This window comes from Babylonia areolata, chromosome 31 (assembly GCF_041734735.1).
Source record: "Babylonia areolata isolate BAREFJ2019XMU chromosome 31, ASM4173473v1, whole genome shotgun sequence".
NCBI lineage: Eukaryota > Metazoa > Mollusca > Gastropoda > Neogastropoda > Buccinidae > Babylonia > Babylonia areolata.
Window position 1 is genome coordinate 26506121 of NC_134906.1, and position 72089 is coordinate 26578209.

General features: G+C 41.1%; 2 protein-coding genes across 2 annotated transcripts in view; both read right to left on the minus strand.

Annotated features, from left to right (window-relative positions):
* Positions 1 to 16091: 16091 nt before the first annotated feature.
* Positions 16092 to 41137, minus strand: LOC143276117 (calcium-binding mitochondrial carrier protein SCaMC-2-like). The gene is made up of 10 exons (XM_076580517.1): positions 40886 to 41137; positions 39693 to 39819; positions 36830 to 36917; positions 35818 to 35929; positions 28981 to 29139; positions 27077 to 27229; positions 25265 to 25372; positions 22914 to 23081; positions 18922 to 19066; positions 16092 to 16676 (listed from the first exon to the last, which is right to left on the minus strand). Exons 1-10 carry the CDS (start codon positions 41057 to 41059, stop codon positions 16504 to 16506), a joined length of 1407 nt encoding a protein of 468 aa, XP_076436632.1. The 5' UTR covers positions 41060 to 41137; the 3' UTR covers positions 16092 to 16503.
* A 5222-nt stretch (positions 41138 to 46359) lies between these two features.
* The window catches only part of LOC143275869 (medium-chain specific acyl-CoA dehydrogenase, mitochondrial-like), a 38099-nt gene continuing 12369 nt past the window's right edge, over positions 46360 to 72089 (minus strand). Inside the window, exons 3-13 of the mRNA XM_076580165.1 lie at positions 71461 to 71558; positions 70199 to 70268; positions 67634 to 67734; positions 64992 to 65072; positions 62217 to 62456; positions 60385 to 60456; positions 59309 to 59377; positions 57744 to 57839; positions 55319 to 55495; positions 52860 to 52931; positions 46360 to 50036 (exon numbers count right to left, since the gene is read on the minus strand). Of these exons, the coding sequence (XP_076436280.1) occupies positions 49959 to 50036; positions 52860 to 52931; positions 55319 to 55495; positions 57744 to 57839; positions 59309 to 59377; positions 60385 to 60456; positions 62217 to 62456; positions 64992 to 65072; positions 67634 to 67734; positions 70199 to 70268; positions 71461 to 71558 (1154 nt within the window). The 3' untranslated portion in view covers positions 46360 to 49958. The remainder of the gene's footprint in view (positions 50037 to 52859; positions 52932 to 55318; positions 55496 to 57743; positions 57840 to 59308; positions 59378 to 60384; positions 60457 to 62216; positions 62457 to 64991; positions 65073 to 67633; positions 67735 to 70198; positions 70269 to 71460; positions 71559 to 72089) is intronic.

Here is a 72089-nt window from a genome sequence, read left to right on the forward strand (position 1 = left end):
CGCCTCCCATGAGGGGTCTCATCGAACATCAAAACGATCTGGTTCGGGTGTTGGACACATGGCTGCACTCGCCTTCTCTGAAAAATCTCGTCCTTTGCCTTGCCGACAAAGAATCGTCGGACAAGTGGCTACAGGATTCTAGACAGTGCTGGTCCGCAGACAGCTTGGGTGGTGGGCAGAGGTGTCAGGAGAGGTGTCCGTTGAGGGCCCACCATCTGGCCCCCAACCCTGTGCTCGTGGTGCTAAAATGCGAGAAACCGTCTCCAGCTGAAGGCGGGCATTTCTCTTCTTCCACGCCAGTGGTCACCTTCACTAGCTGTTGGCACCAGATGTACCCGGAAACGTCGTTAAAAGAGGTGGAGCAACCAGGGGTGCAGATAAAAAGATCCAGCTGTCCAGTGGGCCGCTGTCAACACCTGCTGTCTGCACCGGGGCACAGCTGTCTGAGGTGAATTGTGTAGCTTGACTGTCTTTCAATGCATTTGACTGTTGTGACCTGTACATTTTTGAAGAGATGACAGAATGCTTTCATAGTGAAAAAGATAAGTGAGTTAGAGATAAAGAGGCTGACTTGTGGATAGCAAAACAGTAGCAACAGTCGCCGTCTTACCATCAACAGCTTATCTATGATCCACTACTGTTGTGACAGTTGCTATCCACAAATGAAATTAGCAATTGATTTAATTCTTCAGATTGCTACTTTTGCTTTTGCTTTTGCTTCGGCTTTTGTCACGGTGTGTGTGTGGGGGGGGGAGGGGGGGCGTGGGGGGGAGGGTTTTTGTTTTTTTTGTTTTTCCTTTTTTTTCCGTTGGAAATGCAGCCATAGCCTTTTGATAATTACATGTGTAGTGTCTTGGTCTTCGGATATTTCGTATGCTCTAACTGTGGTTTTTTTGTTGTTGTTTTTTTTTTTGGGGGGGGGGGGGGTTGTTTGTTTTTAGACTAGATAATTCGAAGATGTAATCATTATCAGATCAGTTGAACGATCATTCCATGTGTTAGTTGCAAATGAAAGACTGAACAGAGGCACCAGAAGCCATAAAATGATTATTAGTTAGCGAGTTTCAGAATTTGATGTTTGTATTTTTCATTGTGCCCCACTATCTATGATTGTGTGCTATGACATGAAGCCATAAAATGATTATTAGTTAGCGAGTTTCAGAATTTGATGTTTGTATTTTTCATTGTGCATCAGTATATATTTGTATTTGTTTTTTATCACAACAGATTTCTCTGTGTGAAATTCGGGCTGCTCTCCCCAGGGAGAGCGCGTCGCCACACTACAGCACCACCCTTTTTTTAAAAAAAATTTTCCCGCGTGCAGTTTTATTTGTTTTTCCTATCGAAGTGGAATTTTCTACAGAATTTTGCCGGGAACAACCCTTTTGTTGCCTTGGGTTCTTTTACGTGCACTAAGTGCATGCTGCACACGGGACCTCGTCTCACCCGAATGACTAGCGTCCAGACCACCACTCAAGGTCTAGTGGAGGGGGAGAAAATATCGGCGGCTGAGCCGTGATTCGAACCAGCGCGCTCAGATTCTCTCGCTTCCTAGGCCGACGCGTTACCTCTAGGCCATCACTCCACACAATTTATGATTGTGTGCTATGACAGGAAGCCATAAAATGACTATTAGTTAGCGAGTTTCTGAATTTGATGTTTGTATTTTTCATTGTGCACCACCATTTATGATTGTGTGCTATGACATGTGTGTTGTGGGTGTGTGGGGGAGAACGATTGATAAGTTTTGATAATGGTTGGCATCACATCATGGCTTGTGCGAAGAAAACCAACTCCCAGAACAAGTTCAGTTCAGTTTCTCAAGGAGGCGTCACTGCGTTCGGACAAATCCATATACGCTACACCACATCTGCTAAGCAGATGTCTGACGAGTGGCATAACCCAACAAACCAGGACAAGAGTGTTGGCAAACTGATTTAAAAGTGGTCTTCTGTCAGATGGATTTTTTTTTTTTTTTTTTGGTCTTCTTACATGGATTTTCATCTTTATTATGAAAATGAAAAATCGAGTGTTTGTAACATTTAAACATCCAAACGGAAACACGCACGACTGCATACACACAAATGCGTGCGCACACACACACACACGCGTGCGCACGCGCACACACACACACACGTTATACGTATAATGTCATGCTGTGTGTGTGTTATAACCAGGCAACTGCAATAAGACCATTTCACGGCCAGCAACTCTCCACGGCCATACGAACTATATTTATATAAAAAAAAGTACAGAACATATATGTGTGTGTGTAGTAGTAGTAGTAGTCTTCAGTTTAACGTCTTCCACTTTAAGTGATATTAGACGGTAATGTGTGTGTGTGTGTGTGTCTGTGTGTGTGCGTGTGTGTGTGCGTGAGTATGCATGCAGAAGATCAAATATGCATATTTCCAACACGTTGTCAACAGCAACAAAAAACACACACACCACACCCAGAGCAGCTTTCAATAAAAGTAAATATATTTTCTTGAGGAATAAAGTCACTTATTACAGCATAAATGCTTACAACAAACGCTATAAAGCATATGAAAGAATGAAGTGTTTTCTACAATAACATGCCAATAGCTGTACACCTACAGAAAATGCTGGTAGTAAAAACAAATGAGATGCAAACTCATCATTTGATAATAACAATATACATTCAAACTAATCATTAAAATAGAAAAAAAAAATCTCTACAGAAAAGAGGGCAGAAAGAGGAAAAAAAAAAAAAAGTTTCAATGTAAAAACTGTGTGCATAAACAAAAAACATCAACGAAATAAAACTAGTGTTTCAGAAAGTAACTTTAATACAGAAATGCTGCAAACCTTCTGGAAACATTTAGTAATAGACATTCAACAAAGATAAATTGGTTTCAATGTTTGCAACTCTAAGACTTTTACTTGTGATCCATCCTTCCCTTCTCAGTTCATGCAGGATTGTGTGAATGCATGTACTGACGTTAGCGTAACCTGGTCGTACCTAGCAAAAATAGGTCAATACATTTCAGTTCATGACATTAAAAAACAAAGAACAAGAGAGGCAAGGCCTTCAAGACTCACTTGTGATACACTTTAAAAAAAATCCAAGCTTTTTATGCATTGAGTATAATTTCAAAATGTAATGTTTAAGATGAGAAAGATCAGTTTAAAGCAAATTAAGTCCCCTAGCATTAATTACAGAGTAATTTCCCTTTTTTACTATCTGCACCAAAGCGTTTGCAAAATAGATAAAACTTCCATGCTTAGCAAAAGACGTTCCTGTTTGAACAAAAAATGATAATAATGACTGCTCTTGTTGTTGGGTCAGAATATCAGATGAAAGTGCCAAGTTCAGAGAATACAAAAAATATAAACAGTAAATGCAGTTTGCATATAATTAGGCTTAATTTTTTATTTTTTTGTGCCCATCCCAGAGGTGCAATATTGTTTTAAACAAGATGACTGGAAAGAACTGAATTTTTCCTATTTTTATGCCTAATTTGGTGTCAACTGACAAAGTATTTGCAGAGAAAATGTCAATGTTAAAGTTTACCACGGACACACAGACACACACACAGACAACCGAACACCGGGTTAAAACATAGACTTACTTTGTTTACACAAGTGAGTCAAAAATGAAACTATTCATTAAATTGTTGTCAGACTATCCTCTCTTTCCATATACTTAAGTACAAAGCCAAACTGGTAAATGTGATTGGACATAGACAGGATTTTTAAGTCTCATGTTTTTTCTTTTCTTTTCAATTGGTTTCTTTGATGCATCGCCTTTCTTCTTCCCTCAATCCTTAGCGAGAGAACTCACGAAGTTCACCAATGCGTGCAACTGTATATAATTCCACCATTAAGGTAGCCATATTCTGTCTTCAGGGAAGACATCAGTGTGCATGTGTTTTTTTTAATTTTGTCCATCCCACTGACACATGATGGCCTACCCTTCCCCAAAAGGCGGAATGGATTCAACATGCAAGACTTTTTATGCATCAGTATCAGTATCAGTAGGCTCAAGGAGGCGTCACTGCGTTCGGTCAAATCCATATACGCTACACCACATCTGCCAAGCAGATGCCTGACCAGCAGCGTAACCCAACACGCTTAGGCCTTGAGAAAGAAAAATAAATAAATACATAAATAAATAAATAATAATAATAAATAAATAAATAAATACATTAAATAAATAAATAAAATAAAATAAATGAATAAAAAACAATAATAATTCAAATAATTCATGCAAAGAACCTCAGTTTAAAGTCCGATCTAAAGTACAACACGGGGATTGCAGTCTGCACTTGTGGTAACTCTGAAGGGTAAACCTCTTCCATCCTGGCAGTCTGGAGAGGGAATCGAACTCTGGACCACAGAACAAGAATGTGATGCCTTTCCCACATGGCCAACCAGGCCCTAACACATCATCTAATCAGTGTATGTCTGTGCAGTTATGTAGCATTTTATGTTCAGCTTTTACAGTTTCCTACCTTAAGTAGAAAAAAATAATGGTGCACACACATGTCCTCTACTTTCGAATCAAAGCTTCATCTAAAAAGCAAGAGAAAAACCTGATTTAACTTATCTACAGTGTTTTGGATGCAGCATCAGCATACGTGACAAACAAAATTGCAGCGGCATGCAAGTTCAATGACAATAAAGCTGCAATTAAACACAGCATACATTCACAAAACAGTGCACACCAAATTCTTCAATTAAAAGTCAATAAAGAGTCTTGAAGTCAAATACAAATGCAAACCTCACGGGAAATCCTTTCAAATGCCCCTCCACAGATAATGCACAGTTAACAGCCCACACCCATTGAGGACAGGACTGACAAAGAAGTCATGAAGGGTAGAAAGGGCACAGCTATCTAAGGCTGAAGGCTAAAGTCCCCAGATCAGAGCTTTATACAGCTATCAAGGCTGTGAATTCATATCCACTGAGTCTGGGGACTTGGGAACAGGAACACAACACTCATTCCTTTCCTTCTGCCATTCTAACCTTCCCAAAACCGAAGTAGGTATCCATTTACACCCGAGTCAAATGAAGAAATCAGTATCAGTATCAGTAGCTCAAGGAGGCGTCACTGCGTTTGGTCAAATCCATATACGCTACACCACATCTGCCAAGCGGATGCCTGACCAGCAGCGTAACCCAACGCGCTCAGTCAGGCCTTGAGAAAAAAAATTTTTAATTAAAAAAAAAAAAAAAAAAATATATATATATATATATTCATATATATATATATATATATATATAAAATAATAATAAAAATGAGGAAAATCAGAGTAAAGTGTCTTTCCCAAGGGACACAGCACCATGCCAAAACGGGGCCTCGAACCCTAATCACTGGTGAACACTGGACCACAAGTCCGACGTCTGACAGGCTCTGTCACAGTGCCTCCTACTAAACTGGGTATGTAAGAAAAAAAGAAAGAAAAAAGAAAAAAAGCTTGAAAGTGAAACATCTATTTCTACTTCTCTCAGCCATAAACAAATAATGCTCTCTAGTATGGTTAAAATGCATTTACATGCAGATTGTGTCTCGCATTGGCGTTTGTTTAAATGCTTCAAAATAATCCTTTGTGTAGTGCTCCTTTCCATCGGTTATTTTTGGGGGTGGCAGGACAGGAGGAGGTGAGGAACGTGCATCGTGTGTTTGCTCACAATGTGACGGTACCTTGTTGTATGTGTCACACAATGCATTAAAACCATGGTTTTTCCATCACATTCTTTCTCCTTTAATGACTTCATGGCGATACTGAAATTCAAATGAAAAAAAGAAATTGAAACAAAACAGTTGTCAAACGAATGGCAGCTTAGTTAACTATGAGATCAGCCGAAAAGATATGTTTATGCCACAAACATTCTGCCCCCTTCACAGGCGAATTTGTTTGTTATCTGTGAATGTCTGCTTTTACTTTCCAGTTGTTTCATGACAATACTTCTACATTCCGTGTATAAAACATTAAGATTCAACAAACAGCTTACAATATTCACCTTCTTTTGTCGAAAAGAACGCTCCTGCTCATGAAAATCAAATCAATTAAAATATATATATATATATTATATATATATATATATGGCTTCATAATCTTTGGAACAAAAATGTGCAGATCCTATGTTCCTCTTCTTCATCTGCCAAAACCTTCATTCAACAACCCTTTTCCCCAATTTACAGGTAACACTGGCGTTTTCTGTTACTGGTTATTTGAGTTCTGTAGAAGCAAAATCAAAACATGCCATTTTCTGGATCTTTCTTTTATTTAACAAAAAAAAACAAAAAAAACAAAAAAGTCAAGTGTCAGACCATTGTCTGAAAAAAAAGTCATGCCTGCCATCATAATCATAAAAATGAAAAAACAGAAATAAAAACGGTCGCAGCAATCAACACACCTTTAACCAGCCATATCACAATGTTATTCGGGGCCTTATAATCATGTGGTCAATCGAAAAACACCTGTATAAAATCAAAACAACGCACTCCCTGAAGTCAGCACACACATTCTCTATCATCTACGCCTTCCTCAGCCACTACACTACAGCCTACAGTCATGGTTACACACCGCATTTCCATTTCCACTCACTTTGGGAAGGAGAGGGGGTGAAAACTGGGGAGTGAAGACACATCAAGATTATGATGATGATGATGACGATATGGAAACTTTTGGTCAAATCATGAAAGCGCTGAACTCTTGCCTGAACCCGAGTTTCCCCGAGTTCGATCCCAGTCGCATCTGGTGGGTTAAGGGTGGAGATTTTTCTGATCTCCCAAGTCAAGATATGTTCAGACCTGCTTGTGCCTGAACCTTATTTATGTGTATATACATGCAGAAGATCAAATACGCAAATTAACCATCCAGTAATCCATGTCAGCATTTGGTGGGTTATAGAAATATGAACATGCACACTCCCAAAACAGAGTATGACTGCCTACAATGCAGGGTAAATAAACAAAATGGTCATATGCATAAAAATATTTTGTCTGTATGGGCATGTGTGTGTGCATGACTGAAACTGATTGAATGACAAAGGAAACAAATGATGAGCGCCCACTGGCAGCTGTCAGTCGGCTCTACCCAGGTAGGCAGCATGTTGTGCAAATGACTGTGTTTGTAAAGCGCTTAAAGCTTGGTCTCTCTAGCTAAGGAAAGGCGCTGTTTCAGTTTCCATATCATCATCATCATTATTATTATTCTCTCCACAAACCACTACACTAAGAAACATCAAGTGAATAAACTGTGTCATATAAATCCCAAATAGAACATCAAACCTGTCTCCACAAACTACGGTAAAATTTCTACTCTCTCCACACATTATTATAACAACATCAAACCTCTCTCCATAAAACTAACTCACTCTGGCACCGAGCCTGGTATAAAAAAAACCTAGCTATATACAGCTATCTCTCCCATGAGAAGTGAGATTCTCTTTCAACTGCTATCACCTGGGCTGCCACTTAACGAACACAGGTGGGGCCGAGTCTTTGAAATCTGCTGTGATTAACAGCACAGATGCATCACCTGAGGATGTGACAATGAGGAGAGAGAGAGAGAGAGAGAGAGAGAGAGAGAGAGAGGACAGAAAGAGACAGAGACACAGGCATCGGACTTTCAATCCCAGGATCCTGGGTTCAATCCCTATACCTGTGGAGATTGGAGTGGAGATTTTTCAAATCCCCCAGCTCAACAAACCAGCAGACACGCTAGTGCCTGAACCCCCTGCATGCGTAGAAACAGGCACAATGCAGAAGATAAAAGACGTAAGTTAAAGATCCTGTAATCCATGTCCGTGCTAGATGGGCTACAGAAACATGAACATACCCAGCATGCACACCCCCCGAAGATGGTGTACGGATGCTTTAAACGCAGGGTTAAAATTAGTCATACATGTAAAAGGCCAATTATTACATGAGGCTTCCCTATCCTTTTTGATAGATTTATGTAGACACACAGAGAGAGAGACAGAGAGAGAGAGATGGGAGAGAGAGAGAGAGAGAGACGGGAGAGAGAGAGAGAGGAGTGACCGAGAGACAGAGACAGAAAGATGGGAGAGAGAGAGAGAGAGGGAGAGATGGACAGAAAGAGATCTCATAGAAATGAGACCTAAAAATCTGTGGAGTCCAAGGAACAGAATCTGTGACGCAGAAATGGAAACAGCATGGAGAACATAGTTAGCGTGTTGGCACAGAACATATTCTGAAGACCCCTGTCCATACACTGACATGCACAATTTATTTATTCATGAATTAATCATTTCAAACTCATCAACTGTCTAACGAATTAACAAATAACGGAGACTTGGCTGAGGGGTCTACATCAACATCAGTTATTAAAAAACCTAGCCATACATATATACATTTTTAAAATGAAAGAATGATATAAGAAGACAGCAGGCAATAACATGTATTTCTACCACTGCTGATTAGTTGTTCAGAAGAAAGCACCATTAAAGCAGATACACGTATAACAATATTGCAACTGAGAATATATATTTTGAAGAAAAAAAAAGAGAAGTATTTTAAAAAACAGTGAGGACACATATATGAAATGAAGATGTGAATCCATCAATATGGAAAAAAAAAAGACCCACCAGATGCTTTCATTGCTCTTTAACCTGATCAATTTCGGAGGGTGAGGAGTGGGGGAGGGGCTGGAAAGGGAGAGAGAGTGGTGGGGTGTGGAGGTAGCTAACTGATCTCACTACAAATACTGAGAGCAAATTCTTGCATTTCTCATCTAAAATGAATGACATCTAACCACTAGTGTTGCAAACGGTGTAGATCATTAAGCATTATGTAGAAAATGAGCATATCTATCTAACTATCAGTCTACATAAATCAGGCTTGCGTATGTGCCGATTAAAATCCACTAATAACCAAATCTTCCCTTACTCCCTTAAAAAAAAAAAAAAAAAAGAAACCCACTTAAGACATTACTTCCTTAGTTAGCCAATCATGCACTACCCCCCTCCCCCCACTTTCTAAATCTCTTGCATTGTGCGTGTGTGTGCGTGTGTGTGTGTGTGTGTGTGTGTGTGGGTGGTCTGCTGTGTAGGCGCTTGATTGTTTCTTGCAGTTTTTGTCTCTGTGTTTGTGTGTGAATGGTGCTGTGAACATACAGTGTGAGTGTGTGTGAGTGTGGAAACTTTTACACACCCTATTGATAAAAAAAACAAAAGCAAGTGTATTCATTCAATCATTCCCTGTATAAAAAAAAAATTTAAAAAAAAATAAAATTTAAAAAACCCAGAAAAATCCTATGACAACCAGCCATTCCAGAACAACAGACCTGCCAAATTGCAGTGTCGAAATGACAAAAGGAATACCCCCACTTTCTCCCCCTAAAAACACACACAAGATGAAAAATTAATCAGTTTTACAAGGTGAAAAATCAATTAGTTTCGATGCTAAAATACAATCAATCTGATCAGAACAAACAAGAAATCCCAGATGAGAGAAAGAAGAAAAAAAAAAAATCAAACAATCAACAAACATATTCCACCAAAGTGGAAGAAAAATAACAACAAAAACATCACAGAGTGAAAGACAAAAGGCACACAAACATAGCTTTTTTTCTCTCTCTTCATACTGCTGAAACTATGATTCAACTGTTCAGTGGCAGAGAATTTTGTTGAAAAAAAAACTGCTCTTTCCTTGCCAGGGAATTGAAGATTCAGGGATTCATATTAGGGAGGGTTTGCAGACTCACTTTCGTCTGATTTTTGTGTAGGTTTCTTGCTTATTTTTAGCCAGAACCATGTGCGCATGTGTGTTTCCATTTCCTGTTTTTCAGCGAGAACCATGTGCACATGTGTGTCTCCATTTCCTGTTTTTCAGCGAGAACCATGTGCACATGTGTGTCTCCATTTCCTGTTTTTTAGCGAGAACCATGTGCACATGTGTGTCTCCATTTCGTGTTTTTAGCGAGAGCCATGTGCACATGTGTGTCTCCATTTCCTGTTTTTAGCGAGAGCCATGTGCACATGTGTGTCTCCATTTCCTGTTTTTCAGCGAGAACCATGTGCGCATGTGTGTCTCCATTTCGTGTTTTTTAGCGAGAACCATGTGCGCATGTGTGTCTCCATTTCCTGTTTTTTAGCGAGAACCATGTGCGCATGTGTGTCTCCATTTCGTGTTTTTTAGCGAGAGCCATGTGCGCATGTGTGTCTCCATTTCCTGTTTTTTAGCGAGAACCATGTGCGCATGTGTGTCTCCATTTCCTGTTTTTCAGCGAGAACCATGTGCACATGTGTGTCTCCATTTCCTGTTTTTAGCGAGAACCATGTGCACATGTGTGTCTCCATTTCCTGTTTTTTCCAGGACACTGACAGGCTAAAATTTCGAATGTGGAAATCGCTGTTCTCACGAAAGGATTCTGAACATTTTTGTGACTATTTTTGCAAGTTTAAGTTTATAAGATATATTTGGTTTCATAATAACACCCATTATTTGCTTCAATCTTCTAAGTTTACTCTGAGCGTGTTTCTTGTCACAGCTCTGCCATTACGTAATCAAACTGATCCATTCATAAACTCTGCTGAAAAGTTGTCCAAACAAAGGCAGAGCAAACTCAAAAAAAAGCTAGTTACAGTAGTGGGCTGCCCATGACGTCATATGACCTACTTCTCGCTCTGCAAGCGATAAAAGGTCCACCACAAAAGCGGGCCTGCAAACCTCACTAATACATAAATAAAATTCTATGGACACTAATCACCACTCTATAGACACCATTCAAATGTTCTCTGTTTGACTTGAACTCAGTGAACTTCCCTGACTGGTGCAGGCCTCTTGATTAAACTCAAACCACACACACACAAAAAGGAAAAGTCCCCAAATCTGTGATCCTTAAGTGGCTGAGCAGCTGTCACGAAAAATTCATACCAAGAAGAAAAAAAGTCAGAATAGAGATATATATAATCATTACTGTCATTAGTCAGACAAGGGACAGAAATAAAAAAGTCATATGTCAAGAAAATGAATGAACTTGCCATAATAATAAACATACAGAACAGAAAATTTGCAAGAACACTTCTGTAACAATATAGATATATATCAACAACAACCTGCTTAATAATGATTTGATTGTGGTGTTAATTCAGCAACAACATTTTTTTTCAACAACAACAAAAAATTCATATATATGTATTTTTTAAACATATATATTGTGGTCTTGATTTAACACTCATTTAACAACCAGCCAAATAATTAAAGTCTGCATAACAACAATGAGTTTGACTGGGAAGCCGATTCAACTAAGATTTGACTGTAAACAAACTGTTCATAAACCCTCGAGAACTATCACTCAGAACTATGCAAAAACGACTAATTCAACAACTTTAAGTATTTGTCCTCCATGTTAGTATTTAAATAGCAGTGCAACACTCAGCTAGTTCCATTAGATGTTATTCAAAATAAAAAAAAATTACATGTCATTAGATATAAATTTACAAGTTGTTAGATTTAACTATCTCTACACCGGCAAGAGCCGAGATATATATAAATATAGATATATGTATATATACATCAATAATCACAAACTGTTACAAGATTCAAAAACGTACTGTACATGCTCCGTAAGAAGAACTGGTGTTCACCGATTCATGCGAATTTCATTTCTAAATGTGTTTGAGGGCAAAAGATTTAAAAAAAAAACCAAAAAAAACCCCAACAAAACAATAAAACGACAATGTTGCATCCTGTATGTTAAAACAGCCATCAGATCTTGTATGGACAAAGCCATTCACTGTTCAAAAGGCCACACAAACTCATCATGGACAAGTCTCTATGAGTGCTGTAAAATACACCCAGCACCTTCTCTTCCAATCACAAAAAAAAAAAGAAAAAAAAAAAAAGGATGACATCTATGTGCATAACCTATCACAATCCGATGCCATCATGGAGGGACAAAATGTCCTTGCGCCTTTTTCACTTTTTTTCTAAAACACACCTCACATGCACTTCCAGCCATGACCTTTTGTGTCATACACAGCGCTAAGTAACTGTGATGATAGTACAGGTCTATTTCACACCATCACTCTCACACACGTACAAGCCAAGAGACGACTTCTGCTTTGTAATGGCATCACATCACAGAAGAACCAAATAGAGCAATCTCTCAACAAATGAAACTTAACAAAAGTAAGAAATTTCCAGTGAAATAAACTCTGATTTCCTAAACAGATCTTGCTCATCACAGAAAAATATTTTCTGAGACATCCACAATAAGAAGGAAAAAGAGAAAACAAAGCCAAACAAAAAAAAGAAAAAAAAAAGAAGAAAACAAACACAACAACAAAAATTAGCACCTGAAAATCAGATTTCTCCATAAGATGACAATGCAGAAATAAACTTTTGATCTTTAGGTGATGCCCACAGTGTAAAAAAATCTGTCTAAATTTTCATGGATAATATGAGATGGCCATTACAAAAACAAACCAAAAAAAAAATTAAAAAAAATTTTAAAAAAAAGATCTGAAGATGGCCATTGTAAGAAAAGAAAAAGTAAATGAATTTTATGCAATAAGCCTTTCAATAACAACAGAATTAAACACAGAGGCAAAGCCTACATGGCTCACTTGTGATTCCTTCACGTTAAAAAATAAAAAAACCAACCAAACAAAATGAACCACCTTCCCCTCAAAAAAAAAAAAGAAAAAAAAAAAGGACTGGCTGAGAACCAGTAAGTAAATACCAGCATAAAGTTTGGAGTGATAAGCATGAGATCAAACAGTCCAACTTGTAAGAATCATTCACTCTGAGTTCAGACTGGCAGACAGCTTGAACAATCAAAGATGCGTCTGATTCATTAGTTTTGGTCAGCAAGTGTCAAAAACCACCACCACAACAACCCCCCGCCCCTCCCACCCCCCCCCGAAAAAAAACCAACAACAGTTTTGTTCTGGTCTGCTCACCACCAGGAAACGAGTGTGTCGAAACGAAAGTTGTGAGCTGGGATGTAAATGTTTCCTGCAGTCTGTCAACAATGATCAGCATCTCACCGTTTTAACTCTCTCCGGACGAAGGAATGCTCACGCATTCCTACACAAAATGCATTCGGATTCGGACGAAGGAATGGAATAGCATTCTTCGAAAGTAAAATTCCATCACGCGCTGTACATGTGATTTTGTGATTAGCCAAGCAGAGTGCGCTATTCTGGGTCACTCCACAATCGAACAGTATGATTGGTCAGCAAGGCATGTGTGGCCTGTCTCGCACACACGCTGACAAAGTCACTGACCGGTCGTCTGCTCGCGTACCAGCCTGTTAGCAAAGCGGGCTCTTCTCAGAATGTTGTGAAGCGAACAAGACAGCGACGGCAATGTTTTAGGGTTGCCGAAGTACTTGAAATGCTACAAACTGAAGGGTCGGACATTGAAGAGGTGGATGATGACGAAGAAGAAAGCAAATTTAATGCAGAAAGCAAGCATGGGAATGGTGATTCGGGGTGAAAAATTGGCAGTATTTTCTACATATGGCAAAACTGTAAAAATAAGATGAGAAATTTGATTATTTTATATGTACTAGCTCAACACGTAATAAACCAGTTCTGAAAGTTTCATTTTCTTACACAGTATTTTGTATTTTTTGTAATTTTTTTCCAAACCCTTACAAATGGGCCGTCTGTGGGGAAAAGCAAGGGAGAAAACTTGTCGTCCCGAGTGAGTTAATGTGAAGGCAATGTTAGGACCAAATTTATCCATACTTTAACCTTTTTCTGACTTTATCATGGCTTTCCAGTTTGGAAATTTCATGTTAAAAGCTCCAACACAGAAACCTCACAGGATGGAGAACCTTTGAAGAGCCCCAGTTCAAATATTCAATATTTTTGTGCTTTTGTTTTATCAATCCATTTCTTTTGTAAGTAATCTGTTTGAGAGATTTCATGAAATGACTATATTTCAGTGAATATTTTTTCTCTAAATGACTAAATCTCAGGGAACATTTTGTCTCTTATCTTAAAAAAGAAAAGAAACAACAACAACAAAAAACCCAACAGATCATAGGGCCAGATCACATGCACATGCACTGTGTAGGTCAAGTTTAACTCTTTCCATACGAACGGCGAAAGAGACGATGTTAACAGCGTTTCACCCCAATTACCACCATCAAAATATTGCAAGCAGAAGGCTCTTATACTGAAGACGTGAATGTTGACAGAGAATACCACAATTCTGACGACGGAAGCTAAAGGTTGGGTCATTCAGACACCCTCTGAACATCCGAGGGGTCTGTGTAGAGGAGAAGAGAGGACTGGCTGTACTGAGTGAGTTAACAGTGACATACCAAAAAGGCAAAACAAGTGGGCCTGTTTATTTTGATGGTTGTTGGTGAAAGATTAGGCATTAAGTGACGAGGCCTTTGTACAAAGTGTTCTGCAGACAAAGAATTGGGTGACCTTCTTCACCTCTCACAAACTACTGATGTGATTCGCTTTTTCATTTCCTGTCAAGAACTTGTATTGCTCAAGCGTTGGTTTAGATATTATTAGCGCTTACTGTCTGTTGGCATCATAACAACTCATGCTGATGTGTCTTGTTTGTTTGATACAGGTGATAAAGATGAAAAAAACCACACAACTAGACATTTGTGTTCTGACGTACTGTCATCAAAATAAATTCCATTGGGAATTTACAAGCCTATCACATACCATATGAGCAAAAGAATGCCAAGTCACCAAGGATGCTGTTTTTTTTATCATTTTTATCAAAAACATGGTCCTGAGAGAGTGTAAATAGTGTAAGACCTTCACACTGAGTGTATAACACAACATTCTTTCTATGCTTTTAGCCAGCAGGCGAGGACTGAAGAAATAAGAAAGATGGCTGGAGGGTACCTTGCAAGCATATGGAATGATCTCCCCTCTGTGCGCTCTCATGCTTCTTGCCCACTGCGCACTCTGCAAAGACAGCGTGTGACTGGTTCAGGCAATCCAGCCATTTGAGACCAGCGTCTGAACCATTTGCATCGGTTCACACCTATCTGCGTTGTAAAGATTGCGAATCAAATGAGGAAGCCAGCACTGCATTGCTGATGAAAGTAAAATTAAGTGATATCTATGTAGGATTGATTCGTAAAATCAATTTGTCATTTTTCATAAAAAGCTTTGAAATGACGAGCACAGCCCTCCCAATGGTTATAAAATCAAGTGCTAGTCATGTAGGATTAATCTTTAGAAATAATCTAAGTCACTTCTAGTCATGGCTCTGAAATGCTGAGCACAACCTTTCCCATGATTATAAATATAAAGTGCTAGTTATGTAGGATCAATCTTTAAAATCAATTTCATTCATTTCAAACCAAAGGTCTCAAATGATGGGCAGAACCTTTCCTATGAATGTAAAATTAAATGCCAATTATGTAGGAATAATCTTTAAAATTAATTTGTCACTTCTGGTCATGGCTCAGAAATGCTGAGCACAATCTTTCTCATGATTATATGATTAAGCGCTAGTTACGTAGAATTAATCTTAAAAAATCAATTTAAGCCACCTCTAGTAATGGCTCTGAAAATTAAGCACAACCTTTCCTATGATTATAAAATTAAGTGTTAGTTATGTAGGATTACTCTTTAAAATCAACTCATTTCATATCAAAGGTCTTATATAATGGGCACAACCTTTCCTATAAATGTAAAATTAAGTGCTAGTTATGTAGGATTAATCTTTAAAATCAATTTACAGTCAATTCTAATTAAAGGTCAGAAAATACCGAGCACAACCTTTCCTATGAATATAAAATCAAGTGCTAGTTACGTAGGATTAATTTATAAAATTAAATCAAGTGACTTTGAATCAAGACTATATAAAATGAGCGCAACCTTTCCCATAAATACAAAACTAAGTGCCAGTTATATATGGTTAATCTGTAAAATTAATTCAAGTCACTTATAAACCCATCTCTGAAATGAGCTCAGAGCAGAAAAATACCAATTTTTGAAAAAATAAGGTAATTGCAGGCAAATGTCATCTGGAGGACTGCGTGACGACTGTGACTATGTACGACACCTGTAGCTGCCTAACCCACTGGAAAAGATAGCCGATGAAATGAAACTGAGACTGCAACAAGCTCACACTGCTGCCCACTTTTGTTCAAGCGAGTAGAGTATTACAGCTTTGATACAAAAAAACAAAACAAAAATCATCGCCCCTCTTACCCCACCCCCAAAATCCTTGCACTATCTCATCAGCAGCTAGATAAAAAAAAAAAAAAGATTTTAAAAGTTGGACTCCACACATTCATCACAAAGGCAGTGTCAGAAAATACCAAGGGAAAGACTTTTGAAGCTGACAAAAAAAAAAACACACAAAAAAAAACAACCAACAAAAAACCCAACAAATAAACAAATTTTAAACATGTCAGAAAGAAAAACAAAACAAAAAAGACTCGTCATGAAAAGATAAAGAAAAAGAAAAAAAAAACAAAAAACGACAGCCCACAGGTTTCAACTCTTCCTCGGCCCGCACACTCTCTCTCTCACTCCCTTTCTCTCAACCTCAGCACAAAGGTTCCAAGTTTACGTGCTGGTCACGCCCAACATCTTGCGGATTTTCTCATAGACGACGTAGCTTATACTGACAGCCGGCGCCACCTTGAGGAAGTTTGGGGCAATGCCGCGGTAGAGGCCGGTGGGTCCATCTTCCCGCAGGATTTTGGTGAAAAGGCTCATCATGGTCTCCTTGTGACCTCCTGCAACAGTGGTTTCCCCATATGGCAATGGTGGGGCTTTCTAATTCTTGGTGTGTATGTGATCTATAAGGTAAAATATATGTACCTACGTACCTACCTACATACACAGACCTACATATGTACATACATACATACATATAAACATACATACGTACAAACACACAATGAACAATGAATTTCTGTACTTGTGTATGCAAAATAAACCAATCATAAGTCTATACATATATACATACGTACATACATTTTCACATACATATATACACACATGCATACATACAGAGACAGACAGACAGACTCATTGACATACAGACAAACAGACACATACATACATACATAAAGAATTACGAATGCCAGCAGATATATGCACTGTAACACACAAATGTACATATAGCCACACACACCCATGCCCACACCCACACACACAAAAAGTAGTCTGACATTTACATGCACACACAGACAGTACACAGATGCACACGCACACACACACACACACACACACACACACAAAATGCATGGTCACAAAAGGCACATGCATGTGCACTTGATCAAAAAGGGTGGCAACCATTAGGTCATTCAATCCAACTCTACTGCACTATGTATGTGCAGTTTGTTAAAACTGTGCATCTGCTTGTATGTCTGCACTTCATCTGTGGGTGTACATGGTTTTTGAAAAGTGAGTGCATGTGTGTGTGGGGGATCTTAGGGTTGAGGGGTCTTGGGGGTGGGTGGGAGAGGATGGGGCAGCAGGGCTTTATAAGTGATCTAAAAAGTGTCTGAACGAGTGTGTGAGCAAGCATGTGAGCGTGTGAGCGACTGCGCTTGTCCACAAGCGCATGTGGGTGTGAATAAGAGTTGAGGAACGCATGTTCATGCAAGCCTTGTTACCAAACATGTGCAAAGGCAAGCACCCTGACCGCACTGATTCCTCACATTAAAATTAACTCCACACAGGTCCATCACCATGCATTCTTTCTCGGGGCATGAGGTCTCACACACACACACACACACACACACACACACACACACTCACACACACATGTATGCCTTGTAAACATATATGAAGGCAAGCATCCTGACCGCACTGATTCCCCACAGTAAAATTAGCTCCACACAGGTCCATCACCATGCATTCTTTCTCGGGGCAGGTGGTCTCACACACACACACACACACACACACACACACACACACACACACACACACACACTCACACACACATGTATGCCTTGTAAACATATATGAAGGCAAGCATCCTGACCGCACTGATTCCCGACAGTAAAATTAGCTCCACACAGGTCCATCACCATGCATTCTTTCTAGGGGCATGATGTCACACACACACACACACACACACACACACACACACACACACACACACACACACACACACTCACACACAAATGTATGCCTTGTAAACATATATGAAGGCAAGCATCCTGACCGCACTGATTCCCCACAGTAAAATTAGCTCCACACAGGTCCATCACCATGCATTCTTCTCGGGGCATGTGGTCTCACACACGCACACACACACACACATACACACACACACACACACACACACACTCACACACACATGTATGCCTTGTAAACATATATGAAGGCAAGCATCCTGACCGCACTGATTCCCCACAGTAAAATTAGCTCCACACAGGTCCATCACCATGCATTCTTTCTAGGGGCATGAGGTCTCACACACACACACACACACACACACTCACATGTATGCCTTGTAAACATATATGAAGGCAAGCATCCTGACCGCACTGATTCCCCACAGTAAAATTAGCTCCACACAGGTCCATCACCATGCATTCTTTCTCGGGGCATGTGGTCTCACACACGCACACACAAACACACACATACACTCACACACACATGTATGCCTTGTAAACATATATGAAGGCAAGAATCCGAAGTGCACTGATTCCCCACAGTAAAATTAGCTCCACAGAAGTCCATCACCATGCATTTTTTCTAGGGGCATGAGGTCACACACACACACACACACATGTATGCCTTGTAAACATATATGAAGGCAAGCATCCTGACCGCACTGATTCCCCACATTAAAATTTAAACTCCACACAAGTCCATCACCATACATTCTTTCTCTGGGCACGAGCTCACACACACACACACACACTCACACACACACGCACGCAAGTTTACACGCTCCAGAACAGCATATATGTATGCACACGTGTATACAGGTGTAAGCGAACACTGGCGAACGTGCACACACACCTTTTGCCTGAAGGCGTGTTCGAACCAGAGCCAGTGGGTAGCTGGCCACTTGGCCACAGGTGCTGCTGGTGGTTCCACAGGCCAGGAGAACAAAGATGCCCGGGTCCTGGTCCTGGTTTTTAGCCATGTAGGCCTTCTTCAGGGTCTGTGGACAATGGACTACAGTTTGATTCATATACAGAATTAATTAACTCTTTCGCCTCCATATGCGACTTTAGTTGACTAGACAGTGCACCGCCATAGGCGACTTTAGTTGACTAGACAGTGCACCGCCATAGGCGACTTCAGTTGACTAGACAGTGCACTGCCATAGGCGACTTTAGTTGACTAGACAGTGCACCACCATAGGCGACTTTAGTTGACTAGACAGTGCACCACCATAGGCGACTTTAGTTGACTAGACAGTGCACCGCCATAGGCGACTTTAGTTGACTAGACAGTGCACCGCCATAGGCGACTTAAGTTGACTAGACAGTGCACCGCCATAGGCGACTTTAGTTGACTAGACAGTGCACCGCCATAGGCGACTTCAGTTGACTAGACAGTGCACCGCCATAGGCGACTTTAGTTGACTAGACAGTGCACCGCCATAGGCGACTTAAGTTGACTAGACAGTGCACCACCATAGGCGACTTCAGTTGACTAGACTGCGATGCCAAAGGCGACTTTAGTCGACATCAAGGGGTCATGTTAAAATGATCATTTTTCACATTGTAACAAAGCTTGACAGCTTCAGCCAGTTTCCCCGCCAACAGAACAATCACTAAACTTTGCCCCCTGACTGAGTTTAAAATGAGCAAGTCCACTGTGCTGTTCTGACTTGAACCGAAGCCTGTGACTGACAGCGTCGTTTCTAAAACATTTGGTGCTGGGGGGTGTTTTCAAACACAGAAGACAGGCACAATAGCCGAGTGGTTAAAGCGTTGGACTGTCAATCTGAGGGTCCTGGGTTCGAATCACGGTGACGGCGCCTGGTGGGTAAAGGGTGGAGATTTTTACGATCTCCCAGGTCAACATATGTGCAGACCTGCTAGTGCCTGAACCCTCTTCTTGTGTATATGCAAGCAGAAGATCAAATACGCACGTTAAAGATCCTGTAATCCATGTCAGCGTTCGGTGGGTTATGGAAACAAGAACATACCCAGCATGCACACCCCTGAAAACAGAATATGGCTGCCTACATGGCGGGGTAAAAACGGTCATACACGTAAAAGCCCACTCGTGTGCATACGAGTGAACGCAGAAGAAGAAGAAACACAGAAGCTTGGCGGTGAAAGAGTTAACATGAAATGCCATGCAAGAATGTACATCTTTGAGAACATATATATTGTGAATACCTGCAGCACTTCCAAGTTTTTCAGAGATGATTAACTGAACCTGTCCTGACATGTTCATTTATTTGTTGGTATGGTGGTATGGTGGACTGAGCGTTAAAACGCGTGGGTGCTCTGAACAGAAGCGTGAATGTACATGGTAGAATTGTGGGTGGATAGGCCAGTGTGTTTGAGTAAAATGTATGAAGAGCGCAATGATACAAAACGCAAGAGTGATATGCTCATGATGAAAGTCATTACTTTGCGGGATAGTATGAGACCCTCCCGTCTGGCAGGCTGTACCGATCTGTTCGGTGTAAAACAACACGGCAGAAGTACAGCTTTCTTCCCATGTCAGTGGAAGTGCTGAATGAGCATGTATCCTGAGGGGCATGGCTGGGAGTGTCTTTGCCAGTGCATGTGTTTGGATGGATGGGGCTGAAAATGTGTGTAAGTGTGGTCTTAAATTTTATGGGGTTTTTTTTTTTTAATAATTTTTTTTATTGCATTGATTTGTAATCAAAAAACGCTTGTTAAGGTAGAACTGGTAATCTGTAATGTATAATTTCCACATGTCGCGTTCCATCTGACCTTTTTTTCTTTTTTCTTTTTAATAAATGTGATAATGGTTTCTTTTAATTATTCTTTTAACGAGGTCAGAATGTAATTTCTCATGTGATAAATATTATAACTTGACAATACCATACCCATTCTGATTCAACACCCCCACCCCATGTTGGCTTTCTTCAGGGTCTGATATCACCACACACCCCTTGTTCAACACCCCCACCCCATGCTGGCTTTCTTCAGGGTCTGGTATCACCACACACCCCTTGTTCAACACCCCCACCCCATGCTGGCTTTCTTCAGGGTCTGATATCACCACACACCCCTTGTTCAACACCCCCACCCTATGTTGGCTTTCTTCAGGGTCTGTTATCACCACACACCCCTTGTTCAACACCCCCACCCCATGTTGGCTTTCTTCAGGGTCTGATATCACCACACACCCCTTGTTCAACACCCCCACCCCATGTTGGCTTTCTTCAGGGTGTGATATCACCACACACCCCTTGTTCAACACCCCCACCCCATGTTGGCTTTCTTCAGGGTCTGATATCACCACACACCCCTTGTTCAACACCCCCACCCCATGTTGGCTTTCTTCAGGGTCTGATATCACCACACACCCCTTGTTCAACACCCCCACCCCATGCTGGCTTTCTTCAGGGTCTGGTATCACCACACACCCCTTGTTCAATATCCCCACCCTATGTTGGCTTTCTTCAGGGTCTGATATCACCACACACCCCTTGTTCAACACCCCCACCCCATGTTGGCTTTCTTCAGGGTCTGATATCACCACACACCCCTTGTTCAACACCCCCACCCCATGTTGGCTTTCTTCAGGGTCTGATATCACCACACACCCCTTGTTCAACACCCCCACCCTATGTTGGCTTTCTTCAGGGCCTGATATCACCAGACCCCCCTTGTTCAACACCCCCACCCTATGTTGGCTTTCTTCAGGGTCTGATATCACCACACACCCCTTGTTCAACACCCCCACCCTATGTTGGCTTTCTTCAGGGTCTGATATCACCACACACCCCTTGTTCAACACCCCCACCCCATGTTGGCTTTCTTCAGGGTCTGATATCACCACACACCCCTTGTTCAACACCCCCACCCCATGCTGGCTTTCTTCAGGGTCTGATATCACCACACACCCCTTGTTCAACACCCCCACCCCCACCACTCGAATAGCATTGTATTCACTATGCTATAATACAAACACAAGTATGCAATACGCAGCAAACATAAATTCTTCGTCTTGTTATTTTTTCCTTTTTTTTTTTCGCCCCCCCCTTCCCACTCTCCCTCCATCCCGCCTCCCCCCTCTTTATGGGCTTTAATGTTACTGCCATTTTTATTCTGCCATTAAAGCAGCCTTACTCCACTTTCAAGGGTGTGCATGCTGGGTATGATCATGGTTCCATAACCCACTGAACGCTGACACAGATTTCAGGAAACAAACAGCAAGGCAAAACTCTTCATGAACATTCACTTTACCTGCAATTAATTAATTAATTGTTAATATCAGTAAAAGTCTCCATGAAAAATCACTTTACCAACAATTAATTGTTAATATCAGTAAAACTCTCCATGCCCAGTCACTTTATAATCTACGATCAATCATTTATATCAGCATAACTCTATGAATACTCTCTTCACCTACATTTAATCATCAATATCAGTAAAAATCTCTATGAACATTCACTTTACCTACAGTTAATCATCAGTATCATTGAAATTCTCCATGAACACTCACCTTACCTCCATTTAAACATGAATATTGGTAAAACTCTCCAAAAACATTCACTTTACCTACAATTTAATAGCTAATATGAGTAAAACTTTCCATCACCACACACATTTACATAAAAATAATTATCAATATCAGTAAAACTCTCTACGAACATTCACTTTACCTACAATCAATCATTAATATAATCAATCATGTACCCAGCATCCATCACACTCCACCCCCTACTACCCCAGAGACAGACAGATAAGATCACAAAATAACGAACAACCTGACTGCCAGATGATTCACAGAAATCTGTCTCGTGGCTCGAGAACATGCAACATTTAAACACACAGATAAATCGATCTCACCTCATAGATGGCCAGGTCAATGCCAGCGTAAGGGATGATGCCCAGGATGTTGGGCACATAGCCCCTATAAAAAGCCATCAACCCTTCCTTCTTGGCGATCTGACGGGCGCAGTCAAACATGCTGCTGTACTGGCCCGTCTTCCGGAGCGCCAGTCGCGTCTTCATCACCTGAACGTCACCATCAAACTCCGTGGTTGAGTGACTGATATCATCAAAATTTATCTGGCACCTATCCAGTCAGAGACTGTTCATTCATATGGATACTTATGTAGCACCTATCCTCAGTCAGAGACCATTCATTGGTATGGATACTTATCTAAGTGCCCATCCTCAGTCAAAAACCAAGCTCTAGCACTTTACAAACATTGACTGATGTGGATTCATATTTAGCGCCCATCCTAAGTCAGCCCATGCTTTACAAACAATGACTGATATGGATACATATCTAGTGCCCATCCTCAGCCAAAGACCAAGCTCTAAGCACGACAAAAACATTCACTGATATGGATACTTATTTAGCGTCTGTCCTTGGGTCAGAAACTAGGCTCTGAGCACTTTATAAACATTGACTGATACAGATACTTATCTAGTGCCTGTCATCAGTCAGAGACCAAGCTTTTAGCACTTCACAAACATTGACTGATGTGGACACTTTAACTGTGCACATCCTCGGTCAGAGACAAAGCCTTGAGCGTTTTACAATTCATTTGCATAACAGGCTGCCAACTGGGTAGAGCCAAGTGAAAGCTACTTTTAGGCGCTCATCATTCGTTTCCTGTGTCACTCATTCAGGCTTCTGTCACACACATGCACATACACACACATGTATATCAGTGTGGATTTTACAACAAAATTTCGCTAGCAACAACTGTTTTGTTGACGTGGGTTCTTTTACGAGCGCTAAAGTGCACACTACATACTAGACCTGGGTTTATGGTCTCATCTGAATGACCTTCACTCAAGGTGGGAGGAGAAAATCCCAGCAAGTGTGGGATTCTATCCAGTACGCTCAGATTCTGTGAACTACCACAAGGCTGTCATTTAAAACAATGACAGAACTGATGGCGGAGCAGGGACCTAAAAGTAATGTTCCCGACCACGCAGCCAGCGTCCACGGTTTTCAATCTCATATACGAACCAAGAATTTTACTCACGCCCCTCCCTCCCACCCCTACCCCTGCACTAGACCTTGATTGGTGATATGGGTGCTAGTCTTTCAGATCAGACAATAAACCAAGGTTAAGACAAAAGGGTTGTCTGTGGCTAAATTCTATCGAAAAATCAACTTCCATGGTACATATAAAAAGAATACACATGCAGACAGAAAAAGAAAGGGGAAAAAAAAAAAAAGACACTGCACTGTCTCAGTGCACTTTCCCCCCCTAAATTTCATACAAAGAAGTCTGTTGAGACAAAAAAAGTAATACAAAACAATCTTCTTTCAGAAATTTACAGACACTTATACCATATTTTACTGACAACTATATGATACACCTTCCAAAATTTAATCAGTGAAATTCTGATTTTAATGATACACAAGGCACAGCATGTTGTAAGGCACACATTGAAATGATAAAAAGAAGCGAAAAAGATAAAAACTTAAAAAGCAGTGATTGATGATCACTGTCGCTGCCGTGTCTGCACCTTCAAAGCAAACTCAAAAGTTGAGGCCCTGACGTTTCTTTTAATCTCCAAAAAGTCTCAATACAATCTATCCTGGCATAGAAACTTGGGGGAAAAATCACAAGAAGAAAAAAACAAATGCCTGAAATTTTGTTATATAGTTTTCAGTTTCCGTCGACAAGACAATTCCTTTTTTCTTCCTTTTTTTTTCCATTTATTTATTTGTATTTCTCTGTTTTGTCACAACAGATTTCTCTGTGTGAAATTCGGGCTGCTCTCCCCAGGGAGAGCACGTCGATACACTGACAGCACCACCCATTTTTTTTGTATTTTTTCCTGCATGCCGTTTTATTAGTTTTTCCCATCGAAGTGGATTTTTCAACAGAATTTTGCCAGGAACAACCCTTTTGTTGCCATGGGTTCTTTTACGTATGCTAAGTGCATGCTGCACAGGTGACCTCAGTTTATCATCACATCCGAATGACTAGCATCCAGACCACCACTCAAGGTCTTGCAGAGAGGGAGAAAATATCGGCGGCTGAGCCGTGATTCGAACCAGCACGCTCAGATTCTCTCGCTTCCTAGGCGGACGCGTTACCTCTACGCCATCACTCCACATTTATTTAACAACGTGTGGAGAGAGCGTGGGTGTGGGTGGAGGGTGGCAGAATAAAGGGAGGGAGGAGGTGGTAAAGACACAGGCGACATTATTCCGGTGTAACTCTCACCTCCATGGGGTAGATGGTGGTCTGAGCGATGGCACCAGCCGCAGAACCAGAGAACAGACGCTGGTATATCGTCAGCTCCTTTGAGTCCCCCTTCACCTTTGCCTTGATCTGTCAATGGCATGCAAAACAAACGTTTTCTGTGGGTTTTTTTGTTTTTTTTAATCTACATAATGTTTTTCTCCTTTCATGTACATCTGTATGTATGTAAAAATTCATTTATGTTCATATGCTTGCAGGCTTGATTGTATTTTTGTGGGCATGCATGTATATATATGCGTGTATGTGTATATATGCATGAATTAGAATTATGTGCATGTGCTTAAGAAATATATATATTTTCACATGGCTGAATTTTTTTATTTTCCAAACACAAACATTGTAATTATGTGTTGTTATCTGTTATTCAAAACAAAAGTTATGAATCAGAAAGAGTGACTGATATTTTTCTTTGACAATTGTCTCACCATAAGTGATATCAGACTTTAAAAAAAAAGGGGGCGTGGGGGGGTAGGTGGGATAGGGTTAGTGTAAGGGTAGGGTGGGAGTAATGTGTGCACACAGGCGTGTGTATGTGTGTGCATGCGTGTGTGTGTGTACCACAGTAACAATGTTAACAATAGCAGTTTACTGATAAGAGATCAAAGAAGAGTTTTGTCTCTGCACAAGATTCAGCATTATATAGATATAATAATTATCATTATTACACAAACACAGCCACACACTACACACAGATACAGAAGCACATAATGCACAAACACACAAACACAAACTATACACACACATACTATATACAAATAAAACACTACACAAACACAGACACACACTATTCAAACATTATACACAAACACAAATGTAGAACAATGGTCCTTAAGGTATGCCATATATATACAAGCAAGCCTCACTATGATATTGACAATATTAGCCCTATGATATTGACAATATTAGCCAATCGGAAACAAGAGACATTACTGGTTTCGACATGACACCACAACTTTTACTGCAAGCTGTCAGACAGCTGCTGTGCCTACACAAGTAACCACTATGCATACACGACTGATCCTACAACAAACTGTCACTACAAACACAGACATACATTGTGACACAATATACATGACACTCTCGGGCCTGGTTAACGCCGGGATATCATTTTGACAGGAAGCGTAGAGTACAGCCTTGTCACGCAGTCCCAAACCAAAATGGACCTCCATAGCAATATCATCATCATCATCCTCCCCCTCCATCATCATCAATATAAACAAAACAGTCTCAAAGTCTGTGACCTTTCATGCCCTGCTCTCATGGTGACCTCAGTTTCAATACCCCTCCACTTCTGTGCTTGGGGTGAGTCCTGTCAATGTCTTTAGTGTCGGCAGAGTCATTGGGGGCTGTTGTTTGAGGGACGTGGTGGCAGTCTCCACTCTGGGAGGGACGCTCACTCAATCTGGCTCCGCGACTAAGCCATTACTGTTGTTAGAAGGGGTCTTAGTAAGTGGTGTCCTAAGTACGTTAAATCAGAACAGGCACCACTGAACACCACCGAAGTGACTCAGCAGCAGTGCAGGGTCTCCTCTGGTGTGTGGCCTCCTGGCGACCTAACATCGACGCTGGAACTGTGACGGATGAACCCAGGTGTGGCCATGTATGGGGGAATCTGAATGAGCGGCGTGGGAGTAATGCCACTGAAACGGTGCAGATGATGGGGCAGAAAAAAAAGAAAAAAAAAAAAAAAAATATATATATATATATACACATGACACCATGAACCCCAGTAACAAACACACACACACACACACACACATTCCCAGTCGTTACCTGCTCATAAGCCATGAACTTGAGGGCAGACTCGGGAGCGATTTTGATGACGTTCATGAAATTGCCTCTCCACAGAGACTTCACCCCACCTTCGTCCAGCATCTGCTTGAAGCCTTGTGCTATGGACATCTTGTTCTTCCCATGGCTGTGTACCTGCACACATCATGGCACCACATGCCGACACATTATGTACACATCATCATGAACACATCTCAACAGTGGAGTGGTGGCCTAGAGGTAACGCGTCCGCCTAGGAAGCGAGAAAATCAGAGCGCGCTGGTTCGAATCACGGCTCGGCCGCCGATATTTTCTCCCCCTCCACTAGACCTTGAGTGGTGGTCTGGACGCTAGTCATTCGGATCAGACGATAAACCGAGGTCCCGTGTGCAGCATGTACTTAGCGCACGTAAAAGAACCCACGGCAACAAGAGGGTTGTTCCTGGCAAAATTCTACAGAAAAATCCACTTCGATAGGGAAAACAAATGAAACTGAACGCAGGAAAAAATACAAAAAAAATGGGTGGCGCTGTATTATAGCGATGCGCTCTCCCTGGGGAGAGCAGCCCGAATTTCACACAGAGAAATCTGCTGTGATAAAAAGAAATACAAATACAAATAAAAATACAAATCTTATCGTATCTTAACACATGAAGTCCTTCATACATGCACACATCTTGACACATGAGGTACACATCTTAACAAATAAACACATCTTGCATTATGCCCATATTTTCATACATGTGTACATATTCTGACACATCATGTACAAAATGTCACACATGCATACATCTTGACAAAAGCATGTGCACAACTTCATTTACCTTGACAAGTCAAGTGCCCAACTTAACACATCATGAACAAAATGTCAAACATGTTCATACCATGTACATATCTTTCCACATATACAGAAATCCAGCAACACTGTCAGCATTTCAATACCACTATGGCATGAGCTTAAAGGTAATGGTTTATGTAAGCATTCAGAAACATATTTCTGATTTCGATACGGAAACCGTTTCAAACTTTCACTATTTTGTTTTCCCTTCCGAAAACAAACACAAAATCTTTTTTTCCCTTCATAAATAATACTCAAGTATCTTTGTGGACTGAACATTTTTACACAAGCGGACACAAAGACACATCCACACATACACAATCACACATATGAACACACCCAAACATGTGATTATATACGTACACACAAAAATCAAGGTGACCACACACACGCATAGACACACTCCACATAAGTTGTAATTTGTCCATCCCTTCCATGCCTGCAACAGCACCTTTTCTCTTCTTCTATCAGTCCTATTAAATGTGTATCATCTTTTTTCCCCCTTTTTTTTTAATGAATAATACTTGTGTTTGCTTGCAGACAATGCTTAAGATGACCTTACTGGTAACTGTGTGAAAAGCATTTATGTGCAATTGTTGAAAATGGAATTTGAGTGTGCTGTCAGGATTTTTTTTCTTTGTCTTGAAGGTCTTGTGCAAGGTTCTTCTTCTATGAACTCTTTTTTTTTTTTTTTAAACTGAAGAATACCCGTTCTTGCCTGTAGACAACAATCAAGATGATGTATTTGCAATTGTATGACAAGCATTTGATTGCAATTGCTGTAAATTCTTCTTCTATCTGCTCTATTTATTGTGTGTTTTTTTAAACTTGAGATTGCTCGTTTGCCTGCAGACAATGCTTAAGATAACCTTGTTAAGATTTTTGTGTGTGTGTGTGTGTGTGTGTCTTTGCTTTGTAGGTGCAAGGGTTTTGTTTTTTTTTCCTTATTTTATGTAATTAGAAAATAAATGAAAATGTTTTACAAAAAACCCACCCAAACAAACAAACAACAAAAAAAAACACCAGAAAAAGCTGTAACAACAAACAGAAATCTGCACACTCCACTCACCTGCAGCAAGACTTTTAGTCGGTCTAGGGGAGCGGTGCAGGTTCTTGACACGGCTCCTGCCCCTCCCCCTGCCACCAGGTGGCGCCACCACATTCCCGTCTGCAACTCTTTCTCCGTGAAGTCGTCTGGCACCAAGCTGTTCTCACCTATGTCGATGATCTGCATAACATTGTCCAGGTTTTGTTTTGGTATGCTAAATGTTACTGGATCTTTCTAAGCATAAGACATTTATATATCAACCTTTTCCCAATGTATCTATACAAATTCAAAATGTATTGTTAAGCAATACTATTGTCTACAAAATGGTTTCTTTTATGGGTATATTGAAACAGTATAGACTTTTGTTGTAGTTATTTTTTTAACAGTAAAGACCTTCATTTTGCAACAAAGCATTTCACATTTGTTTTTCAACAAAACATGCATTGCTGAAAAATATGTATACATCAATGAGCTAAAAACTTCTATTCTGAAACAATCAGTACAATACTGATGCTATCTGAACTGTTATTTAAACAGTTGACCTTTTTTCAACAAATCATTACACAATTTAAGAAATTACTGCATAAAAGTTATAATACATCATCAATAACACTAAGTATTCTGTCATTTAATCATTATTTTATCAGCAACTGTAATCACACACAGGAAAGTAAAATAAAACACAAAATATTTTAAAAGCGCATGCAATTACAACAGACTAACCTGCACAGTACAATCTAAAGAACACACACGGATAAGCAAGAAAGTTTTTTTCTCCTCTTTCTTCTTCTCTCTCTTCAGTTTTTAAGTCAAGAATTGTTCTGAAACTTGCTATTACAACAGACTAACCTGCACAGTACAATCTAAAGAACACACATGGATAAACCAGAAAGATTTTTTTTTTCTTTTCTTCAGTTTTTTTACATCCAGAATTGTTTTGAAACTATCTTGGAAAGACAGAGTGATTGAAACATGAAGATATATGCACACACTCACACTCAAACTCTCTCTCACACACAGTCACACACACACACACACTCTCTCTCTCTCTCTCTCATGCATGCGTGCACGCGCGCGCACACACACACACACACACACACACACACTTGAAGTAAAACAAGCTACACTGATACAGACAATAAGCAGGAACGAGGGCCAGGACACACAGTCACACAGATCAAGTGTCAGTAAAGAACACTCACTTTCACACATGTGATGAATGACAACCTACACAGGCATCTAATTCCTACAGGGACCATGTGTCTCACTATCACACGGATAATACATCACACCAACATAGGTATCAATTTCTTCAGCAATGATATTTCTCATTTTCCCACAGGTTAAAAGCCACACCTAAACAAGTGTCTTTTCCTAACAGGGATCACACATCTAACTTTCACACAGGTAATAAATGACACCCACACAGGTGTCTACTCCTACAGAGATCATACTTCTCACTCTCCTACAGTTTCAGTTTCAGTTTCAGTTTCTCAAGGAGGCGTCACTGCGTTCGGACAAATCCATACACGCTACACCACATCTGTTGAGCAGATGCCTGACCAGCAGCATAACCCAACGCGCTTAGTCAGGCCTTGAGTGCATGCTTACATATTTGTGTACCTATGAAAGTGGATTTCATTTTACGTAATTTCGCCAGAGGACAACACTCTCGTTGCCATGGGTTCTTTTTCAGTGCGCCAAGTGCGTGCTGCACACGGGACCTCGGTTTATCGTCTCATCCGAAAGACTAGACGCTCAGTTTGATTTTCCAGTCAAACTTAGGAGAAAGGGCGAGAGCGGGATTCGAACCCACACCCTCACGGACTCTCTGTATTGGCAGCTGAGCGTCTTAACCATTCTGCCACCTTCTCCTACATGTAATAAATAACACCTAGACAGTTGTCTATTCCAACAGGATCACATGTCTCACCTGCACACAGGTAATAAATCACACCTACACAGGTGTCTATTCAAACTGTGATCACAAGTCTCTCTTTCACACGGGTAATAAATAAATAAATCATGCCCACACAAGTGTCTACTCCTACAGAGATAAAACTTCTCACTCTCCAACAGGTAATAAATAACACCTATTCCCACAGGATCACACGTCTCACTTGCACACAGGTAATAAATCACACCTCTACGCAGGTGCTTATTCCTACACTGGAGTACAGAGATAACATTTCTCACTTCCACACAGGTAATAAATCACACCCGCACAGGTGTCTCTTTCTACACAAAATCACACTTCTCACTTTCCTACGGGGTAATAAATAACACGTGTACACAGGTGTCTGTTCCAACAGAAATCACACATCTCACTTCCTTCCACACAGGTAACAAATCACACCAACACAGGTGTAGACTACTACAGAAATCACACTTCTCACTCTCCTACAGGTAACAAATAACACATATACAGCTACAGGAATCTATTCCAACAGGATGATATTTCTCACTTGCACACAGGTAATACATCGTACCTGCTCAGGAGCCTATTCCTACAGAGATCACACTTCTCACTTACCTACATGTTATTAATAACACCTACACACGTCTCTCTTCCACACAGGTAATAAATCACCATAATCTGTACAAACAGTTTCCTCACTCTTCTTCTATACACTAACCAGTACCATGCCTTCCACAGATAACGAATGGGGATGGGATCATGTAAGACTGATAAGAAATTAAGGGAAAGGGTACTGAGAAAAAAAAAAAAAAAAAAGGATTTGCTACCTGTCATTACTGAGATGATTAGGTGGATGGGGAGTGGGAAAACTGGGTGGGGAGGGGTTGTGGGGGGTGGGGTGGGGTGGAACTCTAGCTAGACCTGATTCAACTCCTTTGTCAAACCCCGTCCACACTTTGTCAATGCAGTGGTTCCCCTCGCCTCTGTGCAACGAAAACTGGCCAGACAGCCAGCACTACCCAATCTCCATGGACACACATCTGGTGGCAGATCAGGTCAAAAAGCTATCCAACTTCCATGACAACCAAAACTTTGTGACAGAGCACATAACATATACAGTCAGCTTTAGAACAAAAATTGATAAAGAAACACTGAAAGTTTGGGTTTTTTTTTGAAACAGTCACAATTCAATGTTATATTTCTTTTGAGCTAAAATATTAAAAGCAAGAAATTTCCATTTACCACTTTACCATCTGCAAGTGAGAAGAAAACATTGCATTCCATCTGTATTGGAAAACAGCCTGATAATAATATAGCACCACTTACACTTACAGCATTTGTGTTTAATGAGAAACAGCAACTGTAAATAGTCCAATCAATGATTTTTTTTTTTTACTTATTAAATTCTTATCCAAGCAGCATTAATTCAATTTTACAAGAATCAAAGAAGAAATACAAAAAGGTAAAGAACAGGAAAAATCACTGGCAGAATCAAATGAATATACTGAGTGTATTTATTTTATTTACTTATCAAGGATTATTTCTGAATCATATGCTATGATAGGAAACACATATTGAGAAGAAAAAAAACCCTATAAAAATGAATCTTGAAGACAATCACATCAGCATGCAAACAACAATAGTTAACAAACAAAAAACAACAATATGCACCAGTAAAAAGAGAATGAAAACAAACACTTTCAAACAAAACAAACACGTGAACAAAACAAAAAACAGTAATGGAAACACCCCCCCCCACCCCCAACTAAAGAAACAAACAAGAGAGGCAAGGCCTTCAAGACTCACTTGTGTCACGTGCTATATCCAGTAAAGGAATCAGAAAAAAAGATGAAAAAATCGCTTATAAGGGTCCTGTCTTAACTCACTCGGGATGACAAGTTTTATCCCTTGCTTTTCCCCACAGACGGCCCATTTGTAAGGGTTTGGAAAAAAATTACAAAAAATACAAAATACTGTGTAAGAAAATGAAACTTTCACAACTGGTTTATTACGTGTTGAACTAGTACATATAAAAAAAATCAAATTTCTCATCTTAGTTTTACAGTTTTGCCATATGTAGAAAATACTGCCAATTTTTCACCCCGAATCACCATACCCATGCTCGCTTTCTGCATTAAATTCGCTTTCTTCTTCGTCATCATCCACCTCTTCAATGTCCGACCCTTCAGTTTGTAGCATTTCAAGTACTTCGGCAACCCAAAAACATTGCCGTCACTGCCTTGTTCGCTTCACAACATTTTGAGAAGAGCCCGCTTTGCTGACAGGCTGGCACGCGAGCAGACGACTGGTCAGTGACTTTGTCAGCGTGTGTGCGAGACAGGCCACATATCATAGACTAACCAATCATACTGTTCGATTGTGGAGTGACCCAGAATAGCGCACTCTGCTTGGCTAATCACAAAATCACGTGTACAGCGCATGATGGAATTTTACTTTCGGAGAATGCTATTCCATTCCTTCATCCGAAACCAAATACGTTTTGTGTAGGAATGCGTGAGCATTCCTTCGTCCGGAAAGAGTTAAATATCAATAAGCTTTGGAAAAAAAACCCACAAAAGAAACCAGACCTGTCAGCAGCATCGAATCACAGATGTTCTGTTCAGAAACGAGTAGTCTAATCCCCAACGCTATGCCGCATCTGACGTCACTCGACCAAATCTAATAAAGTAATATCTAAAGCTAGGGGTCTTTTTTTTTTAGTTTTAGCGCAATAAAAATATTATTCTATTTGAGGTCATAACACCATTTAAATCATGCTTTCTTGACATATCTCCATTACTTAAGAAGAAGTTCTTTTAATTCGGTCGTAAAGAAGATGCTCACATCGCCTCAGGCACATTGCAACATATATAAATCTGCACAATCCAATCCCACAACAGGCTGTCCGAAAGTGAAAGCAGCATTCGATTCAATTTTTCTTTACAGTTTATTCCACTTAATTCAGTATCCACTTTAGACGGGCAACATATATAAATCTGCACAATCCAATCCCACAACAGGCTGTCCGAAAGTGAAAGCAGCATTCGATTCAATTTTTCTTTACAGTTTATTCCACTTAATTCAGTATCCACTTTAGACGGGCGCAACAGCCGAGTGGTTAAAGCATTGGACTTTCAATCTGAGGGTCCTGGGTTTGAATCACGGTGACGGCGCCTGGTGGGTAAAGGGTGGAGATTTTTCCAATCTTCCAGGTCAACATATGTGCAGACCTGCTAGTGCCTGAACCCCCTTCGTGTGTAAAAGCATGCAGAAGATCAAATACGCACGTTAAAGATCCTGTAATCCATGTCAGCATTCGGTGGGTTATGGAAACAAAGAACATACCCAGCATGCACACCCCCGAAAATGGAGTATGGCTGCCCACATGGCGGGGTAAAAACGGTCATACATGTAAAAGCCCACTCGTGTACATGCGAGTGAATGTGGGAGTTGCAGCCCACGAACGCAGAAGAAGAAGTATCCACTTTAGAATATTCATATGCAGTAAACACGTCAATGGTGTGGTTTGTGTCACTATATGTGTTCTGTCCAGAATTTGTATTTATTTTCTTGTAATTGAGAACAAGAAAAATGATGTCATGCCATCTTCTTACCAAGCACAGCCTACATTCCAACAAAGTTGTAAAATGGTGTTTTCGGACATCGTAACAGCCTCAGCGAAATAAACCGATAATAATCCAGAATTACGACTTAATTTGGGAGACTTACAACCTATCACTGGTATGACTGTGAAGATTTTTTCTCCTACTCCTCTATGTTTAAGCCAAAATTGGTATTAGCAGACAAAGTATTTCCAGAGAAAATGGCAATGTTAAAAATTACCATGGACACACAGACATACATACAGAAGACAACCAAACACAGGGTTATAACATAGATTCACTTTGTTTAAAACAAGTGAGTCAAAAACAACTGCAGACAACTCAAAGATAATAATATTATATAGTCATTGTGAAACAGGTTCAGGCAGAAAGAAAGAGACTGTGAGAAAGAAAGAACTTGAAAAGAGAATGAAGACAGAAACTCTCTTTGTCAAAATATAGCTGTCAACCTTATCTAAATATTCTTTTCTTCTTCTTCTTTTTATATATATATCTAGATTTTATAGTTCTTTTTTCTTGTTTAAACTCAACATTGTCAGCTGTTTGTTTTTTTCAAACTTTGAATCTTTTTTTTTTTAATTTCAAAATATACTTAAAGACTTGCTAAAATCACACCTGTTTTAATCTTTGTTACTTCCAAACTTGATAAACACTTCAAAATTTTATCTTTGTTACCTCCAAACTTGATAAACACTTCAGAACTTTTTTCTAAAAAAGAAAAGAAAAAAAGATAGACAGAAAGAAAAACATCAACAAAACAAGCCACAGAAATGGAAAGAAAAGAAAAAGGACCGCTCAACAACACTGAATCAATGCTATTTCTCACACTGCACACTAACATAAACACAAGGAGAAAAACAGCGAAATGGAATCAACAACGAAGGACAAAGGCTCAACTCCTCAAACCCAATCCCCCGCAAATTTTAAAACACCGAAACAGACGAAAGCAGCCACAAAATCCACAACAACGGGTAGAGGGGGTGGCGGAGCAGTTCCAAAGATACCTACATCATGGGGATGGGCCGCAAGAAGAGAGTCGTAAGAGTGAAGGGTGGCATCGAAAGTGTGTGGGTGGGGCCTCGGATGCCACTTCCCCTCCCGGCGAAAAGACAGGACGGGGACAACGTGGGGAGGAGGAGGAGGAAAGCCCTGCACCAGGCAGACACGCTCCACTCTCACCGCCTCACGCAACATGTTGCAAACCCAACGGAAACACAACTCGCAGAGTCGGAGAGGAGAAGAGGAGGAGGAGAAGAGGGATGAGGAGAAGCGACTGGGGGTGGCGAGAGGAGGAGGAGGAGGAGGGGGAGAACGTACGGAGGCATGGCGCCAGTAGCGCAGGATGTCCTGCATATTGTCGGTGGGAGACAGCATGAGGTAGTTCCGCCACTCGTTCCAGTCGATGCCCAGTGTCCCGTCTTTGTCCATTCTGTCAGCACCAAACAATTCTATAAATAATTATCAAAATAATAGTCTGTTAGTTCTGTTCCGGTCTCTGTCCATTCTGTCAGCACTGAACAATTCTATAAATAATTATCAAAATAATAGTCTATTAGTTCTGTTCTGGTCTCTGTCCATTCTGTCAGCACCGAACAATTCTATAAATAATTATCAAAATAATAGTCTGTTAGTTCTGTTCCGGTCTCTGTCCATTCTGTCAGCACTGAACAATTCTATAAATAATTATCAAAATAATAGTCTACTAGTTCTGTTCTGGTCTCTGTCAATTCTGTCAGCACTGAACAATTCTATAAATAATTATCAAAATAATAGTCTATTAGTTCTGCTCCTGTCTTTGTCCATTCTGTCAGCACCAAACAATTATACAAATATGAATTATCATAATAGTGAAATATTTAAAAATCATTATATTAGTTTATCATTTTTGTTTCTGTCTTTGTCCATTCTCTCAGCACCAAACCATTATATAAACAATAATCATGATAACAGTTTATCATTTTTTCTCCTTCTTTGTCCATCCTGTCAGCACAAAACAATTATATAAATAATTATTACAATAAAAGTTTATCATTTTCACTTCTGTCTTTGTCCCTTCGGTCAGCACCAAACAATTACATAAATAATGATCATAAAAATAGTTTAGTATCATCCTGTCATGGCAAACTATATGTGATGGCTCATTTTATTGTGTGTGGATGAAAAGCTGGAACTTAGTAATGGGCTTAGTGATGGAGTATCAGGAATTCAGGATAGGTGGTGTGTGGGTAATACTACAATGATGGCATGAAGGTGAGATGAGGCGAGAGAGAGAGAGAGAGAGAGAGAGAGAGAGAGAGAGAGAGAGAGAGAGAGAGAATTCCCCACAGACCTCTGCAACAACTGTTTGGCTTCTGCAGGGGCAATGAATACTCCCAGTTCGCGAAAGGTTGCCACGATCTCTTCAGCGTCAATGGAGCCTGCAAACAAATCGACAACATCAACTTATAATAAGAAATGATTTCTAGCACGTACAAAGTCACACGCATATGGACTCACATCTGTACAAAAGTCTGTCCTTAACATGCACAAGAACAGACCCATATGGACAGGCATAAAGACTATTTTTAACACTCACAATGTCACACATATGGACAAATATTTGTACACTAAGAGACAATTTTTGATGTGCAGCAAGGCACACATACATATGGACAAACACATCTGTACAAAACAGACTATTTCTAACATACCCAAGTACACAAACATATGGACAGACACATTTATACCACAAAAGACAATTCTGAACATGCATAAGGACACATACACACACACACACACACAAACAAAAAAAAACAACAACAACAACAACAAAAACACACAAACACACACACAGATGACTTTTGCTGACTTTTCTATCAATATTCCATCAGCCACTGAAAAGATTTTCAATGATTATTCATTGCTTAGAATGTTTTCGGAAATTTTAAACTCCAGTCCAGTTGGCATCCTCCTTTGATGCATTCTAATTAATGTCGCTATTTATATTTACATTGTTGTAAGTTAATACTTGATATGCATACACATATTCTCCTTCCTATGACACCTCATTCGTTACACACCACAATCTCTTTAAACTTTAATTTCTTATAATGTACTTTTCCTCTAACACATAACATGAACACTTTCTTACATAAATACTCACATGCATTCCCTTTCCTTTATCCACTACTTTTCTCCTTTCCATCTAATAACACTTATAGTGAACAGACGTTAAACTGAAGATAACACACACAGTCGTGTATAATATAGACAGATATAGAGACATAGATAGAAAGACACACAGACAGACAAATAGATAGACAGACAGACAGACAGACAGATACATACATAGATGGTAAAGACTATCGTTGGCATATTGCGACACAATCATCTGAATGAGCTTCTCATTCTTGTCTCTTCCCCAGTCAAATGTAGTTCTCTCTTTTTCTGACTGGAACCTCCATTAATAAATCCACACTGGGTGCAACACCAGAATGGTTTAAACGCTGGACTTCCAATCAAAGAGGTTCGAGTTTTATCATGGTATCAGCGCATGGTGGATTAAGAAGGAAGATTTCCCTGATTTGCCAGGTCAACATAGGTGCAAACCTGCAACTGCCTTAATCCCCTTCATGTATACATATGTGGAAGATTTTCCTGATTTGCCACGTCAGCATACATGCATACCTGCAACTGCCTTAATCCCCTTCATGTATGCACACGTGCAAAAGATAAAATACACTTGTTTAAGATCCCATGATTCATGTCAGTGTTCAGTTTCAGTTTTCAGTTTCAGTAGCTCAAGGAGGCGTCACTGCGTTCAGTCAAAACCATATACGCTACACCACATCTGCCAAGCAGATGCCTGACCAGCAGCGTAACCCAACGCGCTTAGTCAGGCCTTGAGAAAGAAAAAAAACAAAAAAAAAAAACAACAACAACGGGGGAATAAATAATAGATAAGCTTGCATAAATAAATAAATAAATAATAATTATAATATAGAAAAAGGTAGTAGTAATAATATTAGTAATACTAATAAAATGATAATAAAACATAAATAAATAAATAAATAAGACAACAATGGTGATAAATAAGCGAATAAATGTAAAATATGAAGACACACACATCACACATGCACCCACACATGCATAACAGAAATGCACCAAACATGCAGTTTCACATATATGAAAGCACAGTCAAATACATATAAACGTACATGAGCTCCCACACACACACACACACACACACACACGCATTACCGTGCACCTCCTCTACCCCCCTCCTCCACACACTCATTTCTAGTCTAAGTATCGCAGCTTCCACGGCACACACACACACACAAACACACACTCACAGAGATGAACACTTACTTGTACAAGCACATATGAAAGCACAGTCAAATACATATAAACGTACATGAGCTCCAACACACACACACACACACACACACACACACATTACCTTGCACCTCCTCTACCCCCTCCTCCACACACTCATTTCTAGTCTACGTATCGCAGCTTCCACGGCACACACACACACACACACACACAAACACACACTCACAGAGATGAACAATTACTTGTACAAGCACACACACATTAGCCCATATCTCCCACCCCCAACCCCACACACGTACATACAAAGATATATATATATATATATATATATATATATATATATATACGTTCCAATATCCTGTTGCTCCCACAGTGTAGGCATGCATACACTCACATACCTCATCCTCTACCCCACCTCCCCCCGCACTCCCACCTCCCCTCACACACACACACACACACACGTACACATATCTCTCCTGACACTTGTGTACACTTTCACTCTCGCGCATTCACAAACGCACTCAAAAGCACAGACCCACACATACACACAAACACAGACAGCCACCACTGACTGGCCGCAAGAGGGATGGGAAAAGATCTCTGATGCCAAGAACATGGCGTCTAGTGTGTTGCTCAGTCTATTGTATTTGGAAAGGCCCACAGAGACAGTGTTCAGGTTATGGAAATACAAACATATCCAAAATGTGTTTCCCTAAATGGCAGAAACTCTGTACAGCTGCCTGCAAGGCAGGATAAATTCTGTCATAGATGTAAAACCCTCTCACAGGTCTATATGATTTAATATGGGAGCTACAGCCTATGAATGCAGAAAGAATGAAAACCATGATCTATTTTCAGCCATTTGTAACACTCACCATCCTTGTTGACGTCAAGTTTCTTGAAAAGGGTGCGCAACTCTTTGTCATGATCATGGACGTACTGAACAAACTCACCAAAGTCTATCTGGCCATCATTATCTTTGTCGTATTTCTTGAAGAAGTTCTGTGGAAAACATAATCATAATTGCTGCATATAACTGAGTGGAAAAAACTTTCTTTTTTTTTTTTTTTTTTGCTTTTTAAAAATGTACATACCTATGCACACTTGCATGCTTTATAGGTGTGTTAATTTACATGTGTGTGTGTTTGTGTGTGTGTGTGTGTGTGTGTGTTCGTTTGTTCTTTTGCTTAATGTCTATACACATTTTTGTGATTTTAGACGAAAATTTATCACTCCCCACCCCACCCATGCCTTAAATCATCACAACTTTCCCTGTTCCGCTCTCCTCAATTAGTATTATAAAAAAAAAAAGGATATAAATAAAACAAAATAACTAGTCAACCAGTAGAATTACAACAAAGAGCCAGCTGGGCTCCAAATTAATTTCTGAACTATTTCAAACACACTGTGTTGTGTGTGTGTGTGTGTGTTGTGTGTTTGTGTGTGTGTGTGTATCTATATGTGTATACATGTGTTTGCATGCATCATTTCATGTGTGTGTGGAATAGATCATTCCCAGAACATTAATTTTCATCACATATTAATTCCAGCTATATAATGTTGTGTGAACTCATAAAATTGGTACTCTCATACCCTTATATGCAGCTAAAAGTGGCACATAGGCCTAACTGAACATCATCCCTGGAGATAAATTTTGCAACCTCTTTAAAAGATTTCACTTCTTGCACAAACAAAAGTATGTGATCCATCATACCAGCATTATTGTCTTGGAGATTTCTTGTAGCATTCAGTTAAATCAATGAAATGAAATACGACCAGCTAAAGACAGTTATAATTATAAAGTTAGGAATCTGTCTTAATTATGATCTTCATCTAAACTTTAAGCTTAGAGTCCAAAATAGAAAACTGACAGAGAATCATGTGAATTATTATGCATACAAGTCACATAATCGATCACACATCATGATTTAAAATACCATGCAAGTCGATCCCAGTCCACTCCAGTGTTGTGAGACTTATTTTAAAAAAAAGCCGATGCGGCAATTTTCGATTTCAGATCAATGGGAGTGGCAGAAAACACTGACGATACACTGTTATGTTTACGAACCTCTGCGTGACCGGGAAACCTGGGAACATGCATAGACTCCATCGCCTTCGTTAAATCATTCAGATCGACCGTTCCATCTTTGTTGAGATCCAACTGTTGAAAAAGGTCGCGCAAATTTTTCAGTTCCTCTTCAGACATCTGAGGAACTCCGGCTTGCTGTACTGCAGACGACATTTTTCTTCCCTTTTAGCAGTCTTGCCTGTGCAGGAGCAGAGCAATTATTTTGTTGCAGCACGGCGATTAGTAAGGAGATCTTTCATTGGGTGAAGTTATAAATACTAACCAATGGGATTTTGAGAGCTCTTGTTTTGGTTGCTCATTTAGGAAGTAGCAGAAGCAATCGTGTGTGTGTGTGTGTGTGTGTCCCCCCACCCCCCTACCCCCATTAAGTCATTTTCATGTCTCTCTAATATTGTTGACTTTGTTCTTTTTTCTTAAATTTGGTTTATTTTCTTGCAGTAGGTTGGAATCAATAATGTTTTCTGCATGGACTCTGTGTGTGTGTGTGTGTGTGTGTGTGTGTGACTCACATAGATTTTATTAAATTATTGTACAAACCTGAGCGTTGTGTCCAAACCATTTTTTATTTAATGAATATTAATAGCATACATACATACATACATGCATGACAGAAACTTTCTCGCTGAACATTCTTCCCTTTTATAAAATACAGATTTTCTATTCAAGAAACTGCACGGCCTTGTCACACATAATGAAACCATGCAGGCGAAAATTTTCACCCATGAAAATTTTGGACCATTTGCGTGGATCATTACTTGGGAATCGGTGGCAAGCAACTCAATGCTCTGTACATATATATGTTTGTTTTCTCTCCCTCCTGCACCCTCTGTACCTTTGTTCTTTCTCTTTGTCTTCTTCGTCTTCTGTGTTTGTCGGCTACAACTCCCATGTTCTCACGTTTGTACAAATGGGCTTTTACTTGATGATTATTTTTACCCTGCTATGTAAGCAGCCATTCTCCGTTTTCAGGGGTGTTCATACTGGATACGTTCTGGTTTCCACAAAGAATGACACCAAACGCTGACATGGATCACAGGATCTTTAACATGTACATTTGATCTTCTGCTTGCAGGTACGCATGAAGGGTGTTCAGGCTGAGAACAAGTATTACTTCCCTTTGAATGCTTGTGCTCAGGTTCAAGGATGAGCAGGTCTGCACATCTGTTGACGACCTGGGAGATTGGACAGATCTCCATGCACCCTTAACCCACCTTGCAGGCGCTGAGATCAGGATTCAAACCCAGGACCTTCAGATTCTAAAGTCCAACACTTGAACTACTCGGTGACGGGCGCAATAGCCAAGCGGTTAAAGCGTTGGACTGTCAATCTGAGGGTCCTGGGTTTGAATCACGGTGACGGCGCCTGGTGGGTAAAGGGTGGAGATTTTTACGATCTCCCAGGTCAACATATGTACAGACCTGCTAGTGCCTGAACCGCCTTCATGTGTATATGCAAGCAGAAGATCAAATACGCACGTTAAAGATCCTGTAATCCATGTCAGTGTTCGGTGGGTTATGGAAACAAGAACATACCCAGCATGCACCCCCCCGAAAACGGAGTATGGCTGCCTACATGGTGGGGGTAAAAACGGTCACACACGTAAAAGCCCACTCGTGTGCATACGAGTGAACATGGGAGTTGCAGCCCACGAACGCAGAAGAAGAAGTACTCGGCCATTGTGTCCATCTTCCCTTTGCCTTGAAACACTTACACTGGCAAAATCAATGACAATGGTGCATCTCACTGACACTCAAAAACTGAATCAAAATAGTAAAGGCAGGCAGAAATTCAAAGGATGCAGCATACTCACAGATTTGTTAATCTCTTGAACTTACCAGACTGACTTTAAACTAACTCCCAACGCATTTTTCAGTGTTACTTTTGCATTTACATATCAATATCATGTTGCTTATAGCCCAGCTGATGGCAAAGCTTCCATTGCAGGGCTGATTACATTTACATATTTGTATCAGGAATGGAGACCAGGTGGATAAAGAACCTGAAAAAGAAACACTTTTGGGTCTCAGATTTGATTTAACCCTAGGATCAAGATTTTTATTCCACCAACCACAAGAAACCTTGTGCAGTGGTCTATGAGCTATATAGTCTTTCAAACAAGGCGACAAATCAGTCCTATGGGCTGATAGGGTAACCTTTCAAAAGAATGTATGCACTGCAACAATAAAGGGAACTGTCCCTGGTAAAAATACTGTTAAAAAAAATTGACAGTGAAATGAAAACAACGTGTGCAGACAGTTAAAGGGTGGCATTGTATTGTAGTGATATTCTTCAGTAAAGTTTGACTGACATCAATAATATTAGTCACAGAGAAGCATCACGAACTAAAAAGGTGCTTTAAAATCAAACAATTCTGACCGACCTTGACTCAAAGGCACAGTGATTATATTTTCGTTTTCACATGTGAATGGTGATTTCTTTCATGACAGATTTGTCCATATGAAAATCAGGCTGCTCTCCCCAGGGAGAGCATATCACTACAATGAGAATGCCACCTTTTTTTTTCTGATTGCAAGTATATATATATATATTTGTTTTCCTATCAAAGTCAATTTTTCTACAAAATTTTGTCAGGGACAACCTTTTGTTGCCGTGGGTTCTTTCTTTCACGTGTGTTAAATTCTTCATATGGAACTTCAGGTTTATAGTCTCATCCGAAAGGCTTTGAGTGCAGACCACCACTCAAGGACAAGCAAAGGAGTAGAAAATTCTGGTGAGTGTGGAATTTGAACATGAGTGATCAGATTCTCTCACTTCCTACCAGACACATTAGCACGAGATCGCTACTCCACACGAAACTATTGTGTCCACGAACACATTGCAATCTTCTTTCGTTGGCGATAAGTTGCATCGTACCATGGTTTCTTATAAGGTACACCCCGGGCTGGTTCCTCCGCCTTCGGCCCTCTAAGTCTTCCTGTCGGAGTTACCTTCTCCATGGGGATTTACCACCCAGAGCTGAAGAGCTACCCTATTCTGGTTGGTATAGCGTATATGGATTTGACCGAACGCAGTGACGCCTCCGTGAGCTACTGATAACTGATACTGATGGTTGGGTATTTGAATAACAACAAAGTCAAAATTGATGTTATCCATTCTTTACATCACGAACGAAGACCAGCATATAACATTGATCAGTCAATCATTCAGGTTACTTTGCCTTGTGGTTCAGTGGCCCATGGACCCAAGCTATGAATTTTTCAATATTACAAAAAATCAGTCACTCCCACCCATGCGTGCGTTCCTGATAGTCCATGACTATGCTATTGATTGTGGAATGTTTCAATGCTGTTGTTGTTCAAAATTTGTTTTGATCAAATTAAAATTATGTCATTTTTGACTCACTTGTGTAAACAAAGTGAGTCTATGTTTTAACCCGGTGTTCGGTTGTCTGTGTGTGTGTGTGTGTGTGTGTGTGTGTGTGTGTCCATGTGTCCCTGGTAAACTTTAACATTGACATTTTCTCTGCAAATACTTTGTCAGTTGACACCAAATTTGGCATAAATATAGGAAAAATTCAGTTCTTTCCAGTCATCTTCTTTAAAACAATATTGCACCTCTGGGATGGGCACAAAAAAATTTAAAAAAAGAAGCCTAATTATATGCAAACTGCATTGACTGTTATATTTATATTTTTTGTATTCTCTAAACTTGGCACTTTGACCTCTTATTCTGACACAACAACAAGAGGAGTCATTATTATCATTTTTTGTTCAAACAGGAACTTCTTTTGCTAAGCATGGAAGTTTTATTTATTTTGCAAACATTTTGGTGTATAGTAAAGAAGGGAAATAACTGTAATTAATGCTAGGGGACTTAATTTATCACAAGTGAGTCTTGAAGGCCTTGCCTCTCTTGTTTTGTTTTTGTTTCACTTTGTTTTGTTATGGTAAAGTGTATATGGGTCAGTCCGCACATTTGATGCCTCCTTAAGGGGGGACACGGCAGTGAAAAAAAAAGGCCAAAATGATCATTTTTCATGATTTGTGTTTTTGATGGATTTTGATTCTTGAACATCTCTTCTATCATATGCATAAGTTTTTCCACTGTAAAGATGTACTTTAACAATGAAAAAATTGCCAATAAAGATTGCTTGCTGAATCACAAAAGTGTTTATTAATAATTTTTCGTTCAATTTCGACGCAAGTCATCAAGTTTCTTGACAACATACCTTGGACTTGCTCAATGATGAGTAAACCTACAACTATGAGACTTTGCATGATTGTTTTATGACATATTATTGAAGTTTTGTCACGAGTATGTATGAAAATAATCTCTGGGTTTTAATTCATAGCACTTCCAATCTTTTTACCCATTGTAAATTTTTAGGATTTCGCAATACCCAAAATTTCAAAAATTCATAAAAAGTACAATAATTGAAGAATCAACACAATCTCACATGAAAATGAAGATAATGTCATTGTGTATCGAGTCCACATAACAAAAAGTGTCTGCATGCACCACAAACCCAATTTCTTTGATACATTGTTTGGCGACCATTTTCCACAGCAACGGGTATTCACAGAAATCTAAGAACACTTTTTTTGTGATCCACGATTGATGATACACCTAGTAGACAAAAAAAATAGAGAGATATAGTCAGAGAGAAAAAAAAAGTCGTTATTTGACTGTAGTGTCTGGCCTTAAAACTAAAACTGTTTTGTTGACTTTTTTTTTTTTTTTCCCAAAGAAGCTGATGCTGTGCACTCAAGAGAAAGAGAGAGAGAGAAACTGAGATGGATGCAGAAAGATCGGAGAGAAAATTAGAAACATCGACAAGGCAATGAAGTAAACAGTATTACGCAGCATTAACAAGTGGAGTGATGGCCTAGAGGTAACGCGTCCGCCTAGGAAACGAGAGAATCTGAGCGCGCTGGTTCGAATCACGGCTCAGCCGCCGATATTTTCTCCCCCTCCACAAGACCTTGAGTGGTAGTCTGGACGCTAGTCATTCGGATGAGACGATAAACCGAGGTCCTGTGTGCAGCACGCACTTAGCGCACGTAAAAGAACCCACGGCAACAAAAGGGTTGTTCCTGGCAAAATTGTGTAGAAAAATCCACGTCAATAGGAAAAACAAATAAAACTGCACGTAGGAAAAAAAAAAGAAAAAAAAAGGGTGGCGCTGTAGTATAGCGATGCGCTCTCCCTGGGGAGAGCAGCCTGAATTTCACACAGATAAAATGAAATACAAAATACAAACAAGTAACAACTGTGTAGAGACCTCAGTGGGAAAAACAGTAACAAGAACAATTAAGAAGTATGTTGAAACCTGTGTGGGAGAAATGTAACAGGAAAGAGATACAGAGGAAGAGACAGACAGATGGAGTTTACTGAGTCATAAAATGTAACTCAAAACAAAAGAAAAAAACCCGAAGTAATGAGAGACCGCACTTGCGTGTACAACGTTTTGCATACTTCCAAACACAATTAAAATGGTTAGATCAAATTTTATGTCAGCATAAAACCAATTTTGATTGTAAAACATGGTGGCCTAAATACATCAGATATTCAAAAGTATGTCTGCACCGAATAGCTCATGGACAAGACAGTCATAAACAAATAATGCATGAATAACAAAAACAACAACAATATCTCTTGAAAATCTAAAATGCTTTGGACTGGCATATGCTTCAATGTTTTCAAATATTAATCTGTTTTGGGCATACACATTTAAAGGTAACAGAAATATTAATCTGTTCACGGCATACACATTTAAAGGTAATAGAAATATCAATCTGTTTTGGGCACACACATATAAAGTGGTGTTTTTTCGACTGTGTGCCACTCCAAAGAATATGTGAGAGTTACTCAAAGAACCTGTTTTTTTGCAATAAAAATTTTAAACAAGTGCACCCACAAAAAAAAGATGATCAAGGAACATGCAACATAAAGCACCCAATGAAATAAACCCACAAAGAGCCTATAGAGAATTTCTAGCTAATATATACACCTCTGTTAACTCACTCAGTACGGCTAGTCCTCTCTTCTCCTCTACACAGACCCTTCAGATGTCCAGTGGGTGTCTGAATGACCCAACCTTTAGCTTCCGTCGTCAGAATTGTGGTATTCTTTGTCAACATTCACCTCTTCAGTATAAGAGCCTTCTGCTCTATTTTGATGATGGTAATTGGCGTAAAACGCTGTTAACGTCGTCTCTTTCGCCGTTCGTATGGAGAGAGTTAATCTTATCATATGGTGTGCATGGAAATCCTCAACACAAGATAAAAACAGAAGTAGCAGTTAACAGCAGCACCTCTCTGTACACCATGGCTCACAAAGCACATTAGCTAAACAAGCACTCCCAAATGCCCATGAAAGGACTGAATCAATAATGAACAACCTATGATCTAGATATAATTTGTATTTGTATTTCTTTTATCACAACAGATTTCTCTGTGTGAAATTCGGGCTGCTCTCCCCAGGGAGAGCGCGTCGCTATACTACAGCGCCACCCATTTTTTTGAATTTTTTCCTGCGTGCGGTTTATTTGTTTTTCCTATCGAAGTGGATTTTTCTACAGAATTTTGCCAGGAACAACCCTTTTGTTGCCGTGGGTTCTTTTACGTGCGCTAAGTGCATGCTGCACACGGGACCTCGGTTTATCGTCTCATCTGAATGACTAGCGTCCAGACCACCACTCAAGGTCTAGTGGAGGGGGAGAAGATATCGGCGGCTGAGCCATGATTCGAACCAGCGCGCTCAGATTCTCTCGCTTCCTAGGTGGACGCGTTACCTCTAGGCCGTCACTCCACTTAGCTCATGCCAGCAAATAAAGAATTCCGAACTACCCCCTCACACTAAACTGATACAACAACAACAACAATAAACAAGCATGAAAAATCACCAAAACAAAGCATTAACAAAAAACATTAATTACAGAGTAATTTCCCTTCTTTACTATCTGCACCAAAACGTTTGCAAAATAAATAAAAATTCCATGCTTAGCAAAAGAAGTTCCTGTTTGAACAAAAAATGATAATAATGACTGCTCTTGCTGTTGTGTCAGAATAAGAGGTCAAAGTGCCAAGTTTAGAGAATACAAAAAATATAAATATAACAGTAAATGCAGTTTGCATATAATTAGGCTTCATTTTTTTATTTTTTTGTGCCCATCCCAGAGGTGCAATATTGTTTTAAACAAGATGACTGGAAAGAACTGAATTTTTCCAATTTTTATGCCTAATTTGGTGTCAACTGACAAAGTATTTGCAGAGAAAATGGCAATGTTAAAGTTTACCACGGACACACAGACACAGACAACCGAACTCCGGGTTAAAACATAGACTCACTTTGTTTACACAAGTGAGTCAAAAATCTTGCAAAGATTTTCTCTGAGTAGTTACCAAGGCTGGACTGCATGAGCGATCTTAGCAAAGCAGAGTTTGCTTCGCATTGAAAATGTTTTGGAGTTAATTCAATGGACTTTGGAATATTCTTAACGCTAAGCATACTTAGCGCTGCTCATGCAACACATCCCTGAAGCGCTCTTTTTTTTTTTTTTTTTTTTTTTAAACTCGTCCAGTGATGGCCCGCTTAAAGGACATTGAACACAAACTCTACAGTTTGCTGTGCCCATGGTTCAATCTGCAGGTCAGACTAGAAGACCACAAATCTCAAATTTGTGTTTCATTCCAAATTTATGACTCTTTCTTTTTGCATTTGTGGGCTACAAGTTTCCACGTTCACACATTAACTGTGAGAGAGCTTTTACATGTATGACCATTATTAACCTAGCCATATGGGCAGCCATATTCCAATTTCAGGGGGGTGTGCATGCTGGGTGTGTTTGTGTTTCCATACTCCACCAAAAACTGACATAGATGACAGGGTTTTGTAACGTGTGTATTTGATTTTCTGCTTGCTTGATCACATGAGAGGAATTAAGGCAGTAGCTGGTCTGTACATATACTGACCTGGGAGATAAGAACAAAAATCTCCATCTTTAATCACCAAGAGCCAACATCATGGTCTTCTTCTTCTGCGTTCGCTCGTATGCACACGAGTGGGCTTTTACGTGTATGATCGTTTTTACCCCGCCATGTAGGCAGCCATACTCCGTTTTCGGGGGTGTGCATGCTGGGTATGTTCTTGTTTCCATAACCCACCGAACGCTGACATGGATTACAGGATCTTTAACGTGCGTATTTGATCTTCTGCATGCGTTTACACACGAAGGGGGTTCAGGCACTAGCAGGTCTGCACATATGTTGACCTGGGAGATCGTAAAAATCTCCACCCTTTACCCACCAGGCGCCGTCACCGTGATTCGAACCCGGGACACTCAGATTGACAGTCCAACTCTTTAACCACTCAGCTATTGCGCCCGTCAACATCAGGGTCAAACCCAGGACCCTCAGATAAAAGTCCAATGCTCTTGCTCTAACCATTCGGCTGTTGCACCTGTCAAACTTCGGTAACTGTGGCATCACTTGACTGAGAATTCCGATGGGGGAAATACTTTTTCTTTTCAGTATGCTCAGTTGATCACATTCACACAGCTGACATGGTGCCCCTTTAAAAAAATATCTTTAAAAAACCCAACTCAACAAAGCAGAGGAAATTCCAACATCATCCACATAAACATTCACTTTCATGTTCTCTTTTCTTTTTACAGGAAATACAGACAACAAATGTGTAACAAATAAAACTATCTACAATCACTCTGAACCATTTTAGTCCTGTTCAGAAAACAAATCAGGAATGACATCAGTTCATAATCATCAGAAACATTGCATAATCAGTGAACGAGAAAATGATAATGTAAAGAAAACCATGAAAAAAAAAAACCCAAGTAAATAAACTTTCCATCAAAAACAAAACTATAAAAAAAATTTTTTTAAATGAATGTTGAGCAACACAATCAAAACAGAAGTAACATACCTTTTAAAGTTCAATTTCCAAGATGGATCATAAAAACAACAACAAGCATAACTGCTCTATCTCTTCTTTCAGACAGGTGATGTAAGTCACGGAACAATGATCCCTGACACACAGAAAGACGCAGGTGAAAGTTTGCTGGTGGTATCGTCTTTTACAGTCTTTGTTTGGCCTGAGACAACATTTCACGAGAAATGATGAGCCTCTGGATCTGTGCCGTCCCCTCATAGATCTGAAACGTAGCGGGCAGATAAGCAACTGTAAGAATGTTACAAAAACACACAGGTGAATGTGTACAAAAATCACATCCTTGAATGTGTACCAAAAACACATCGATGAACATGTGCAAAAACATACCGAAAAATATGTATAATAACACATCAAAGAATGTGTACAAAAAACACACTGAAGAATATGTAGACAAACACGTCAATGGACGTATTTTGTATTTGTATTTGTATTTCTTTTTATCACAACAGATTTCTCTGTGTGAAATTCGGGCTGCTCTCCCCAAGGAGAGCGCGTCGCTACACTACAGCGCCACCCATTTTTTTTTGTATTTTTTCCTGCATGCAGTTTTATTTGTTTTTTCTTATCAAAATGGATTTTTCTACAGAAATTTGCCAGGAACAACCCTTTTGTTGCTGTGGGTTCTTTTACTTGCGCTAAGTGCATGCTGCACACGGGACCTCGGTTTATCGTCTCATCCGAATGACTAGCATCCAGACCACCACTCAAGGTCTAGTGGAGGGGGAGAAAATATCAGCGGCTGAGCCATAATTCGAACCAGCACGCTCAGATTCTGTCGCTTCTTAGGCGAACGCGTTACCTCTAGGCCATCACTCCACATGTACTTGCACGTTACACATTTAGTCAAAATAATAATAATAATGGATACTTATATAGCACACTATCCAGAAATCTGCTCTGGGTGCTTCACAAAAACGCTTTGTTAATATAAAACATTACATCTATGTTACATACACACACCAAAATGTGACTACACACACACACACACACACTGCATACATACATTTTAACAATACATGTGTATCTAACAGCTACCCTAGCACATACGCACACATAGGCAGGCACAAACTTACATAAGCTCATGCACACACAATACACATTCATATACATGCATGTAGTTATGTACACATACATATGTATACACACATAGTCAAGCACAGCTAACGCAAAGGAAGTGGACCTGCCACAATTGAACTTGCTAGTCAAAATAACTGGTATTTAATGTGTCACGGCAGATATAAAAAGAGTGCCCTGACCACCGCTTTACTGGTGGCAGAGAAAAATGACATAATGCCTAGCCACCGGTTGAGCGGTGCGTAAACACTTGTGTCGTGTTTTGCTACTCGTTGACTTATATTGAAATCAATCTTTTTTATCCAGAGCACATGCACAAAACACAGTGAAAAGGCACGGCCATGTTGGTACTACGTTCGCTGACGTCAGAATACTACGGTTTTTCTGATTGGCTCTTCAATATAAGTAAAACCGATAGCAAAACATGACACAAGTGTTTACGCACCGCTCAACCGGTGGCTAGGCATTATGTCATTTTTCTCTGCCACTGGTAAAGCGGCGGTCAGGGCTCAAAGGGTTAACACTAATATTCGTATATGGAGAGCCTTCATACTGCAAAACCTTCAATAAAACCCAGTTTGGCTGCCAAAGAGCACTAATTGGGAAGCTGATGTGTGTGGCACTTTTGATGGAGGTAGCCATCCACCTGATGACCAGATGCCTCACCTGCAGCGATTCCAGCAGACAATCATATTCCGACTACGCACGGGGCACTGCCGCCTGCAAGACCACATGTACCGAATAAAGCTGTCACACACTCCTGACTGCCCGTGTAAGACAGGCCCACAAACCCCGGAGCACATCCTGCAGTCCTGCCCCCTGTATCAAGATGCATGGACGCAGCAGTGGCCCTATGGAGCCACACTGGCAGAAAAGCTCTGGGGCACCAAAGAAGACCTCATCAAGACCACCACCTTCGTTTCCAGCATAGGACTGCAAGTCTGAGACCATGATCACGGGGAATGCAGAAGAAGAAGAAGATGGAGGACGCAAACAAAACATGCCCCATGTGGACTTTACTTGTGTAGCAGAGTTAAGAATTAACTATGCAGCAGAGTTAAAATTATCATCATCAGCTGTAAAGAATTAAAGCGTTATCAGTTATTACTTTTGCTTGCAGTTTGTTTTAATTGGTATAATGTCAGCAAAGGGGAATGAATCTTACACTGTTTAAAAAAAGAAAAAAAAGAAAAAAAGATTTTGAAGTAGTTTTGTCCCTTCCTCGTCACAATCTTTTTGATTTACGTATCTTGAGAACTTTGACATTGTGAGTTGTCTCACAGATTCCCCCCCCCCCCCCCCTTTTTAACACGTCTCCATTCCAAAGTGGCCAGTTCTGCCATTACACTTCTCTGGACCAGTTCCTTTTTTTTTTCTTTTCCTTTTTTTTCCCCCAGTAACAACCTTTGTCACACTGAGGAAGGTTTTCTTTTCCAAGTTAGAACTACAACCCTTTATCTCTGATTCCCGTGTCATGCTCGCCTGTCGAGGAACACTCCCTTTTTCATACAAACTCATCTTGCCAATCTGCCATAGCATGAACACACCCCACTGCACTTGGCTATTTGTTATCTATATACAAGATGTGTGAAAAGAGAGGCAAGGCCTTCAAGACTCACTTGTGGCAAATTAAGTCCCCTAGCATTAATTAAAGAGTAATTTCCCTTTTTTACTACCTGCACCAAAACGTTTGCAAAATAAATAAAACTTCCATGCTCAGCAAAATAAGTTCCTGTTTGAACAAAAAATGATAATAATTGCATAATTTGCAGAGAAAATGTCAATGTTAAAGTTTACTACGGACACACAGACACACACACACAGACAACCGAACACCGGGTTAAAACACAGACTCACTTTGTTTACACAAGTGAGTCAATAAAAGAACTACTACTACTACAACTACTACTACACACAAACACACTCTCAGCACGTTTTTTCTTTCACCCACCTGATAGATCTTGGCATCTCGCATGAGCTTTTCCACAGGATATTCACTGTTGAATCCGTTGCCACCAAAAATCTGAAACATCAGTGGCCATCGGTTATTTAAGGGATGTGTCTTTCGGTGTCAGAAACAGCAGAAGACATAGTGAGAGATAAATGTGTGTGTGTGTGTGTGTGTGTGAGAGAGAGAGAGAGAGAGAGAGAGAAAGAGAGAACCGACAGACTCACAGTGAGAGAAAAAACACAAATAATACTTATGAGCTATGACACAGGTTTTCTTACACACAATAGGAGCTAAAACTTAAGACTGTAATTGGGATAATTTTTTTTAACCCACTGCAAATAAAGGGGAATCTTTTAAAATCTTTCTTGCATAAAGATGCCTTTGTAAAAAGGTTATCTGTTACGATAACGAAAGCTTGCCTAATCTGGTTAAGTACAGAACAGCCATTGTTTAACTCACTCAGTACGGCCAGTCCTCTCTTCTCCTCTACACAGACCCCTCGGATGTCCAGTGGGTGTCTGAATGACCCAACCTTTAGCTTCCGTCATCAGAATTGTGGTATTCTTTGTCAACATTCACCTCTTCAGTATAAGAGCCTTCCGCTTGCAATATTTTGATGATGGTAACTGGGGTGAAACGCTGTTAACGTCGTCTCTTTCGCCGTTCGTATGGAGAGAGTTAAAGAAAAGGAAGATGGAGCAGATTTTCAAACAAACAAACAAACAAGAAACAAAATATATAAAAAATCACAAACAACAAGAACAAAAAGGAAGACATCTTAACTTAAGCTACAGGGGGAAACAGTAGATAAAGAAAATTGCAAAGCTAGCTGTGTGTGTGTGTGTGTGTTGTGTACGTCAGTGTGTAAGCACGCTGTGCGTGAGTGCACGTGTGTAAATATGCATGTGTATGTGTGTATGTACATGTGCACTGGTGCATATGTGCGAGTGTGTGTCAAGCGAGCAGAAAGAAAAAAGGCCAGAAGAACATCTGATAAATATTAATTCTACAGAATTTCGCCCTTGGGACAAAACCCTTTTTCGTTGCTGCCGCTTCATTCACATGCGCTACATGCAGGCCACATCCGGGACCTCTGTTTATCATCTCATTCTTCTTCTTCTGCGTTCGTGGGCTGCAACTCCCACGTTCACTCGCATGTACACGAGTGGGTTTTTACGTGTATGACCGTTTTTACCCCACCATGTAGGCAGCCATACTCCGCTTTCGGGGGAGTGCATGCTGGGTATTTTCTTGTTTCCATAACCCACCGAACGCTGACATGGATTACAGGATCTTTAACATGTGTATTTGATCTTCTGCATGCGTTTACACACGAAGGGGGTTCAGGCACTAGCAGGTCTGCACATATGTTGACCTGGGAGATCGGAAAAATCTCCACCCTTTACCCACCAGGCGCCGTCACCGTGATTCGAACCCGGGACCCTCAGATTGAAAGTCCAACGCTTTAACCACTCGGATATTGCGCCCGTCATCATCTCATTCAAACGACTACTGTCCAGACCACCACTCAAAATCTAGCGGAGGGGTAGAAAATGACTAAGAATAGGGAGGGTGTGCTGGCCCACTTTTGTGGTGGACTTTTCGTCGCTGGCAGAGCGAGAAGTAGGTCACATGATGTCACGGGCAATCCTCCACCATAACTGGCTTCTCTGAGTTTGCACTGCCTTTGTTCCGACAATTTTCAGCAGAGTTTATATATAAAAGGATTACTTTGAATACGTAATGGCAGATATACGACAAAAAACACACTCAAAGTAAACAGAGAAGACTAAAGCAAATAATGGGTGTTGTCATAAAACCAAATATATCTTGTAAACTTGCAAAAAATAGTCGGTGAAAATGTTCAAAACCCTTTCGTCAAAACAGCGATCTCCATGGCAAAAGTTTAGCCTTTGTATTTGTATTTGTATTTCTTTTTATCACAACAGATTTCTCTGTGTGAAATTCGGGCTGCTCTCCCCAGGGAGAGCACGTCGCTACACTACAGCGCCACCCATTTTTTTGTATTTTTTCCTGCGTGCAGTTTTATTTGCTTTTCCTATCGAAGTGGATTTTTCTACAGAATTTTGCCAGAACAACCCTTTTGTTGCCGTGGGTTCTTTTACGTGCGCTAAGTGCATGCTGCACACGGGACCTCGGTTTATCGTCTCATTCGAATGATTAGCGTCCAGACCACCACTCAAGGTCTAGTGGAGGGAGAGAAAATATCGGCGGCTGAGCCGTGATTTGAACCAGCGCACTCAGATTCTCTCGTTTCCTAGGCGGACGCGTTACCTCTAGGCCATCACTCCACATGACCTGGAAAAAAACACACGGAAAAGTGGACGCACATGCGCAAGCGGTTCTCGCTAAAACTAACCAGGGAACCTCCATGAAAATCAGACTGAAGTGGGTCTCCACGCCTCTCCCAACTATGCCACAGTCTTCAGAAAACCCACCTGAACGGCATCGGTGGCGCACTTGTTGGCAACGTCCCCGGCCATGGCCTTGGCAATGGAGGCGTAGTAGGTGTTGCGACGTCCCTGGTCCACCTCCCAGGCCGAGCGCATGGTGGCCAGCCGAGAGCTCTCGATGCCGATGGCCATGTCGGCCAGCATGAAGGCCACGGCCTGGTGCTGTGGAGGACAGGTTGAGTTTTTTTCTTTCTTAAAGGACGGGGTCAGAAATATGCAGACTGATCCATGCACTCCACACCACATAAGCTGCTTTAATTAAAAGAAAAATTGTTTGATAAAAAAAAAAAAAAAGAAGCAGATGTCTGACGCCGGTCAGGACTTGAGAGCCTACTCACATGTGTGTGAGTTTTATCTTCAGTTTAACGTCTATTCACTGTAAGTGTTTTTAGACAGAAAGGAGTAAAGAAGTGGATAAAGGAAAGGGAATGCATGTGAATATTAGTGTGAAAAAGTATTCATGTTATGTATCAGAGGAAAAGTATATTATAAGAAAAAGGTCTAAAGAGACTGTGGTGTATATTGAATGAGGTGTCATGGGAAGGAGAATATGTATATGCATATCAACAAGTATTAACCTACAAAATTGTAAATATAAATAACAACATTAATTATGTGTGTGAGTGTGTGTGTGTGTGTGTGTGTGTGTGCGCGCGCGCGCATGCATAGGCTGGGGGATGGGAGTGAATTTCAAAATAAAAATATCAGTGCTAACAATTCTTTTTTTTTCTTTACGTCAATAAAATGAATGTTTTAAAAACAATTTTTTTTCTTCTAGACTGTGATGATGTCTCTTTTACAAAAGTGATGTTTTCAATTCATTTTGTCGCAACTGCATCAGAGGAATAACCAATGGCAAAATTTTGTTAATTCTTTAAAATGTACAATAAAGAAACATTGTTACCGTTCCTGTATTTGGTTGTTTTTAGTGTCTATGGGTTTTTTTGTGTGTGTTGTTTTCTGTCATTTGTTTTGGTTTATAAGAAATCATTTATGTTAAGAGAATTTTATAAAAAAAATTGTAATTGTCATATCACTTCCTCATTCTTCTTTTTCTTCTGCGTTCGTGGGCTGCAACTCCCCCGTTCACTCGTATGCACGTGAGTAGGGCTTTTACGTGTATGACCATTTTTACCCCACCATGTAGGAAGCCATACTCCGCTTTCGGGGGTGTGCATGCTGGGTATGTTCTTGTTTCCATAACCCACCAAACGCTGACACAGATTACAGGATCTATAACATGCGTATTTGATCTTCTGCTTACGTATATACACGAAGGGGGTTCAGGCACTAGCAGGTCCGCACTAATGTTGACCTGGGAGATCGGAAAAAACTCCAACCTAAACCCACCAGGCGCCGTCACGGAGATTCGAACCCAGGACCCTCAGATTGAAAGTCCAACGCTTTAACCACTCGGCTATTGCGCCTGTCACTTTCCGCATTCAACCCTGGGAGCTGACACAACCCTGGGAGCTGACACAACCCTGGGAGCTGACACAACCCTGGGAGCTGACACAACCTTCGCACAATTCCCTGCCACACTGATGTGCAAAAATGCAAAAAAAATAATTGAACTGAAATTGACCAATCTTTTGCCTAAAAAATCAACACATGGACAAGCCGGAAACACTACAGAAGTCGGTTCTCTTTTCTCATGGTTTTAAGCATATGCAGGTATGTGGAAACGATTTTAATGAAACAAATTTTGACACTCTAGCAATGCTCTGGCACAGGGTTGAATGGATTTTAAGTGGAAAGACGTGAAACAGAAAGCTAAATGATGAATGAGTGATATGGATACATATGAATGATGTGGATACTTATACAGTGCCTATCCTCGGTCGCACACCAAGCTCTAAGCGCTTTACGAACGTGAGGTCATGTGCACAACAGAGCTTTCTGCCTGGGTAAAGTTGAGTGATGGCTGCCGCTGGGCGCTCATCATTCATTTCCTGTGTCATTCAAACAGATTTCAGGCAAACACACATACACACTCAGACAGGCATGTAACATTCTACATGTAAGACCTTTTTATTTATTTACCCGGTCATGTAGGCAGCCATACTCCGCTTTCGGGGGTGTGCATGCTGGGTACGTTCTTGTTTCCATAACCCATCGAACGCTGACATGGATTACAAGATCTTAAACGTGCGTATTTGATCTTCTGCATGACTATACACACAAAGGGGGTTCAGGCACTAGCAGGTCTGCATATATGTTGACCCGGGAGATCAGAAAAATCTCAACCCTTCACCGACCAGGCACCGTTACCGAGATTCGAACTCGGGCCCCTCAGAATGAAAAAGTCCCAACACTTAAACCACTCAGCTACCCCACCCGCTATACCATTACATCCAAAAACACACAAGCAATCATCACACAGAAAGTAAGGACCGACCCAAACACTCACCTCACAGATCGCTTTGCCCATGGTTTTCCGCTCCATGGCGTATCGTGTCGCTTCGTCCATCGCTCGCTGGGCCAGACCCACTGCGCCTGCCGCCACCTGCCCACGGAGGGGAGATAACCACCATGAAGGGGGGAAACAACACAACCCTGAAAAAGGAAATTTTCTATCTAAAATTACGTTTAAATAACATACTTACCGTGACCCAACTAGTGCAGACTCCGGCAGGGGTCTGACATTCCTGTCCTGTGCAAACTACTATCCGCCTATGCGGAGAAAACGAAACTACGGCCGATAACCCCCCGGAAGTAGGTAACCTCCCCTTTGTCCCGCTGGCTAGCGCCCTCTTTTTCCGGCAGCCATCATGACTCCTGTTCCTGTGCTCTTCACACGGCTAAGTTTTTTTTCGTATTTTCTGCCTGTCTGTCGATTCTTTGGCGTTCTTGTTTGTTGTCAAATTATGTCTCCAACCAGGTCACATAATCGTGTAGCTCGATTGGGGAATCGTGCTAAAATTAAGGCGCGATCGCAATCGATTCGCTGACACTCTGGGCCCTCTACTCCTGGCCCTCTAAACAACGCCAACCCGCCGCCTTCTCCACTTCCTCCGCTCCCTCCGGTCGACTCCAGACCTCCGCCACCTCCAAAACTGGGGGTTTTCATGCTAAGAAGAGAAGAGAAGAGAGTACCACAAGGAGGATACTGTTGACAGCGACAACATAACTGATTCTAAAACATCAGATTCTGGTAGGGGAGCTGATAAATGCAAAAAATAAAATAAAATAAAATAAGTTCTCACTGGAATGAAAAACTTGCTAATTCACATGGAGAGATGGGAGATGGGAGGGGTTGGGGGCGTGGAAGAAACAGGGATAGAGAGAGAGAGAGAGGAGGGAGAGAAAGAAACTGTCACTGACTTCTTAGTTGGCCACTAATATAGGATAGCCAAATGTCGCAGAGAGAAGAGTGGAAGATGGGACACACACACACACACACACACACACAAGAAAACATTCTACACATAAGAACCCCATCCCCCCCCCCCCCCCCCCACACACACACACACACAAACACACATGTATACACACACCACAAAACATGCCACACATATGCGCACACATACACAAACATCACAAAATGAGCATGCACACACACACACACACACACACACACAACAAAACATTCTACACATAAGAACCCCATCCCCACCCCCACACACAAACACACATAAAACATGCCACACATATGCGCACACATACACACACATCACAAAATGAGCACACACACACACACGCACACACACACAGTTACTACACATACATTCACACACACACACACACACACACACACAAACATTCTACACATAAGAACCCCATCCCCACCCCCACCCCCACACACAAACACACATAAAACATGCCACACATATGTGCACATATACACACACATCACAAAATGAGTACACAAACACACACACACACAGAGTTACTCACTACACATACATTCTCACACACACACACACACACACACACACGCACACACACACACACCAGCAAAAACTATCCACTTACAGGAGGGCGTGTTTTGTCAAAGGCACCCATGGCAATCTTGAACCCCATGCCTTCTTGCCCCAGGACATTCTGCGCACAGGGGAAACATGTATTCAGTCAAACAGTCTGTTGGGCTCCTCCTCAGTAGGTTTTCCCTCAGCAGTAAGTTCAATTGTGGCAGGTCCACTTCCTTTTGGGTTAGCTGTGCTTGACTATGTATGTATACATATGTAGGTGTACATAACTACATGCATGTATATGAATGTGTATTGTGTGAGCGTGCGTTTCTGTAAGTTTGTGCCTGCCTATGTGTGCGTATGTGTTAGGGTAGCTGTTAGATACACGTGTATTGTTAAAATGTATGTACGCAGTGTGCATGCGTGCGTGCGTGTGTGTAGTCATATTTTGGTGTGTGTATGTAACATAGATGTAATGTTTTATGTTAACAAAGCGTTTTTGTACAGCACCTAGAGCAGATTTCTGGATAGTGTGCTATATAAGTATCCATTATTATTATTATTATTTTCCTGTTGTCAGAAAAAGCTCTCCGTATAATTTTACTTACTCATTATTTCTAGAGCACATAACTATCAAAACACCAAATGCTTGTGACCATACTGTCTCTGAGGAAAGAGAAATCAGACCACAAACGCAAGCCCTTAACGAGCGCTTGCCACACACAAAGACACAAACGCAAGCCCTTAACGAGCACTTGCCACACACAAAGACACAAACACAAGCCCTGAACGAGCACTTGCCACACACAAAGGTACAGATTTTCTTGTAAATGCAAGGATACAGGAAGATACCATCAGCAAGTGTAGCACACAGGTGCAAAATGAAACAAAATACAACACACACACACACACACACACACGCAAACACACACAAAAGCACCCATCAACGTTCCCATACACATATATTCACACACACATACACACACACACACACACACACACACACCATACACATGTAAACAAGCCCCCACCAACTCTCCAACACACGTTCACACACACACACACACACACACACAGGCCCGCACGCATCAATCAACATCAACCTGCCCACACACACACGTTCACACACAAATGCATTACCTCAACTGGCACCTCCACATCTTCAAAGGTGATCCCTCGTGTGTCTGAGGCTCTCTGTCCCATATTCCATTCCTGCCAGACACACACACACACACACGAACACACAAGTAAGTGGGACACATTGACCCTTTCAATACTGAGAGCACTACACAAAAATACCCCCTACCCATGCACACCTACCCACCCATCCCCTCCTACACACACACACCCAAACCCAAAACATCCACACCACCAACCTTTCACACACACACACACACACACACACACATACGCATATGCATACATGCACACCCACAAACCCAAACACCCACACTTATCAACCAACCTTCCACTCTCGCACACACACACACCCCCGCCCCCCCCCTAAATCCAACCCCAAACCAAAACACCAGTACATATCATCCAACTTTCCAGACTCACACATACACACCCAAACTCACCACCCCCCACACGTCATCTAACCTTCCGCACTTGCAAACCCCAACCCCCCCCCACACCCACACACCCCCCCAAACATAAACACCTGCACACATCATCCTATCTCCTGCACTGACACACACATACACACACACCCAAATCCAAACACCCACACAAATCATCCAACCTTCCGCATTCACACACACACACCCACCATTCCCAAACACCCACACAAATCATCCACCCTTCTGCATTCAAACACACACACCCACCATTCCCAAACACCCACACAAATCATCCAACCTTCCGCATTCACACACACACACCCACCATTCCCAAACACCCACACAAATCATCCACCCTTCCGCATTCACACACACACACCCACCATTCCCAAACACCCACACAAATCATCCACCCTTCTGCATTCAAACACACACACCCACCATTCCCAAACACCCACACAAATCATCCACCCTTCTGCATTCAAACACACACACCCACCATTCCCAAACACCCACACAAATCATCCACCCTTCTGCATTCACACACACACACCCACCATTCCCAAACACCCACACAAATCATCCACCCTTCTGCATTCACACACACACACCCACCATTCCCAAACACCCACACAAATCATCCACCCTTCTGCATTCAGACACACACACCCACCATTCCCAAACACCCACACAAATCATCCACCCTTCCGCATTCACACACACACACACCCACCATTCCCAAACACCCACACAAATCATCCACCCTTCCGCATTCACACACACACACCCACCATTCCCAAACACCCACACAAATCATCCAACCTTCCGCATTCACACACACACACCCACCATTCCCAAACACCCACACAAATCATCCAACCTTCTGCATTCACACACACACACCCACCATTCCTAAACACCCACACAAATCATCCACCCTTCCGCATTCAAACACACACACCCACCATTCCCAAACACCCACACAAATCATCCACCCTTCTGCATTCAAACACACACACCCACCATTCCCAAACACCAATACAAATCATCTAACCTTCCACACACACACACACACACACACACACACACACACCATTCCCAAACCCCAAAACACACATCATCCAACCTTCCGCTCTTGCAAACATACACCCCCCAAACCCAAACTGCCGCACACATCAACCAACCATCCGCTCTTGCAGACACCCAAACCCAAACCCTCACACAACCTTCCGCTCTCGCACACACCTCAGCACACATCGCCCACTATACCACAACGCCCCCCCCGCAACACCCCGCCCCCTCACCACACACACACACACACAAACATCCATCCCCAAACCCAACCTCACCCCCCAGACCCCCGCACTACACACACAACCCTGCTAAACCTAGACCCATCATCGCCCCCACCTTGCGCTCTCTGGTCAGACCAGGGGAGTCGCCGTCCACGATGAAGCCAGTGAAGGCCTTGCCGGCCGGGGCCTTGGGGTCAGGGTCCGTGCGGGCCAGCACGAAGTACCAGTTGGCGTGGCCCCCGTTGGTGATCCACATCTTCTGCCCGTTCAGCACGTACTTGTCTCCCTTCTTCACCGCCCTGGTGCGAACGCCCGCCACGTCCGACCCCGCGCCCGGCTCCGTCACGCAGTACGACTGAAAGAAAGAGAGGAGAAAAAAAAAAAAAAAAAGATATTGGGCATTTGATTTTAGGGCCCAGAGTGATCGCGAATTGATTGCGATCGTGCCTTAATTTTAGCCCGATCTCCCAATCGGCCACATAATTTTGCGACCTGGCTGAAGACATAATAGGACAAAAAGCAGAAACGCCAAAGAATCGACAGACAGATAGAAAATGAGAAAAAAAACTTAGCCGTATGAAGTGCACAAGAACAGGAGTCGAGATGGCTGTGGGAAAAAGAGGGCGCTAGCCAGCAGGACAAAAGGGAGGTTACCTACTTCTGGGAGGTTATCGGCCATAGTTACTTTCGTTTTCTTCGCATAGGCGGATAGTAGTTCGTACAGGACAGGAATGTCAGACGCCTGCCGGAGTCTGCACTAGTGGGTCACGGTTAAGTATGTGTAATTAAACCTTTTTTGTGGTGGTTGTTTAGAATGAAGAAGAAGAGACTCAAGGAAGGAAATGCAGTGCTTTAACTAACTGCTCAGCAATCGCAAACCTAGACGCACGGTGAAAAATACCTGTTCAGTGCTAACGCATAGAAGGGCGTAACCGATTTTTTCTTAAGACTGAAAAGTGTTATGGTGGGGTCCAGTTTCAGTTTCAGTAGCTCAAGGAGGCGTCACCACGTTCGGACAAATCCATATACGCTACACCACATCTGCCAAGCAGATGCCTGACCAGCAGCGTAACCCAACGCGCTTAGTCAGGCCTTGAGAAAAAAAAAAAGAAAAAAAAAGGTGAATGAATAATAGATAAGCTTACATAAATAAATAAATAAACAAAAACAAAAATAATAATAATTATGATATAAAAAAAGGTAGTAGTAATGATAATAATAACAAAATAATAATAATAATAAATAAATAAATAAATAAGACAACAATGATGATAAATAAGCAAATAAATGTAAAACATGAAGACACACATTCACACATACACCCACACATGCATAACAGATATGCACCAAACATGCAGTTTCACAGATATGAAAGCAGGAACCGCTCAACCCTTTCAGCCCTTTAAGGTCTTCTGCCTGTGCAATCCTCCGTGCCTGGCATGTTTCGGCCTGGCTGTATCAACGTGAAAGGGTGCTTCACTTCAGGCACAAATTTATCACAAAAAAAACAAACACGCTCAAGCAATAATTACCGAACTTCAAATAATGACTAAAATATAATTTTGTGATAGACTTAACCTGAACGACACATTGGTGCTTTTTGGACATAACAAAACGAAAACTGATGAATGTTTCTCTTATATCTTATTGATAGTTAAATTCCATGTATACAAATGTAGAATCAACAAAGTAAAACCAACATTACAAATGTTCAAAAAAGACCTCAAACAGGCATATGAAGTAGACAAGTATACCTTTAACAAAACTATGGAATATAACAAGTTTTTTGAAAAAATGGGCACTTTATAACTGTTTGATACAAGATTAAGCTTTTCAATGCTACCTTGGAACTTTGACATTGAACATATATTGTTTTGCTGTTATAGATTTGTCAGTACTAAGAACTTAATTATATGCTTACCCTATACTTTCTAATGCACAAAACATATAAATTCTGTATCTGTAAACCTTTGTCTGAGTAAAAAATGTTGGAAAAAAAAAGAGAAAAAAAAAGAAAAGTCTTATGGTGGGGTCCAGGAACCGCTCAACCCTTTCAGCCCTTTAAGGTCTTCTCCCTGCGTAATCCTCCCTGCCTGGCATGTTTTGGCCTGGCTGCATCAACGGGTAGGGGTGCTTCACTTCAGGCACAAATTTATTAAAAAAAACAACAACGCTCAAGCAATAATTACCTTCAAATAATGACTGAAATATAATTTTGACACAAATCACTTAAGTCTCAAGACGAAGGATTCAAAAGTTTACTTTTTAACTTTAAATCAAAAACAGAAACAGTAAAAATGTCAGCTTCTGTCGATGTTGAAGGTTGTGGGCTATGTCCTTGATTGAAATGTCCACCGCTTTGTCTAGACTGGTTGTTAATTTCATCTCCTTCACTTTCCAAAGAGTTATCGGATGAATTTTAAGACAAATCATCATTATCTAGATCGAATTCGCTGGAAGAGTCCATCATAATTTCATTGAGAACTTACTTCGCCATATTAACGCCATATTACTTTACCATATTAACGCAGAAAATCGGATAAAAAAACACACTGATTCTTCAATTTTGGGGGCGAAACTTCACGCACTTGTGAGGAAGGAAGTTAAGTTGGAGTTACTTCCCTTACCTAGCAGTTTAATACAAAATAATAAGCTGACGAACAGGTCTGAATAAACGGGTTTCCTCGCCGCCTGTCAGGTGAGCTCAGGCGGAGAGCGGCAATCCATGGCACAGGATTGAATGAGTTAATGAATCAAAGTACACATCTTAATACCGAAACAAAGCAAAAAAAAAAAAAAAAGGCAAAACTAAACATAAAACAGGAGCTGTCAATGCCAAAATTCTCCAATCCAAGCCACTGAGTGGCAAAAAAGACAGAAGTCTACTTACACACATCAGCGGTTCCTCCAACATGCGCCCCAGGTATTTCTTTTGCTGCGCTTCATTGCCCATAAGGATCACTGGCATTTGCTGCACGCAACCATCACCATAGTTATAATGATGATAATAATACCGATAATGGCAATAACAACAATAACAATAAGAAGAACAACAACAACAATAACACTGATAATAATGATAACAATGATGATAATGATAATGATAATGAACAAGGAGGAGGAGAAGAAAAACATTTACACAGCGCTGCCTCACATCTCAAAATGCCCTGCGGAAACAAAACACCCATAACAGTATGGAGCGGTGGTATAGTGGTAATGCTTCTGACTAGTAAGTAAGCGCCCACAAGTTTGAATCCTGTATGCCAACCAAGATTTTTACTCCCCTCTAGAGAGTCCTTGAGGGGTGGTCTGGGTGCAAGTCTTTTGACAGAGACAACAAACTGAGGTCCCGGGTGCAGCATACCTACAGGGCAACAAAAAGGTTGCCCCTGGCAACCCCTATATATATATATATATATATATATATATATATATATATATATATATATGTATGTATGTATGTATATAAGGGTGGCACTCCACTGTGGCAAAGCATTCACCCCAGGCCGAGCATTTTAAGCTACACACAGAGAAACCTGTTATGACCAAAAAAAAAAAAAGTGGTACAACACAAAAGAAATACAATACAATAAAACTGGATACTTGGAACAGTGCAATCCAACATCTGAAGTGTAGCAAAACACGTACAACAATATACTTATGCAACGCTTTCTAACATATCTCAAAACATTTAATGACAATTAAACACACACAACAGTATATCTAGCATTCTCACACCTCTTAAAACTACAAGAGCAACAACAGCTACAACACACACACACACACACACACACACACACACACACACGATCTCACACACACAATTTCACACACACACACAATCTCTCTCACTCTCTCTCTGACACACACACACACACACACTAAAAAAAAAAAAGAAAAATACCTGTAACACGGAATTACACAGAGATATACAGAAAATGGATGGTTTCATTGGAAAAACATTACCAAAAATGATTTCCACCAGCAGCAAATTAGTTCTTTGATCTGCTGATGGAAAAGGAACTGTTTTAAGACCGAGTTATGTCGGTAATGTTTCTTGCATCTGTGGTGCTCACGTAACAGCTGATCATATACCAACTTGCCATTATCAAAAGACCCACATCCCCCTGACCTGAAATCATCTTCAGTGTTGACGATCTTCAGCAACACAATCCATCCCTTCTTTCTCTGTTACCCCCTGCCTCCCCCTCTCTTTCTCGCTCGCTCTCTCTCTCTCTCTCTTTGTTGTTTACTTTTGTTTTTAACTTCCTTGCAGACAGTACTCTTGTCCCCCACCTCTCTGTCTGTCTGTCTGTTTCTCTGTCTCTCTCTCTCTCTCACACACACACACTCTCTCTCTCTCTCTCACACACTCTCTATCTTTCTCTCACACACACTCTCTCTCACACACACTCACACACACACTCTCTCTCTCTCACACACACACACTCTCTCTCACACACTCTCTATCTTTCTCTCACACACACTCTCTCTCACTCTCTCACACACACTCACACACACTCTCTCTCTCACACACACACACACTCTCTCTCTCTCTCTCTCACTCACTCTCTCTCACACACACACTCACTCTCTCACACACTCTCTGTCTGTCTGTCTGTCTGTCTCTCTCTCTGTGTCTTCAGCAGTCCATTGCTAATATATGACTTTTTCAAAGCCTTGTTAAACAGTCCACTTGGTTCATTGTTATAGTTCTAAGATTTTCATTATTAAGATGTTATTTTGTTATGCTTTAAAACTGTTTGTTTTTTTAAACTGTAATTAATCATTTTCTACATGTAACACACACACACACACACACAGGTGCGCTCACACGCACGCAAACGCACACATCCGCATACTCGCATGCATACACAGTAATTACTTTTCCCTCCCTTCAATTTTTTCCCCCCACCCTCGTCTAATATCACTTATAGTGAAAAAAACCCTTAAACTAAAGAACGAACACACTAAATATACAGAAAAAAAACGGGTCCGACCAACTCACAAACACATAACGTTATGCAAGAGCAATATACAGACACACAAATAAATAAACAAACACACACACCAGCCACCATGGCAAAGTGGTTAGCGTCGCAGACTGACAGTTGGGAGGACGTGGGTTCGAATCCCAGCGGAGGTGGGTTTTTCGGCCCGTGGCCGGCTCCTACCCAGAGCTGAGTGTGCTGTGGGCTTAAATGGGGAGACTGGGACCACACAGTCGAGTGTCATCCACTTCAAGGATGCGGTATTTGGGTGTGGTGTCCTAAATACGTTGAATCAGAACAGGCACCACTGAACACCACCGAAGTGACTCGGCAGCAGTGCAGGGTCTCCTCTGGTGTGTGGCCTCGTGGCGACCTAACATCGATGGTTCCCTGCGGACTGCCGATGCTGGAACTGTGACGGACGAACCCGGGTGTGGCCGTGTATGGGGGAATCTAAATGAGCGGCGTGGGAGTAATGCCACTGAAACGGTGCAGATGATGGGGCAGCAAAAAAAAAAAAAAAAAAAAAAAAACTACACACCCCAAGTGAATTGGCCTCAATGGCAGTCTGCACGCCTGTGCAGCCGTAGGCCAGCTCTTCTGTGATGATGCAGGTGTCCAAAATCCCCAGATGCATACCACCTGCAAAACAACAAGACACATGGTATGGTATGGTGTGGTATGGTATGGTGTTGCGTTGCATTGTATTGTATTGTATTATGGTATGGTATGGTACTGCATTGTGTTGTATTGTATTTATTGTGTTATGGTATGGTATGGTATATTGTGTTGTATTGTATTTATTGTGTTCTGGTATGGTATGGTATGGTATGGTATAGTATGGTATGGTATGGTATTATGGTATGGCATGGTATGGTATGGTATTGTATTGTATTATAGTATGGTATGGTTTTCTATTGTATTGTATTATGGTATGGTATGGCATGGTATGGTATGGTATGGTGTGGTATGGTATGGTATTGCCTTGTGTTGTATTGTATTTATTGTATTATGGTATGGTATGGTATGGTATTATAATGTATTGTGGTATGGTATGGTATGGTATGGTATGGTATGGTATGGTATGGTGTGGTATGGTATGGTATGGTATGGCATGGTATGGTATGGTATGGTATGGCGTGGTATGGTATGGCATGGTATGTTGTGGTATGGCATGGCATGGCATGGCATGGCATGGTATGGTATGGCATGGTATGGCATGGTATGGCATGGTGTTGCGTTGCGTTGTGTTGTATTGTATTGTATTGTATTTTATTGTATTGTACTGTATTATATTGCACTGTATTGTATTATGGTATGGTGCGGCATGGCATGGCTCAGCAGAGGTGGTGTAGCGTATACAGATTTGGCTGAGCGCAGTGATGCCTCCCTGAGTAACTGAACTGAACTAAACTGAGCTCTCACTTTCCCAAACTAACTGCACCAAAAGAGACCCCCCTGCATCCCCTCTCGGGGCCATCAACGTTACCCATGTGAAGGATAGCCGCATGGATTACCTCCGTCACTGACACTCCATACCTAGTTCTCAAACACACACAGAGTTCTGGAAATTCTCTGTGAACACACATACACACATATGCACACATGGAGTGATGGCCTAGAGGTAACGCATCCGCCTTGGAAGCGAGAGAATCTGAGTGCGCTGGTTCGAAACACGGTTCAGCTGCCGATATTTTCTTCCCCTCCACTAGACCTTGAGTGGTGGTCTGGACGCTAGTCATTTGAATGAGACGATAAACCGAGGTCCCGTGTGCAGCATGCATTTAGCGCACATAAAAGAACCCACGGCAACAAAAGGGTTGTTCCTGGCAAAATTCTGTAGAAAAATCCACTTCGATAGGAAAAACAAATAAAACTACACGCAGGAAAAAAATACAAAAAAAAGGGTGGCGCTGTAGTGTAGCGACGCGCTCTCCCTGGGGAGAGCAGCCCGAATTTCACACAGAGAAATCTGATGTGATAAAAAGAAATACATATACAAATACACACACACACACACACACACAAGTGATTTATTCACTTGCGATGACTGTCAAAAAACACTCGCCAACTATGTATTTCAGTGCATGCGTATTAGATGACCATTTATTTCTTTGTTCCTTTTGATCTTTGTTGTGTCTATTAATCCTTCGGGATTTTATGACAATAAATGAAGTCAAGTCAAGTCACACACACACACACACACATACACTCACACACAAACATACACTCACACTCACACACACACAAACATACACTCTCTCTCTCTCACACACACACACACACAAACATATACTCACACACACATACACACACACTCACACACACATACACTCACACACACACACAAACATATACACACACACACACACACACAAACATACACTCACACACACACACACACACACACAAACACACACACTCACACACACACACACAAACATACACTCACACACACACACACACACACACACAGTCCAATCCTTCGTTACTCCCCCCTTTCACCTCAGTTGCTTTTTCTGTCTCTTTCCCTGTCTCGGTCATCACAGCACCACTTGAAATGAAATGAAATTATGATGCTTAGAGCCTCGCCGACCACTAAGGCCATCTCAAGGCTATCCGCCACGTTAATAACTACTACAAGAGTAAAAAACAAACAATTAAAACGAATCACCACTTCAAACTTTCCACTCAAAGTTAAAAAAAAAAAACTTCCATAGTTTATAAAACCTTCAAATCTGATTAAAAATGTTCACTTCTTTCAAGAAGTCCATCAGCGTCCACGGAGTGACATCGCGAAACAAGGTCTTCAAAGAAACCGCCGTGTAATGTTTGTGTCTAACGTCATGCAGATCCCAACAGTCAACACACAGCACCACTTCCCACCCGTCACCCACACCCACCCACACCGCCATGCACATGCACTGCACATACACACAATGGTTTTTTTTGTTTTGTTTTTTTGTTGTTGTTCTTTTCTGTGTTATATCACAATATGGTGAAAAAAAGATTAAACTAAAGAAAGAGCACGCACAAACGTACACACACACATAAGCATCCGAGTTATAAAAAATTTAAAAATAAAAAAAAAATTTTTAAATCTTACCACAGTGTTCTGGAATATGTGAATTCATCAGACCAAGGCTCCATGCTTTCTTGATTAAGTCCCAGGGATACTGCCCATCAGTAACACACACACACACACTGAAAAAATGAGCAACACAATAACATCTACCCACTTTTCTTTGATCCTTTGGGCATCGTGTGTTTACCAACAGCTGATGATAATTATGTTCACTCACACACACACATACACACACACACACACACAACACACACACACACACACACACACACACACACACACACACAGGCACAACATGCACATACACACTCACACAAACATCCACATCATAAATGTGGCACAAACACAAGTAAACTCTTTTTGTTCAATATTTTGAATATCATCCATGGACCAAAAGCTGATTATCCATTTTGTTAGAGATACTATTATGAACAGAATTCCAATTTTGATTTAACACAATGATAAAGCATGCAGACTTTTTTGTTATTGTTTCCCATGTGCGTGAGTGAGTGAAAGAGAGAGAGAGAGAGAGAGAGAGAGTGTGTGTGTGTGCGTGTGCGTGCATGTGTGTGTGTCTCTGTGTGTGTGACTGTGTGTGTGTCTGTGTGTGTGAATGTAAAAATCATTGAATGTGTGAATGTGAGTGAGAGTGAGTGAGTGAGTGAGTGTGTGTGTGTGTGTGTGTGTATGTGTGTGGTGTGCGTGTGTGTGTGTGCGTGTGCGTGAGGTGTCGACACTGACACAACTTTGCGTAAGCGACAGCAACATGACCATCTCTCCCAACCGCCTACCTCTCCTGTCCTGTCATGTGTGTGTGTGCGTGTGTGTGTGTGCGTGTGCGTGTGCGTGTGTGTGTGTGTGTGTGCGTGTGTGTGTGTGCGTGTGTGTGAGGTGTCGACACTGACACAACTTTGCGTAAGTGACAGCAACATGACCATCTCTTCCGATAGCCTACCTCTCCTGTCCTGTCATGTGTGAGTGTGTGAGTGTGTGATTGACTGTGTGTGTGTGTGTGCGCGTGCGCGCATGTGTGTGCGCGCGCGCGCGCACGCGAGGTGCTGACACTGACACAACTTTGTGTAAGCGACAGCAACATGACCATCTCTCCCGACCGCCTATCTCTCCTGTCCTGTCATGTGTGAGTGTGTGTGTGTGTGTGTGTGCGTGTGTGTGTGTGTGTGCGTGTGTGTGTGTGTGTGTGTGTGTGTGTGTGTTAAAGGTGTCGACACTGACACAACTTTGTGTAAGCGACAGCAACATGACCATCTCTCCCGACCGCCTACCTCTCCTGTCCTGTCATATTCAGCAGCTTTCGGGATGATTTCTTCGCGAGCGAACTTCCGAGCCGTCTCTTGATATTCCTTCTGCTCTGGACTCAGCTCTGAAAGTACATTCGGTTATTTTTGAATTCTTATGTAACAATAACAGACAGACACATGCATTCACTCACATGCACACACACACTCATTCACACAAACAAATACACATCCACGCATATACATGCACACGCACACACAAATACAAAACACACGCGCACATCCTCAAATGTGTTCCATGAAATAAAAAAAAAAAAATTCTGTGGATAAAATTTTGAAACAATTCTCCGAAAATAAAAAATCTAAATGGTGTTCCATATCGATGCTCCCAACCCCTCCTTGAATTTGTATTTTGTATTTCTTTTTATCACAACAGATTTCTCTGTGTGAAATTCGGGTTGCTCTCCCCAGGGAGAGCACATCGCTATACTACAGCGCGCCGCCCATTTTTTTGTATTTTTTCCTGCGAGCAGTTTTATTTGTTTTTCCTATCAAAATTTTTCTACAGAAATTTGCCAGGAACAACCCTTTTGTTACGTGCGCAAAGTGCATGCTGCACACGGGACCTCGGTTTATCGTCTCATCCGAATGACTAG

Excerpts from the sequence above, each read along its gene's own strand:
- LOC143276117 (XM_076580517.1), bottom strand. The coding sequence starts at position 41,059 with ATGTCGTCTGCAGTACAGCAAGCCGGAGTTCCTCAGATGTCTGAAGAG. Across the intron at positions 19,067-22,913 it reads TTGACCTGGCCATCTATGAG|ACCCTGAAGAAGGCCTACAT; the intron begins GTGAGATCGATT and ends CATTGTCCACAG. Across the intron at positions 16,677-18,921 it reads AACACGCCTTCAGGCAAAAG|GAGGTCACAAGGAGACCATG; the intron begins GTGTGTGTGCAC and ends CCACTGTTGCAG.